The sequence below is a fragment of the Narcine bancroftii genome, chromosome 3 (genome assembly GCF_036971445.1).
Source record: "Narcine bancroftii isolate sNarBan1 chromosome 3, sNarBan1.hap1, whole genome shotgun sequence".
Taxonomy (NCBI): domain Eukaryota; kingdom Metazoa; phylum Chordata; class Chondrichthyes; order Torpediniformes; family Narcinidae; genus Narcine; species Narcine bancroftii.
Window position 1 is genome coordinate 340388903 of NC_091471.1, and position 64415 is coordinate 340453317.

General features: G+C 44.0%; 1 protein-coding gene across 1 annotated transcript; it reads left to right on the forward strand.

The window, feature by feature from the left end:
• Positions 1-23873: 23873 nt before the first annotated feature.
• Positions 23874-44320, forward strand: LOC138759294 (myosin-4). The gene is made up of 40 exons (XM_069929486.1): positions 23874-23923; positions 24662-24882; positions 24975-25118; positions 25748-25904; positions 26069-26096; positions 26195-26303; positions 26415-26507; positions 26645-26708; positions 26812-26910; positions 27321-27424; positions 28137-28275; positions 28627-28745; positions 28841-28990; positions 29084-29254; positions 29354-29654; positions 29759-29829; positions 29999-30086; positions 30239-30356; positions 30467-30590; positions 30876-31012; positions 31121-31376; positions 31683-31925; positions 32020-32196; positions 32289-32434; positions 32907-32997; positions 33108-33497; positions 33600-33726; positions 33811-33929; positions 35010-35206; positions 35320-35503; positions 36776-36941; positions 38003-38127; positions 38603-38911; positions 39171-39374; positions 39802-39927; positions 40505-40675; positions 41362-41466; positions 42074-42169; positions 43947-44081; positions 44202-44320. The coding sequence occupies exons 2-40, from the start codon at positions 24679-24681 to the stop codon at positions 44214-44216; spliced, it is 5802 nt and encodes a 1933-aa protein (XP_069785587.1). The 5' UTR covers positions 23874-23923; positions 24662-24678; the 3' UTR covers positions 44217-44320.
• The last annotated feature ends 20095 nt before the right edge of the window (positions 44321-64415 follow it).

Below are 64415 nucleotides of genomic sequence, written 5' to 3' on the forward strand. Positions count from 1 at the left end.
CTTAGGCTGCACCATTTATTGCATATAACCTGCTGTTAATAGTCCCCCGAAAAAACTTAAGCCAGGCATAGAATCTGTTCATCCAAGCTTATTGTCATATGTACTAAGAAGCAATGGGACATTTTGTTTTCGAGCAGTCCAGTGAGCTATCCCAAGTACAACAGTACAGAGTGCAGAGGAAGAGATCAATTAGCAAAAGCAACAATTTTAATGTACGAGGCTCATTTGGGAGTCTGATAATGGCAGGACAGAATCAGAATTTATTGCCATGAACATGCCATGAAATTTGTTGTCTTGCAGCAGTATCACAGTCCAAACATTTACAAAATGTTACAACCACCTTACAAAATAAATAAAAATGGTGCAAGAATAAGAAAAAAAAATCAAAGTTAAGCAGTGTCCAAGGTTCATCGATCATTCAGGAATCTGATAGAAGAGGGGAAGAAGTTGTCCTTGAGCCACTGAGTGCTCGTCTTTAGGCTTCTGTACCTTTTCCCGATGTCACTAATATCACCGCTTGTAGATGTCTTCAATGGAATGAAGACTGGCACCCATGATGTCGCAGGCTGAGATAACAACCCAGTGGAGTATTTTCTTGACCTGAGCATCAGCACCTCTGCACCAGACCATGTAACCAGACAGAATGCATTCCATGGTACACCTGTAGAAACTTCTGAGTCTTCAGTGACAAACCAAATCTTCTCATATTTTTCACAAAGTATAACCGCTGGTGAGCCTTCTTCATTGTTGCATCAATAAGGAGGCTGTAGGACAGATCCTCGAAGATGTAGTCACCCAGGAATTTGAAGTTTTGACCCTCTCCATTGCTGACCCCTTGATGAGGACGGGGTCATGTTCTCCTGGCTTCCTCCTGAAGTCCAACAATTATCTCCTTGGCTTTGCTACATTGAGTGCAAGGTTATGGGTGTGACACCACTCAACGAGCTGATATATCTCCTTCCTGTCCGCTTCCTCATTGCTGTCTGTGATTCTGCCAACAACCGTGGTGTCATTGCCATACTTTAGGTAGCATTCAAATTGTGCCTCACAACATAGTCACAGGTGTAGGGTGAGTAGAGCAGTGGGCTAAGCACGCATCCTTGAGGTGCACCTATGTTGCTCGTCAGTGAGGAGGAGCCATTGTTTCCAATTTGTACCAGAGCGGGGTTTCCAAAGCACTGGCATCGGTCATCCTGGATCAGGCAATACCTCACCAATTGAATAACTTGACGATGAAGGCCGAGGGTAAACGGACATTTGACTGATTGCTTAGAAGACACTGGCTCCACTGAGAGCTTTATAAGCTCTGCAGTACAACTTAAGAGTGTACCCGACAGTCTATTGTATTTTCCTAGCTTTGCACATGCACTCTGCGATAATCTAGGGGTTTTGTACCTAACTGTAAAAGTGGGGGGGGGGGGGGGGGGGGGGGGGTAAGTTTTGTAAGTTCCGACTGTATGAACTGAAGGATTTGTGTGTTCCTGTGTTGCTGGGTCTGGACTTCCTGTGTCACCTTAAAAGCGTGACTATGGAGTACTCCAACTCACTCCCTCCAATCATGGGGTGGAACAGAAGGTCTCAAGAGCTGGACACCACATACGGTCTCTCCACCCTAAATATTGATTCCCCCCCACCTCCACTGTTTCCGAACCTGACTCCCGATTGCAAACCAATAGCTACAAAGACCAGGTGATACAGTGAGGGGGATTGGGAGTTTATCAGAGCTGAAACACAGCGGCTGTTCAAAGTAAACATCATTGAACCTAGCAACAGCCCATGGAGAGCCCAGGTGGTAGTCGTGAAAGGGGAAGAAAGGTCTTGGCTAATGATTGACTACAGCCAAACAATTAATCTGCTGGATGCGTACCCCCTCTGTCGAATTTCAGACATGGTAAATGAAATTGCGCAGTACCGGGTCTATTCGACCATTGACCTGAAAGCTGCATACCATCATTACTAATATGTTCCCAGGACTGCCCCTACACAGCATCTGAGGCAGATGGATGGCTCTATCAGTTCCAGAGGTCCCTTTTGGTATCACCATATGGACAAAATGGTCGACAAGTATGGGTTGAAGGCCACCTTCCCTTATCTCGACAAAGCCACCATTTGTGGACACTCTCTGGGAGACCATGACACCAACCTCCAGAGGTTTCTCCTCACAGCCCTGAACCTCACGTCCCACTAGAGTAAGTGCTTGTTCCGGATGAAACATCTGGCAATCCTGGGCTATGTGGTGAAGAATGGTGTAATTGGCCCTGACCCTGATCGACGCACCCCCTGTTAGAGCTCCTGATCTTGAGGACCATGAAAGCCTTAAGGAGGTGCCTGGGCTTCTTTTCCAACTATGCCCAATGGGTCCCGCACTACACGGAATTTCTACTATGATGCGACATAATATGGTGTGTTTTAATTTCACATTATAGCTTTATGTGATCTTGAACCCATCGTGAACTTGAACACCTCAGACTGAAGTAGGTGCTCAATTTCATGTCACTTTATCCAATGTTTGCACTTTTCTGCAGCTTTTGTTTTAATGTTTTACTATTATGTATGTTCTAATCAGCCGATATTGGAAGAGTGTTTTTTACAGAACACCTGGGATCTGGGAACAAAGCAAATATCCATATGCTCCTTTTATTGTTCTGGTTGAAAAATCCATTCATAAAGAGTGCAGATTCAGAAATCAGATGTGTCAGTATTTAATTCAATCCTAAAGCATTCACAGAAACCAATGATGGCAGAATTGATGGCGTTATTTGTGAATGTTTGTGGATGATATGAAGATAGAGGATTGGAAAATGCTGAGGAACCAGAGAATCTGTAGAGCGACTTGGACTGGTTGGGAAAATAGGCAAATAGTAAAGAAAACAAATTCGTTTTGAGAGGACTACAACATAAAAGCAAAGATGCAATGCTGGGGACTTATCAGATGTTGGTCAGCTCACGTTTAAAGCATTGGGCCCCATATCTGAGGAAGGATACACTGGCATTGGAGAGGGTCCAGAGGAGGTTTATGAGTCTGGTTCCAGGGATGAGAGGGTTAAGTATGAGGAATGTTTGATGGCTCTGAGCATGTACTCACTGGAATTTAGATGAGGGAGAATTTCTTTGTAACATATTGAATAGGCTGGATCGAATTGATGTGGAGAAGCCATTTTCAGTACTAGGGAGAGTATGGGACCAGAGGGCACAACATCTGAATAAAAGGACGGTTCTTTAGTACAGAGCATCAGCCAGAGGGAGGTGAATTTATGGAATTTGTTCCCACAGACAGCTGGGGCCAAGTCATTGGGTAGATTTAAAGCACAAGTTGAAATGTTCCTGATTAGAAAAGACGTCAAAGGTTATTGCGAGAAAGCAGGATAATGGGGTTGAAAGGAAGAACTCATCTAACATGATTCAAATGGAAGAACAGACTTAATGGGCCAACTGGCCAAATTCTATCCCTTTTTATCTTATGGTACAGCAGCATCGAACTGTTGCATGTTATTTAATGCTATCTCTATGAGATACCTTTGTAAAATTAATTTTTATGGAGCAAGCCATTTCTACTGTATCTGAGATGTTATTTAACTTACACGTTAGGGCTTTGGGCACTTCACCCACAAGGAAGGTAAAGGTTCCATTATTGTCATGTAATACTACATTTAGAATGTTACATACATTAAATTCTTTAACTTTTGTCTACCATAAGGCAGACGGAGAGACACTCAGCACCCATTATAGAAGCCTACAGCACCAGGTGTTCCTAGGCGGTCTTCCCTCCAAGTACTGACCAGTCCTTTGTGTGCTTAGCTCCTGAGATCAGACAATCCCAGGCATGTTCAGGCTATTAGGTGCTGTATATCTAATTCAGAGACCTGAATGAAAGATCTGAAAAAAATAGTTCAAATCTCACCAAGTCAATTAGAGAATTCAAATACAGATTATTAACTATCATAATCTGTAAGTTTTTAAAAAAAAGATTAGTATTAATAATGATGTTGGTGACCAGGACCCTCAGGTTCACCTTCGCTGTTCAAGGAGAGAAATCTGCCTCTTTGAGAAGTTTCAACGAGTTGTGAGATCAATCCCATGGCCATGGATCAGGCTCTCTTAACTATCCTTGGAAAACAATAACTCTAAAACGAGATATAAGCAATGTTGGGTATCTCTGGAGGGTTACGTTAAAGAAACAGTTTACAGTCAAGTGGCAAATTTAGTATGGGGCAAGCAGATCGTGACTAGATTGATGAAGGGTTAGCGATCACAAGAGCATGGCAGAGATCACAATTGCTTTTCATGCAATAAACCATTCACACAAATTCTTTCTTTGGCTTGGCTTCGCGGACGAAGATTTATGGAGGGGGTAAAAAGTCCACGTCAGCTGCAGGCTCGTTTGTGGCTGACAAGTCCGATGCGGGACAGGCAGACACGGTTGCAGTGGTTGCAGGGGAAAATTGGTGGGTTGGGGTTGGGTGTTGGGTTTTTCCTCCTTTGCCTTTTGTCAGTGAGGTGGGCTCTGCGGTCTTCTTCAAAGGAGGTTGCTGCCCGCCAAACTGTGAGGCGCCAAGATGCACGGTTTGAGGCGTTATCAGCCCACTGGCGGTGGTCAATGTGGCAGGCACCAAGAGATTTCTTTAGGCAGTCCTTGTACCTTTTCTTTGGTGCACCTCTGTCACGGTGGCCAGTGGAGAGCTCGCCAAAAAACACGATCTTGGGAAGGCAATGGTCCTCCATTCTGGAGACGTGACCCATCCAGCGCAGCTGGATCTTCAGCAGCGTGGACTCGATGCTGTCGACCTCTGCCATCTCGAGTACTTCGACGTTAGGGATGAAAGCGCTCCAATGGATGTTGAGGATGGAGCGGAGACAACGCTGGTGGAAGCATTCTAGGAGCCGTAGGTGGTGCCGGTAGAGGACCCATGATTCGGAGCCGAACAGGAGTGTGGGTATGACAACGGCTCTGTATACGCTTATCTTTGTGAGGTTTTTCAGTTGGTTGTTTTTCCAGACTCTTTTGTGTAGTCTTCCAAAGGCGCTATTTGCCTTGGCGAGTCTGTTGTCTATCTCATTGTCGATCCTTGCATCTGATGACGATACGGGCAGGAGCAAGGGGGAGACGGCAGCCCCAGCCTCGGTCGAGGGAGGCAGGTGGAGGCCCCGATACGGGCAGAGAGTTGGAGGCGGTGGACCCAGTCCGGGCACAGGGAGAGCAGCAGCGGCCCCGGCCCTGGTCTGGGCGAAGGGTAGGCGGCGGCGGCCCCGATCCGGGCAGGAGCAAGGGGGAGACGGCGGCCCCGACCTCGGTCGAGTGAGGCAGGTGGAGGCCCCCGATACGGGCAGAGAGTTGGAGGCGGCGGCCCCAGTCCGGGCACAGGGAGAGCAGCAGCGGCCCCGGCCCCGGTCCGGGCGAAGGGTAGACGGCGGCGGCCCCGATCCGGGCAGGAGCAAGGGGGAGATGGCGGCCCCGGCCTCGGTCGAGTGGGGCAGGCGAAGGCCCCAATCCGGGCAGAGAGTGGGAGGCGGCGGCCCCAGTCCAGGCACAGGGTGAGCTGCGGCGGCCTTGGCCCTGGTCCAGGCAGTATGGACCGACCAAGGAGGGGTGGCAGGCCCCTCCAGCCCGGGTAAGAAACCTGCATAGGAGAAGGCCACTCCGATATAAAACCTACGACCCAAGGACCTCGCTGCCACGTCCCAGCTTGCTCGGCCACGGCACACGAACCATGGGTGTAAAGGGTGGGGCCAGGACTGCGCGCACTGCACTCCACCTAAAAGCTCCTTTGCGCAGGCCCGAGGACGGGTCCACGTCCTCCCCCTCCACGTCCTCCCCCTCCACGTCCTCCCCCTCCACGTCCTCCCCCTCCACGTCCTCCCCCTCCACGTCCTCCCCCTCCACGTCCTCCCCCTCCACGTCCTCCCCCTCCACGTCCTCCCCCTCCACGTCCTCCCCCTCCACGTCCTCCCCCTCCACGTCCTCCCCCTCCACGTCCTCCCCCTCCACGTCCTCCCCCTCCACGTCCTCCCCCTCCACGTCCTCCCCCTCCACGTCCTCCCCCTCCACGTCCTCCCCCTCCACGTCCTCCCCTCCACGTCCTCCCCCTCCACGTCCTCCCCCTCCACGTCCTCCCCCTCCACGTCCTCCCCCTCCACGTCCTCCCCCTCCACGTCCTCCCCCTCCACGTCCTCCCCCTCCACGTCCTCCCCCTCCACGTCCTCCCCCTCCACGTCCTCCCCCTCCACGTCCTCCCCCTCCACGTCCTCCCCCTCCACGTCCTCCCCCTCCACGTCCTCCCCCTCCACGTCCTCCCCCTCCACGTCCTCCCCCTCCACGTCCTCCCCCTCCACGTCCTCCCCCTCCACGTCCTCCCCTCCACGTCCTCCCCCTCCACGTCCTCCCCCTCCACGTCCTCCCCCTCCACGTCCTCCCCCTCCACGTCCTCCCCCTCCACGTCCTCCCCCTCCACGTCCTCCCCCTCCACGTCCTCCCCCTCCACGTCCTCCCCCTCCACGTCCTCCCCCTCCACGTCCTCCCCCTCCACGTCCTCCCCTCCACGTCCTCCCCCTCCACGTCCTCCCCCTCCACGTCCTCCCCCTCCACGTCCTCCCCCTCCACGTCCTCCCCCTCCACGTCCTCCCCCTCCACGTCCTCCCCCTCCACGTCCTCCCCCTCCACGTCCTCCCCCTCCACGTCCTCCCCCTCCACGTCCTCCCCCTCCACGTCCTCCCCCTCCACGTCCTCCCCCTCCACGTCCTCCCCCTCCACGTCCTCCCCCTCCACGTCCTCCCCCTCCACGTCCTCCCCCTCCACGTCCTCCCCCTCCACGTCCTCCCCCTCCACGTCCTCCCCCTCCACGTCCTCCCCCTCCACGTCCTCCCCCTCCACGTCCTCCCCCTCCACGTCCTCCCCCTCCACGTCCTCCCCCTCCACGTCCTCCCCCTCCACGTCCTCCCCTCCACGTCCTCCCCCTCCACGTCCTCCCCCTCCACGTCCTCCCCCTCCACGTCCTCCCCCTCCACGTCCTCCCCCTCCACGTCCTCCCCCTCCACGTCCTCCCCCTCCACGTCCTCCCCCTCCACGTCCTCCCCCTCCACGTCCTCCCCCTCCACGTCCTCCCCCTCCACGTCCTCCCCCTCCACGTCCTCCCCCTCCACGTCCTCCCCCTCCACGTCCTCCCCCTCCACGTCCTCCCCTCCACGTCCTCCCCCTCCACGTCCTCCCCCTCCACGTCCTCCCCCTCCACGTCCTCCCCCTCCACGTCCTCCCCCTCCACGTCCTCCCCCTCCACGTCCTCCCCCTCCACGTCCTCCCCCTCCACGTCCTCCCCCTCCACGTCCTCCCCCTCCACGTCCTCCCCCTCCACGTCCTCCCCCTCCACGTCCTCCCCCTCCACGTCCTCCCCCTCCACGTCCTCCCCCTCCACGTCCTCCCCCTCCACGTCCTCCCCCTCCACGTCCTCCCCCTCCACGTCCTCCCCCTCCACGTCCTCCCCCTCCACGTCCTCCCCCTCCACGTCCTCCCCCTCCACGTCCTCCCCCTCCACGTCCTCCCCCTCCACGTCCTCCCCCTCCACGTCCTCCCCCTCCACGTCCTCCCCCTCCACGTCCTCCCCCTCCACGTCCTCCCCCTCCACGTCCTCCCCCTCCACGTCCTCCCCCTCCACGTCCTCCCCCTCCACGTCCTCCCCCTCCACGTCCTCCCCCTCCACGTCCTCCCCCTCCACGTCCTCCCCCTCCACGTCCTCCCCCTCCACGTCCTCCCCCTCCACGTCCTCCCCCTCCACGTCCTCCCCTCCACGTCCTCCCCCTCCACGTCCTCCCCCTCCACGTCCTCCCCCTCCACGTCCTCCCCCTCCACGTCCTCCCCCTCCACGTCCTCCCCCTCCACGTCCTCCCCCTCCACGTCCTCCCCCTCCACGTCCTCCCCCTCCACGTCCTCCCCCTCCACGTCCTCCCCCTCCACGTCCTCCCCCTCCACGTCCTCCCCCTCCACGTCCTCCCCCTCCACGTCCTCCCCCTCCACGTCCTCCCCCTCCACGTCCTCCCCCTCCACGTCCTCCCCCTCCACGTCCTCCCCCTCCACGTCCTCCCCCTCCACGTCCTCCCCCTCCACGTCCTCCCCCTCCACGTCCTCCCCCTCCACGTCCTCCCCCTCCACGTCCTCCCCCTCCACGTCCTCCCCCTCCACGTCCTCCCCCTCCACGTCCTCCCCCTCCACGTCCTCCCCCTCCACGTCCTCCCCCTCCACGTCCTCCCCCTCCACGTCCTCCCCCTCCACGTCCTCCCCCTCCACGTCCTCCCCCTCCACGTCCTCCCCTCACGTCCTCCCCCTCCACGTCCTCCCCCTCCACGTCCTCCCCCTCCACGTCCTCCCCCTCCACGTCCTCCCCCCTCCACGTCCTCCCCCTCCACGTCCTCCCCCTCCACGTCCTCCCCCTCCACGTCCTCCCCCTCCACGTCCTCCCCCTCCACGTCCTCCCCCTCCACGTCCTCCCCCTCCACGTCCTCCCCCTCCACGTCCTCCCCCTCCACGTCCTCCCCCTCCACGTCCTCCCCCTCCACGTCCTCCCCCTCCACGTCCTCCCCCTCCACGTCCTCCCCCTCCACGTCCTCCCCCTCCACGTCCTCCCCCTCCACGTCCTCCCCCTCCACGTCCTCCCCCTCCACGTCCTCCCCCTCCACGTCCTCCCCCTCCACGTCCTCCCCCTCCACGTCCTCCCCCTCCACGTCCTCCCCCTCCACGTCCTCCCCCTCCACGTCCTCCCCCTCCACGTCCTCCCCCTCCACGTCCTCCCCCTCCACGTCCTCCCCCTCCACGTCCTCCCCCTCCACGTCCTCCCCCTCCACGTCCTCCCCCTCCACGTCCTCCCCCTCCACGTCCTCCCCCTCCACGTCCTCCCCCTCCACGTCCTCCCCCTCCACGTCCTCCCCTCCACGTCCTCCCCCTCCACGTCCTCCCCCTCCACGTCCTCCCCCTCCACGTCCTCCCCCTCCACGTCCTCCCCCTCCACGTCCTCCCCCTCCACGTCCTCCCCCTCCACGTCCTCCCCCTCCACGTCCTCCCCCTCCACGTCCTCCCCCTCCACGTCCTCCCCCTCCACGTCCTCCCCCTCCACGTCCTCCCCCTCCACGTCCTCCCCCTCCACGTCCTCCCCCTCCACGTCCTCCCCCTCCACGTCCTCCCCCTCCACGTCCTCCCCCTCCACGTCCTCCCCCTCCACGTCCTCCCCCTCCACGTCCTCCCCCTCCACGTCCTCCCCCTCCACGTCCTCCCCCTCCACGTCCTCCCCCTCCACGTCCTCCCCCTCCACGTCCTCCCCCTCCACGTCCTCCCCCTCCACGTCCTCCCCCTCCACGTCCTCCCCCTCCACGTCCTCCCCCTCCACGTCCTCCCCCTCCACGTCCTCCCCCTCCACGTCCTCCCCCTCCACGTCCTCCCCCTCCACGTCCTCCCCCTCCACGTCCTCCCCCTCCACGTCCTCCCCTCCACGTCCTCCCCCTCCACGTCCTCCCCCTCCACGTCCTCCCCCTCCACGTCCTCCCCCTCCACGTCCTCCCCCTCCACGTCCTCCCCCTCCACGTCCTCCCCCTCCACGTCCTCCCCCTCCACGTCCTCCCCCTCCACGTCCTCCCCCTCCACGTCCTCCCCCTCCACGTCCTCCCCCTCCACGTCCTCCCCCTCCACGTCCTCCCCCTCCACGTCCTCCCCCTCCACGTCCTCCCCCTCCACGTCCTCCCCCTCCACGTCCTCCCCCTCCACGTCCTCCCCCTCCACGTCCTCCCCCTCCACGTCCTCCCCCTCCACGTCCTCCCCCTCCACGTCCTCCCCCTCCACGTCCTCCCCCTCCACGTCCTCCCCCTCCACGTCCTCCCCCTCCACGTCCTCCCCCTCCACGTCCTCCCCCTCCACGTCCTCCCCCTCCACGTCCTCCCCCTCCACGTCCTCCCCTCCACGTCCTCCCCCTCCACGTCCTCCCCCTCCACGTCCTCCCCCTCCACGTCCTCCCCCTCCACGTCCTCCCCCTCCACGTCCTCCCCCTCCACGTCCTCCCCCTCCACGTCCTCCCCCTCCACGTCCTCCCCCTCCACGTCCTCCCCCTCCACGTCCTCCCCCTCCACGTCCTCCCCCTCCACGTCCTCCCCCTCCACGTCCTCCCCCTCCACGTCCTCCCCCTCCACGTCCTCCCCCTCCACGTCCTCCCCCTCCACGTCCTCCCCCTCCACGTCCTCCCCCTCCACGTCCTCCCCCTCCACGTCCTCCCCCTCCACGTCCTCCCCTCCACGTCCTCCCCCCTCCACGTCCTCCCCCTCCACGTCCTCCCCCTCCACGTCCTCCCCCTCCACGTCCTCCCCCTCCACGTCCTCCCCCTCCACGTCCTCCCCCTCCACGTCCTCCCCCTCCACGTCCTCCCCCTCCACTCCGTCCCCCCTCCCGTCCTCCCCCTCCACGTCCTCCCCCTCCACGTCCTCCCCCTCCACGTCCTCCCCCTCCACGTCCTCTCCCCTCCACGTCCTCCCCCTCCACGTCCTCCCCCTCCACGTCCTCCCCCTCCACGTCCTCCCCCTCCACGTCCTCCCCTCCACGTCCTCCCCCTCCACGAGTCCTCCCCTCCACGTCCTCCCCCTCCACGTCCTCCCCTCCACGTCCTCCCCCCTCCACGTCCTCCCCCTCCACGTCCTCCCCCTCCACGTCCTCCCCCTCCACGTCCTCCCCCTCCACGTCCTCCCCCTCCACGTCCTCCCCCCTCCACGTCCTCCCCTCCACGTCCTCCCCCCTCCACGTCCTCCCCCTCCACGTCCTCCCCCTCCACGTCCTCCCCCTCCACGTCCTCCCCCTCCACGTCCTCACCCCTCCACGTCCTCTCCCCTCCACGTCCTCCCCTCCTCCACGTCCTCCCCCTCCACGTCCTCCCCCTCCACGTCCTCCCCCTCCACGGTCCTCCCCTCCACGTCCTCCCCCTCCACGTCCTCCCCCTCCACGTCCTCCCCCTCCACGTCCTCCCCCTCCACGTCCTCCCCCTCCACGTCCTCCCCCTCCACGTCCTCCCCCTCCACGTCCTCCCCCTCCACGTCCTCCCCCTCCACGTCCTCCCCCTCCACGTCCTCCCCTCCACGTCCTCCCCCTCCACGTCTCCCCCTCCACGTCCTCCCCCTCCACGTCCTCCCCTCCACGTCCTCCCCCTCCACGTCCTCCCCCTCCACGTCCTCCCCCTCCACGTCCTCCCCCTCCACGTCCTCCCCCTCCACGTCCTCCCCTCCACGTCTCCCCCTCCACGTCCGTCCCCCTCCACGTCCTCCCCCTCCACGTCCTCCCCCTCCACGTCCTCCCCCTCCACGTCCTCCCCCTCCACGTCCTCCCCCTCCACGTCCTCCCCCTCCACGTCCTCACCCCTCCACGTCCTCCCCCTCCACGTCCTCCCCCCTCCACGTCCTCCCCCTCCACGTCCTCCCCTCCACGTCACTCCCCTCCACGTCCTCCCCCTCCACGTCCTCCCCCTCCACGTCCTCCCCCTCCACGTCCTCCCCCTCCACGTCCTCCCCCTCCACGTCCTCCCCCTCCACGTCCCTCCCCCTCCACGTCCTCTCCCCTCCACGTCCTCCCCCTCCACGTCCTCCCCCTCCACGTCCTCCCCTCCCACGTCCTCCCCCTCCCACGTCCTCCCCCTCCACGTCCTCCCCCTCCACGTCCTCCCCCTCCACGTCCTCACCCTCCACGTCCTCCCCTCACGTCCTACCCCTCCACGTCCTCACCCCTCCACGTCCTCCCCCTCCACGTCCTCCCCCTCCACGTCCTCCCCCTCCACGTCCTCCCCCTCCACGTCCTCACCCCTCCACGTCCTCCCCCTCACGTCCTCCCCCTCCACGTCCTCCCCCTCCACGTCCTCCCCTCCACGTCCCTCCCCCTCCACGTCCTCCCCCTCCACGTCCTCCCCCTCCACGTCCTCCCCCTCCACGTCCTCCCCTCCACGTCCTCTCCCCTCCACGTCCTCCCCCTCCACGTCCTCCCCCTCCACGTCCTCCCCCTCCACGTCCTCTCCCCTCCACGTCCTCCCCCTCCACGTCCTCCCCCTCCACGTCCTCCCCCTCCACGTCCTCCCCCTCCACGTCCTCCCCCTCCACGTCCTCCCCCTCCACGTCCTCCCCTCCACGTCCTCCCCCTCCACGTCCTCAACCCCTCCACGTCCTCCCCCTCCACGTCCTCACCCTCCACGTCCTCCCCCTCCACGTCCTCCCCCTCCACGTCCTCCCCCTCCACGTCCTCCCCCTCCACGTCCTCCCCCTCCACGTCCTCCCCCTCCACGTCCTCCCCCTCCACGTCCTCCCCTCCACGTCCTCCCCTCCCGTCCTCCCCACGTCCTCCCCCTCCACGTCCTCCCCCCACCACGTCCTCCCCCTCCACGTCCTCCCCCTCCACGTCCTCCCCCCTCCACGTCCTCCCCCTCCACGTCCTCCCCCTCCACGTCCTCCCCCTCCAACGTCCTCCCCCTCCACGTCCTCCCCCTCCACGTCCTCCCCCTCCACGTCCTCCCCCTCCACGTCCTCCCCCTCCACGTCCTCCCCCTCCACGTCCTCCCCTCCACGTCCTCCCCCTCCACGTCCTCCCCCTCCACGTCCTCCCCCTCCACGTCCTCCCCCCTCCACGTCCTCCCCCTCCACGTCCTCCCCTCCACGTCCTCCCCCTCCACGTCCTCTCCCCTCCACGTCCTCACCCCTCCACGTCCTCTCCCCTCCACGTCCTCCCCCTCCACGTCCTCCCCCTCCACGTCCTCCCCCTCCACGTCCTCCCCCTCCACGTCCTCCCCCTCCACGCCCTCCCCCTCCACCCCACGCCCTCCCCCCTCCACGCCCTCCCCCTCCACGCCCTCCCCCTCCACGCCCTCCCCTCCACGTCCTCCCCTCCACGTCCTCTCCCCTCCACGTCCTCCCCCCCACGTCCTCCCCCTCCACTCCTCCCCCTCCACCCTCCCCTCCACGTCCTCCCCCTCCACGTCCTCCCCCTCCACGTCCTCCCCCTCCACGTCCTCCCCCTCCACGTCCTCCCCCTCCACGTCCTCCCCTCCACGTCCTCCCCTCCACGTCCTCCCCCTCCACGTCCTCCCCCACGTCCTCCCCCTCCACGTCCTCCCCTCAAAAGATGCTCACAAACTCAAGCTAGCATGCTGGAACATCAGAACCATGCTAGACAAGGCTGACAGCCACCAGACCTGAACGTCGGTCTGCCCTCATTGCACATGAACTCCTCAGACTTGACATCGACATAGCCGCTCTCAGTGAAGTCCGTCTGGCAGATGTAGGCAGCCTCCTAGAACGCGGTGCGGGCTACACACTCTACTGGTCTGGCAAGCCCTCGGATGAACGATGCCTATCTGGTGTAGGCTTCATGTCAAGAGCTTCATTGCCTCCAAACTCGAAAACCTTCCGACAGGCCTCTCGGACCGAATCATGTCCATGCGACACAAATTAGTCAAACAAATAAAGCTAAATGAGTTTCCTCTTAAAAGCCATTATGTAAACTTGGTTGCATGAAGATCAAGGTCAGCACTAAAGATTACAGGGATGTTTACATTTTGAAAAGGAGAGGATATGGTGTTAAGATGCCGAATGGAGAGGGGTGGGAGTGCAAGTGTTGAGGTGTTGAGATGAATAAACCTGATTTTAAAAATGATGACTTAATGGTGTTACAGAGTCACAAAGTCTGCTCAGATGAACAAGAAATAAAATTACTGTGGAGGAAGATAAGTGATAACAGAAGACACAAAATGTCATGGGAGCAGCAATTATTGTAGGGAATATTGATCAATGGTTAAGATCACTTTGGTGCAAAGATTAATATAATTGGAAGTGACATAAATATTTTTTATAAGCCAAGCAAATCAATCTGCAAGAAATAATTTGGAGGAGAGATTTGTTAGGACCACTAGAAAATAACAGTCCCAGCAAAATCAATGATAGGGTTCCTCAGGGAATGTTAGTTAGGAAGGTTCATTCATTAAATATTAACATTGAAGTAGTAAAATTGATTCAACAATGGTTGAATAGGAGACGGCAGAGAATAGTGGTCGATAACTGTCAGACTGAAAGCTGATGACTAGTGGTGAGTCTCAGGGTTCAGTATTGGGTCTGTTACTATTTGTCATATACATTAATGATCTGGATGATGGGGTGGTAAATTGGATTAGTAAGTATGTGGATGATACGAAGATAGGTGGAGCTGTGGATAGTGAAGAAATGTTTCAAAGCTTGCAGAGAGATTTAGACCAGTTGGAAGAGTGGGCTGAAAGATGGAGTTTAATGCAGATAAATGTGAGGCGTTACATTCTGGTTGGGCTAATCAAAATAGGACATACATAGTGAATGGTAGGGCATTGAAGTGTGCAGTAGAACAAAGGAACAGGAATAATGGTACATAGTTCCCTGAAGATAAAGTCACATGTGGATAAGGTGGTGAAGAAATCTTATGGAATGTTGTCCTTTATAAACCAGAGTATTGAGTATAGGAGCTGGGATGCTATGTTAAAATTGTACAAGACATTGGTGAGGCCAAATTTGGAGTATTGTGTGCAGTTTTGGTCACTGAAGTATAGGAAAGATATCAACAAATTGGAGAGAGTGCAGAGAAGATTTACTAGAATGTTGCTAGAATTATAGGGAAAGGTCATTATTCTTTGGAGCGCAGAAGGTTGAGAGGGGATTTGATTGAGGTATTTAAAATGATTAGGGGCATAGATAAATTTGACATGGAGAGACTTTTTCCTTTAAGAAAGGGGGAGATACAAATGAGAGGACATGAGTTGAGAGTTAGGGTAAAAAAGTTTAGAGGAAACATGAGGGGGGACTTCATTACTCAGAGAGTGGGGGATGTGTGGAATGAGCTTCCAGACGACGTGGTGGAGGCAGGCTCGATATTAGCATTTAAGGAGAAGTTGGATATGTATATGGACAGAAAAGGAATGGAGGGTCACGGGTTGAGTGTAGGTCAGTGGGGTTAGGTGGGAGAAAGTCTTTGGCAGGGATTAGAAGGGCCAAGTTGGCTTGTTTCTATACTGGAATTGATATATGGTCTCTTTTTTTGAAAATTTTATTTAATTTAACTTATGCATTAAAAAACTTATACGTAAATTTCTTATTTGAAAATAATGAAAAAATTAATACATAGTGATTTAAAAAAAAATCCCCTTCCCATCCTCCCCACTCCCCCCAATAACCCAATAGAAAAGAAAGAAAACTTCTGGATAGTATTTATAAAAACTTACTAAAACGATCAAATAAAATCTAACACATCTTAATTTTCTTGATTTTAGAAGAAGTTGGAAGGTTCAGGTTGGGCGATTACAACTTAATTCCTACAATTTGTAAATATGATTCCAAATTTTTTTCAATAATTTAAAATTTGTTAAGTAAATTATATGTAATTTTTTTTTTCCAAGTGGTATACAACTACCTATTCAGTATGCCATCTACCCATTCCCAAATACAAATTTCAAAGTTACTGCCACACATTTTCTAGCTAACTGTTAGGAGAGGGACAAAAGAACGTAAGGTACCAGAGACGAGCCGTGTGAATGTAACCCTCAGCAATAAGTACGCCTCTTTGAGCACTGTTGAGGGGGACATCAAGGTTGGGGGGAGTGACAGTGGCTGTGCCTCCGGCACGAGGTCGGCCCCTGTAGCTCAGAAAGGGAGGGAAAGGAAGAGGAGGGCAATTGTGGTAGGAGACTCCATAGTTAAGAGGACGGATAGGGGATTCTGCGGACGCAGCAAGGAGAACCAGATGGTGGTTTGCCTCCCTGGTGCCAGGGTCCGAGACGTTGCTGCTCGTGTCCCAGATATCCTAAAGTGGGAGGGACAGGAGCCAGAGGTCGTGGTACATGTAGGAACCAATGACATAGGGAGAATTAGAGAAGAGGTCCTAAAAAGTGAGTACAGGCAGTTAGGTAGGGAGTTAAAAAGAAGGACCGCAAAGGGGGTAATCTCTGGATTACTCCCTGTGCCACGTGACAGTGTGAATAGAAATAGAATGAGGTGGAGGATTAACACGTGGCTGAAGGGGTGGAGTAAGGGGCAGGGTTTTAAGTTTCTGGATAACTGGGACCTTTTTTGGGGGAGATGTGACCTGTACAGTAAGGACGGGTTACACTTAAATCCCAGGGGGACCAGAATCCTGGCAGAGGTATTTGCTAGGGCTACTCAGGATCCTTTAAACTAGAATGGTTGGGGTGAGGGAACAAAATAGTACAGAGCAGTAAGGAGAAGGTTAGAATGCAAACAAAGAAAGTTTGTAGTAAGTATTTGAATATGGATGGGCAGGTGATAGAGAAGGGAAATGCTCTGGAAGTAGATGAAGGGCAATTGGCAGGAAAAGTAAATAATGTTGTTCTTAAAGATGAGGGAAAACAGGGATTAAAAATTGGGAAATCTCTGAAATTCATATATTTTAATGCCAGGAGTATTGTAAAAAAGGTGGATGAGCTGAAGGTGTGGATTGATACTTGGAAGTATGATGTGGTAGCGATTAGTGAGACATGGTTGCAGGAGGGATGTGATTGGCAACTGAATATCCCTGGGATTCGTTGTTTTAGGTGTGATAGAGTCGGAGGGGCAAGAGGAGGTGGGGTTGCATTGCTTGTCAGGGAAAATATTACAACGGTGCCTAGGAAGGATAGATTAGAGGGCACATCCACGGAGGCTATTTGGGTGGAACTGAGGAGTAGGAAAGGAGAGGTTACACTTGTAGGGGTGTATTATAGACCACCCGGAGGGGACCGAGACCTAGAGGAGCAAATCTGTAGGGAGATAGTAGATATTTGTGATAAGCACAGGGTTGTAATTATGGGAGATTTTAATTTTCCACATATAGATTGGGAAACACATTCTGTGAAAGGACTGGATAGGTTAGAGTTTGTGAAATGTGTGCAAGATAGTTTTTTACAACAATATATAGAGGTGCCGACCAGAGAAGGAGCAGTGTTAGATCTACTGTTGGCAAATGGGATGGGTCAAGTGACGAAGGTTAGTGTTGGCGAGCACTTCGGGTTCAGTGATCATAATGCCATCAGCTTCAATGTCATTATGGAAAGAGAGAAATCAGGGCCAAGGATTGAGGTTTTTGATTGGGGAAAAGCTAGATTTGAGGAGATGCGAAAGGACTTGCAGGGTGTGCATTGGGACAATTTATTTTATGGGCAGGATGTAGTAGAGAGATGGAAGTCTTTTAAAGATCAGATTTTGAGAGTGCAAAAGCTTTATGTTCCTGTTAGGTTAAAAGGAGGGGCAAAAGGTTTGAGAGAGCCGTGGTTTTCAAGGAATATTGGAAACTTGGTTCCAAGAAAAAGGGAGGCGTACATTAGGTATAAGAAGCATGGAGTTAAGGAGATGTTTGAAAGATACATTGAATGTAAGAGGAATCTTAAGAGAGGAATTAGGAAAGCTAAAAGAAGGTACGAGAAAACTATGGCAAGCAGGGTGAAAACTAATCCAAAAGAGTTCTACAAATATGTTAATGGTAAGAGGAAAGCTAGAGACAAAATTGGTCCCTTAGAAAATCAGAGCGGAAAACTGTGTGTGGAGCCTAGAGAAATGGGGGAGATATTGAACAGTTTCTTTTCTTCGGTATTCACTAAGGAGAAGGATATTGGGAGATGTGAGATAAAAAAAAAGCAAATTGGGTAAATATGGGGAATATAGAGATTACAAAAGGTGCAGTTTTAAGGCTTTTGAAGAATATAAAGGTGGATAAGTCTCCGGGACCAGACGGGATCTTCCCCAGGACATTGAGAGAAGTGAAGGAGGAAATAGCAGAGGCTCTGGAGGTAATTTTCCAAATGTCATTAGATATGGGGATAGTGCCGGAGGATTGGCGCATTGCGCATGTGGTTCCGTTATTTAAAAAGGGTTCAAGGAGGAAGCCTGGCAACTATCGGCCTGTAAGTTTGACATTTGTGGTAGGTAAATTAATGGAGAAAATTCTTAGAGATAGTACTTATAAACATCTGGATAGACAGGGTCTGATCAGGAGCACTCAACATGGATTTGTGGGAGGAAGGTCATGCTTGACGAATCTGATTGAATTTTTTGAAGAGGTGACTAGGAATGTGGATGAGGGTAGCGCAGTGGATGTTGTCTATATGGACTTCAGTAAGGCCTTCGATAAGGTACCACATGGAAGGTTAGTTAGGAAGGTGCAGTCTTTAGGTATAAATTTTAAGATAGTCAAATGGATTGAACATTGGCTGAAAGGGAGAGGCCAGAGAGTGGTAGTGGATAATTGTCTGTCAGGTTGGAGGCCGGTGACCAGTGGTGTGCCTCAAGGATCTGTATTGGGCCCATTGTTGTTCGTTATATACATTAATGATCTAGATGATGGGGTGGTGAATTGGATTAGTAAATATGCAGACGATACTAAGATAGGTGGAATAGTGGATAATGAAGAAGGTTTTCAAGCATTGCAGAGGGATTTGGGCTGCTTAGAAAAGTGGGCTGAAAAATGGCAGATGGAATTTAATGCTGATAAGTGTGAGGTGCTTCATTTTGGTAAGAAGAATCAGAATAGGACATACGTGGTAAATGGGAGAGCATTGAGGAATACAGAAGAGCAGAAAGATTTAGGAGTGACGGTACATCGTTCCCTGAAGGTAGAAACTCACGTGAATAGGGTGGTGAAGAAGGCTTTTAGTATGCTGGCCTTTATCAATCATTGGATGGAATATAGGAGTTGGGAGGTGATATTGAGATTGTATAAGACGTTGGTGCAGCCTAATTTGGAGTTCTGTGTGCAGTTCTGGTCGCCTAATTATAGGAAGGATATAAACAGAGTGGAGAGAGTGCAGAGAAGGTTTACCAGAATGTTACCTGGGTTTAAGCATCTAGAGTATAGGGAGAGATTGGACAGATTAGGTCTTTATTCTTTGGAGCGTAGAAGGTTGAGAGGGGATTTGATAGAAGTATTTAAGATTATGAAAGGGATAGACAGAGTGGATGTGGATAGACTATTTCCGTTAAGAGGAGGAAAGATTAAAACAAGAGGACATGAGTTAAGAATTAAGGGGCAGAGGTTTAGAGGTAACATGAGGGGGAACTTCTTTACTCAGAGAGTGGTAGCCGTGTGGAATGATCTTCCGGGAGAAATAGTGGCGGCGGAGTCAATTGTATTATTTAAGGAAAGGTTGGACAGGTATATAGATGAGAAGAAGATGGAGGGTTATGGGCATTGTGCAGGGAGGTGGGACTAGAAAGGGGTGTTTGGTTCGGTGCGGACTAGAAGGGCCTAATGGCCTGTTTCCGTGCTGTAATTGTTATATTATTTATGTTATGTTATATATGGTCTCCTGAGTAGAAACTATCAACTCCTCACACCCCAAGGGAACCTTCATGCTAGATTTGTTCTGAAATACACTTGTGAAGAGACTTTTTTCTGCAATAAAGTCACAGAATCATAAAATCATACGGGACGGAACAGGCCCTTCACCTTAACTCGTCTGTTGGCTTTCTGGGCCAGGATTGCCAGATTGGTTTGGCAAAAAATATTGATAATATCCAGGATCAAATCATTTGATTCTGAAGCATCATCATGACCCAGGAAGAAAACTCAACAGGAATCATGATCTAATTTTCCTCTTGTGGGGGTTGGGGGTAGGTGGAGGAGGAGAACGTAGCAGAGATTCTAGAAAACAGGTAACTAATCTGATCACAGAATTTTCAGGATAATCTTCCTGCTTCCTGCCTAGGAGAAATTATAGCAGAATTTTCCTCAACCATTGCATTCTCGTGTGACAATGTAGGTTCTAACCATTAATCAACATAATGGGCGTTATTAAGGATGTGGAACAAAGTTTATCGAGTTGAGCTCATAAATTTGCACGAATAAAGGATTGTTTGAAGACTAGGAAACAGAACAAGAATAAAATGATCCTTTTCAAGTACCACAGGATGACCAAAGAATCAATGTTGGAACTTATCCACGCAAATGTCTTTCACTGAAGGTCAGACCATAATGTATCCAAGTTTGCTGAAGATATAGCAATTGATGGAAAAGAAAACTGCAAGGATTATAGTTTGCAAAAAGTATGTGGGCAAGATAAGTGAGTGAGAAAGAAAAGTAGCAGAGACAGATGGAGTCTAATTAGGAAGATGTAGAATTATTTATTTTGATAGGCAGTCATGGAGACAAATAGTATGTTGGCTTTTACTGCAGGGATTTAGTGTGCAAGAATTGGTGTATTTCAGCTGCAGTCTTGCAGGGCTTTGTTCAGAATGCACCCGGAGGTATGTGTCTGGTTTTGATCCTGGTTCTTAAGGAAGCATATATGTCTTTAGGACAGAAACAAGGGAATTGGACTGAGGAGAGAGAGTAGGATATGATATTTTATTGAGGTTTTGAATAGCATTGGAACATAGGACTCTTAGTTTATCTTGTATGGAGAATCGGAAGCTGAGACAACTTCAAGAGGCTTGTCAATTATAACTGAAGTGTAGATAAAATGACATTTCTCAGAGATCTATGGACCTTTGCAATACTCCACCATAGTGGCTGTACATGGTTGGTCATTGCAAGGCTGATATTGACAGATCTCTGGCCACGGTGAGAAATAAGCATTAGAATTGGACTGCAATGCAAGCCCAGAGTAGAGGATTAACTATGATTTAACTGAATGCCAGAGTAGGCTGAAAGAAATGTATGCACTCTTCAAATTTCCAGTTCTATGTTCTTAAGTGTCTTAGCAAGCGGCTCAGTTGCACCAAACTATTTTGCCTACATAGAACTGAACTAAAACGAGGAAGCCTTTAGCAGTAATTAGTTATTGGATTTAGTCATGGTAAAAGCAGATCCAAATTAGCCAATTCTATAAAATTTGACTAATCACTTGGAAGATTGCCTAAACTAAGAGAGCTAATTGAAGGACAGAGCTTTTACTTACAGAAATAGCCAGGATCTCAGACATTTCCAAAACATTCCCTCAGATAATGAATTGGTATTTGCATCCATTAAACACCACTCAGAGAAAGCAGTGAGGAAAGCAAGGTTAAACAGTGGTCGTTAGTTGTTCGTGGGTGACCTGATATCATACAATTTCACAATCTGTGGAGTTAATATTGAATACTCTGAGGGGCATTTCTTTTCAATTGTTTATAACAGTACCAGCAGTTCCAGAGGGTCTGCCCTCCAAGTGAGAGGAAATAAGCAGGAGTAGATTTGGAAACATATTTTAAAAGTAAGTCTAAGTTGAACTAAAAGTGATCAATGAAGTGCTGTATTCAAGGACATTGTGTGGAACTGAGCTCAACAATGTAGAGACGGAACCAGAGCAAGGAAAAACTAACCACCTTTTGAGGAGGACATGCTCCTGTCTACTGTGGATGCATCTGTTTATGATTGTGTTGGAAAGCATGCCCCTTGCACAATCTTTATAATACACCACCAGAAATTCTTAAAACAAGGAGCCCAGCAGCCAACACCTGCTCCTTTCTTGTGTCTGTAATTCGAACACTGGAGCACACACACACACACACACAGTAGAAACAGGAGTAGGTCACCAAGCCCCTCAACCTCCCCTGAAATTCAATAGAATCCTGGCTGATTGCATCTCACCTCAAATCTTCTTCTGTGCAATTGAAAACCTACTTGAAGGAGAAATTGGGAAGCAGACTGAGGTTACCAGAAGGAAACAATTTTGAATATGTGATTACAGACACAATGATAATTAAAAGATTTATAATAAACATGTACATCAAACTGCAAGAGAAAGGGAATGAGGAAACAAGCTGTAAACCCAAACAAAAATGGGAACAAGATCTAAACATAAAGGTAAGAATGAAACGTGGGAAAAGCTATGCTCCGGAACTATGAGAAATACAATAAACACGAGGTTACGCATGATACAATATAATTGGTTACACAGGCTATACACCACACCCCAAAAGTTAAATAAATGGGACCCAACAGTATCAGATAAATGTTTTCGCTGTAAGAAGGAAACGGGAACAACAGTACATGCAATTTGGGCATGTGAGAAAGTGGAAAAGTTTTGGGAAGATCTAAATCAGGTGTTAAATAAAATCACAGAAAGCAACATACCAAAAAATCCAGAGATCTTTCTTCTACGTAACATAAGAAGTAAAGAACTTGGCCTCGATTTAGATGGAGCACAAAAAAGATTTATTATGATAGCCTTAGCTGGAGCAAAAAAATGTATTATGTCAACCTGGAAATTAGAAGATAGCCTGAGAATACAGCAATGGTACATGGAAATGAATAAATGTATTCCATTGGAAAAAATAACATATAATTTAAGAAATAACATCACAGTATTCAAACAAATTTGAGAACCGTACATGGAACACAACAGAGAAGTCCTTCCGCGGACCTCTACCACCTAAAATGATAGAAGGAGAAGAAGACGAAATGAACTGACCCAGTGTGTAAAAGTAGATGACACAAATTTCTTGTTTATTTTCATTGTGCGACAACATTGTTTAATGGGTTTAATGTATCATATAGGTTGAACGTTGAGTGGGTGGGGAAGGGGGGTGTGAAGGAGGGAGGGAAGGGAGGGGGAAAATGACACTGTGTATATTCAAGAGGGAAATGTTTGTGTGTATTTTCATAGTGTGAAAAATTAAAACAATTAAAAAAAAATCTTCTTCTGTGCCAGTTGCCCAAAACTCAAACAGTGCAAGTACCCCTCCAACAAATAATGCAATCCCACAAAGATGTGCAAAAAACACATTGCACCTCCTTCACATCCAGTTATGTAAAGCGGTGGAATGATCACCTCAACAAAGAAGGATAATTCATGATCATCTCCAATACCTGATGGTGAGGATCACAGATAAGTAACTCAAGCATTTGGGAACGTCTTTAGTGAGGGGTGATCCATCTTGACCTCCTCCTAGAATTCCTGCCATCACAGAAATGGCTTCAGCAATTTTGATTCCCTCCAAATGATCTCATGAAACGTCTGTGTGTTAACACATACATCCAAGGCTTTATAATATCACAATAGCGGTGCTTAAGACATACTCTTCACAAAGGAGCTGAACCTCTGAGCATTATTCCTACACCACTGAGATCTACTCAGTCACCAACACAAGTCCAAGAGTTCCGAGATACCTTTCCCAAATACTGTTTCATTATTCATCAGCGAAGATGTCTGTCCCTATACAGGTTTAATTTGTTGTTCACTGAGTCCCCTCTGCACGTGGCACTTAACAATTTAGTATTTGTCTTTAAAATAAACTGCAGTGAAATATTAATTATTGAAATGTACTCTCATATTTACAACGCCTTTATTATTAACAAGGGAATGAACAGAACTCTGAATTTTTGAAATGTGAACAGAAGTGCAATTAAGCAGGATTTTAGCAGAGAGGTTCGGTGACAGAAGAATTTATACATTGGACTTATCATGTGTCAGTTTTCCGTGTTCAACTTATATGGACACCCATGAATGATGAATAAATGAATGGTTAAAAAAAATTCCAAAGCAAACGACTGACGATGCTTCTCTAATTATATCCAGATATTGGAATACCAGCTGAGGCAATGATCAGGTGTTTTATACTAAATATGGGGACTGAACCTCTGTGCTGTCAAAAAAAACCCCAACAACTGTATATATAAACTGTCCAGAGAACACACACAGCTGCTGGTGTCCAACCATCGAGGTAAGCTTCTCACTAAACTTCATCTTAATTAGAACTTTTCCTTCTTTCTAATGAATTAACATCACATCAAATTACGGGGGGGGGGGGGGGGGGGGGAATCTTCATAGAACAAAATAATCCAAGAATCGTTCTTGTAGCAAATCCACCCCCCAATCCATAAATGGGATTGGTATATTTAAATAAGAAGCCAGCAAGAAGAGGGGATTTATCTATTGTGCTTTGTTTCTTTCAGTAGAATTGGCGAGGAGGATATCATCGTACCAGGGACTCAAAAAGAAAGGTAACGTGTGAATTCCTCTTGTTAAGCAGAAGACGAACAAACAAGTTGAGCTATGCATAGAATGGTTTTATTGCTGTCCTAACCCGTGTGCAATTAAATCGTTTACGTTCGTGTGTGAAACCGCACCCCAGGCAGTTGCTTAGAATCTCCAAGCCCTGGATCGGTTTCGCGAAAATATTAATAGGGCAAACGCTCCATTGCAACTGCAGGCACAGCTTAATCAACACCTCCGTCCATTCCAAAGCCATACGTTTGAAATAACATTTAATGTAATCGAAACAGAATCTGCCCGGGATCAGGGACTGAACCATTCCAAACACGCCGAGCAGATGCGTGAACATGGAACTTCCGAAATCAAAAAACTTCACTCTGGAAGGGATTTTTTTTTAAATTTTGCTTTTTTACAACACTCATGATAAAACTTTAAAACTAAGGCAGACTAATCAAGCCCCCCCCCCCCCCACTCCCTCAGTCAAGGTGAAAACTATACTTTCTCATTCCTCGTCCACTTTAAAGATATAAATGCAATAAACATGACCACTTCATTCCACCGAATTACAAGTGAACGAGATCCACCACTCAACTGGGAACAAAGTAAAACAGAAATAAACCAATATGTTTCACTCATTTCGGAGTTTTTAATCCATTTGATTAATTTTGATCTACTGCATTTTGGAAGAAAGGGTTGGTTCCTGACAACGAATAATAGGTGATTCAAACGTTCCTTGTGTGTTGCAGCGCAGTGAACCGAAACCATGGGGGATTCGGAGATGGCAGTGTTCGGAGAGGCGGCTCCGTTTTTGCGCAAGACGGACAAGGAACGGCTGGAAGCGCAGAACCGCCCGTTCGACGCTAAAACCGCCTGCTATGTCCCCGACGACAAGGAACTGTACGTGAAAGGGACGGTCAAGAGCAAGGAAGGTGGCAAAGCCACAGTGGAGACCTTATTGGACAAGAGGGTCTGTGGAAGAGTTCAACTTTCATATGGTATTCTGAAGTTCTTCACAATGGCAAAAAAGTTTCCTTGAATAACTCTTGATTGTTTTTGCAGACCGTAACCGTCAAGGACGACCAAGTCTTCCCCATGAATCCTCCAAAATTCGACAAAATTGAGGACATGGCGATGTTGACCCACCTGAACGAGGCGTCCGTGTTGTATAACCTTAAAGAGCGTTATGCAGCCTGGATGATCTATGTAAGTCCACCAAGGATGAGAAGAATCAGCTCTATTCTACCTGAGTCCCGGCAAGTGGTCCCTTGTCACAGGTACAGCTGAATGGATATCTCCACCTTTCAGATGGAGCATTCCAGATGCAAATAACTCAATTTCTAATTTCAACACACGACCCAATCAAACTCATGTCAGGTCTGCGAAGAGTTCCATTTCCCCAATTATTTTCCTGTTCACTTCTAATCTCCACCATAGAACAAAATAATCCAAGAACGTTCTCGGAGCAAACCCCCCCCAATCCATTAATGGGATTGGTATATTTAAATCAGAAGTCAGCAAGAAGTGGGGATTTATCCATTATGCTTTTGTTTCTAACGACACGACGGGTAATTTGCAGTTCTAATAAAGCTACAGATGCATGACCGGGATCCTCGCAGGAACTCGTGCACCTCGTTTAGTTCGGTGGAGAATGTCCGCATTCCACGAGCAAGTTCGAATCTAGCCCCCCACCCCCTCTCCCCCTCCCCCTCCCCTCGATGCAATCAGGCACGAAAGCCCTTTGCCCCCGTCATGCCGAATAAATGCAAAAACAAACCTTTTAATTACATTAAATGAAGTTGATGTTTGATATGATACGTCTTCTCTGCCTTCAGACCTACTCCGGGTTGTTCTGTGTCACAGTAAACCCCTACAAGTGGTTGCCTGTGTACAATACTGAAGTCGTGGTTGGCTACAGGGGCAGGAAGCGTCAGGAAGCGCCTCCCCACATCTTCTCCATCTCTGATAATGCTTATCAGTTCATGTTAACAGGTAAATGTGTCTTTTTGCTGTAGTACAACGTAACTTTTTTAAAATCTGGCTCAGGGTCACATCAGAAAAATAGAGGGGTATGGGTAAGCCTCGTAATTTCTAAGGTAGGGACATGTTCTTCGTGGGCCGAATGCCCATCATTTTCTCCTTTCTTTGACTTGCAGATCGTGAAAACCAGTCCATCTTGATCACGTAAGATATTTTGTATTTTCTGGTTGCCCTTTATAAATCAGTTTATTATCAGTGGGACAATTCCTGATTTCTTCATGTAATGCTTTCATCCATTCCAGTGGAGAATCTGGTGCTGGGAAGACTGTGAACACGAAACGTGTCATCCAGTACTTCGCTTTGGTGGCGGCTGCTGGTGACCCGGGCAAGAAGAAGGAGGTATCTGGCAAGGTACGGTGAGAACTGACCTGGTAAAAGTCAGAAACTTCTCCTTGCTTCGTTGAAGTTACTTTCTTTGCTGAGTAAACGTCCAACTCCTGGTTACCAAAATTATTTTTACAGGGGACCCTGGAAGATCAGATTATCCAGGCCAACCCGCTGTTGGAAGCCTTCGGTAATGCCAAGACTGTGAGAAATGACAACTCATCGCGTTTTGTAAGTGTCTTAAACATCCAGCTGTTCCTTATGTTGTCCCCCATGATGTAAAATCTGCTGATTAACCATCCTGTTGAACAATCTAAAGGCTTCAATAACATCACATTCTCTGACTTGAATGATCTTTACATTTCAAGGGTAAATTCATCAGGATTCACTTTGGTACCACCGGAAAACTGGCTTCTGCTGACATTGAAACCTGTAAGTGAGGTGGAAGTGGAAATGCAAATAATGTTTGTGAATCAAATTGTGGACACACACGTCCGTTCTTCATTCAATTGCACATTTGCTTGTGTCTCTCCAGATCTACTGGAAAAATCCAGAGTGACTTTCCAGCTGAAGGCTGAAAGGAGTTATCACATTTTCTACCAGATGATGACCAATCACAAACCAGAAATCGTTGGTAAGATTCCAAGTTTTGGACTGTTGACACCTCCATTTCTCTATTCTCTGTTAACGAGAAAGATGGGCTTCAACAAATTTCAATATATTATTGCTTGCATTTAAAAAAAAAATTTGGCCTGTAAGTAGATAAATATGAACTAAAGTGTGGTGTCACATTTTCTACCAAATTAGAAGCATCACTAAATTTTTATTTGATGTTGCCTCATCTTGCTTCCAGCATAGCACCTACCAAACCTGGTTGAGTACACTTAATTTTACATTCAGAGATGTTTTTTAAGCACAGAATCAGGCCCAACCTATTTTTGAAGTTGCTGCAATGAAAAAAAAAATGAATTGTACTGTTGGATTACATGTTGCCTTTCATTTAATTAATAACAAATCAGTCAACAAAATATTTGTTTTTGATAGAGGGTTGTCTCATTACCACCAATCCGTATGATTACCCTTTCATCAGTCAAGGTGAGATCACTGTGAAGAGCATTGATGATGTAGAAGAACTGATAGCAACTGATGTGAGTATCTTCATCACATCTTCAAGTCAAGTCTCCTCTATTTATTGTTCACACCATGCTCACATGAATCAGACGAGAGAGCATTTTTCAAGGACCACAGGGCATATTTACATAAATATAAGTTAGAAATATTGAAATATTTAGAAAGGTCCATGGAACACTCTCCGCATATGTTCTGGGAGTTCAGAAGCCTGATGGCTTGGGGGAAAATAATTGTTGCCCAATCTGGTCGCAAGGGTCCATGTGCTATGGCGCCTCCTGCCAGATGGCGAGAGGGAGAAGAGTTTACATGTGGGATGTGTGGGGTCCTTCATGATGTTTATTCCCTTTTGCCTGCATCAAGTGTAGTAGATGCCCTTCATGGTAGGAAGGCAGCCCCCAGTAATCTTTTCCGTTGACTTCACTATCCTCTGCAGGGTCTTGCGGACTGAGGTGGTTTTGCATCTTCCTTCTCTGACGTGTACATGCACACATTTCTCTGTTCATCACCATTACTCAATCCTCTAAACAAACAAAGGTCTGATACATGATGATATAGAAAATAAGGATGAAACTAACAATAAGTATTTCATAGTGTAAGTATCTTGAATTGCTGTTAAAATTACTGGCAGGAAGTTACCTATAATGTTGTAAGTTTTGATAACAAATGATAAAACATGTCATTACGCTGGTCTTTTTGTTGGATGATAAATTTTGATTGCTTGGGTTACAGACCGCCATTGATATCCTGGGCTTCACCAATGATGAGAAATGGGGCATCTACAAACTCACAGGAGCAGTAATGCACTTCGGAAACATGAGGTTCAAGCAAAAGCAGCGGGAAGAGCAGGCAGAGCCCGATGGCACAGAGGGTAATATTTAAAGCATCTCAAAGATGCTTCTAAATTATTTATTTTAATACATTAAAAAAAAATCAAACTTCCTCTTATGCACAATTTAATTTAGTTCAACACTTGAAAAATAATGAACATGTTCTGTAACTTGATATTTGGGAACTAATCTGGAATTGTCTGTGGTTCCTGCGTTAGTCCTGAAGATTCAGATTTTTAAAAAAACCAGTTAGATAACAGAAAACGAGAAATTTAATTTCAATTCCACCGAGTACTTTTGATTAGAAAAATCAGGTGCGCTTGCAAAAAAGTAAATTGGAAACAGGTTTGTAGTAAATCTAACATGCTGAATGACCCTCTGCTTTGTGTTAGATGCCGACAAAGTTGCTTATCTGACTGGCCTCAACTCAGCAGACTTGCTAAAGGCATTGTGCTACCCACGAGTAAAGGTCGGCAATGAATTTGTGACCAAAGGTCAGACTGTTCGGCAGGTACAGTTGCCAAGACGTTTAATAAAACAGTATGGGAATTCTTAAAACATTCAGATTAGATGCCCTTTCCTAACATGCATGCTGTATCATTTCAGGTCTACAACTCAGTTGGTGCCCTTGCCAAGTCAATCTTTGAGAAAATGTTCTTGTGGATGGTCATCCGTATCAATCAGCAACTGGACACAAAGCAGGCCAGACAGTATTTCATTGGTGTGCTGGATATTGCTGGTTTTGAAATCTTTGATGTAAGAATCAGATACATAGACACTGATTTTTTGTTTAAACCAGGAAGTTAATTAAATGAACATGAACTCATGTGCCTGTTTCTATTTGTGCAGTTCAACAGCTTAGAACAGTTGTGTATCAACTTCACCAATGAGAAACTACAGCAGTTCTTCAACCACCACATGTTTGTTCTGGAACAAGAGGAGTACAAAAAGGAAGGAATTGAATGGGAGTTCATTGACTTCGGAATGGACCTGGCTGCTTGCATTGAACTCATTGAGAAGGTATGTGTCACCATAAAAGTCATTAATAAGAGCTGAATACATGTATGTATCATTGTGTGATTAATACAAATTTAAAACAAAACATTGGGATTCCCACAGCCCATGGGTATTTTCTCAATCCTTGAAGAGGAGTGTATGTTCCCCAAGGCCTCGGACACTACCTTCAAGAATAAACTGTATGACCAGCATCTTGGCAAGTCAAACAACTTCCAGAAACCCAAGCCTGCGAAAGGAAAGGCTGAAGCTCACTTCTCTCTGGTTCATTATGCTGGCACTGTAGACTACAACATTTCTGGCTGGCTGGATAAGAACAAGGATCCATTGAATGAAACAGTAACTGGCCTGTTCCAGAAGTCATCAGTGAAACTCTTGGCTCATCTCTATGCTGCAGTCCCTGAAGGTAATGCTTGAATACACACACAGCTGTTACCAAAGCATTTTACTTGACTTGCATTCTTCATTTTGTTAATCTGTTTAGAACAAACAATTGTTTTTTCTTTGCAGCTGAAGGTGGTGGAAAGAAAGCTGGCAAAAAGAAGGGTGGCTCTTTCCAGACAGTATCTGCTCTGTTTAGGGTAAGATTTCCTCTTGTGTGTATATTTCGTCCTGAACAGTTTTAATAATTTTGACATAATTAGTTAAGTTTTGATTGAAATGTTCCAAAATGAATAGGCAGTCTAACATGATGATTGTTAATACATGCAAAGAAATGTGATCAATATTAATTAATTGTTCATTTCACAGGAAAATCTGGGCAAGCTGATGACTAACCTGAGAACCACACATCCCCACTTTGTGCGCTGTATCATTCCCAATGAGACAAAAACACCAGGCAAGTTTGATTCTGTACCAATATGTTTTGAAGAATCACAAAACAAGGAAATTTAGTGATAAATAGATGAATTCTATCATTTTTAACATAATGTCCTTAAAATACAATTAGTGTACCCAATCTTGAGTACAACAATGTGCTGTGTCCATCAGGTGCTATGGATAATTTCCTTGTCATACACCAGCTGAGGTGCAATGGTGTGCTGGAAGGTATCAGGATTTGCAGAAAGGGTTTCCCAAGCAGAATCATTTATGGTGACTTCAAGCAAAGGTAAGAAAACCCTTACATCTCCATTTCCCTTTTCCATCCAAATAAGCTGTTTGAAATTTTTTTTTCTAATAAATATCAACAATAATGTATGTAAAATTCTAATGCAACAGGTACAGAATTCTAAATGCAAGTGCCATTCCTGAAGGTCAGTTCATTGATAGCAAGAAGGCATCCGAGAAGTTATTGGGATCCATTGACGTAGATCACACCCAGTACAAGTTTGGACACACCAAGGTAATGATGTTAAAATTATACATTAATTTATGTAAAAGACAAGGTGATAAAATTGGAATATAGTTGTGAATGTACTCTTAGAAGCGACTGAATAGACATACTGCTTTAACTTTGATATGTAATTTAGAGCAATTTCAGTCCCATTCAAATCCATTAAGAGCTGTCATACAAAATGCATGTGATACATTAGTGTTATTTATGAGATGAAACAAATTAAATTATGCTTCTGAAATATGTTAATTTTTGAGAATTGAACATTAATATTGATCATTTGGTTTGCTTAAGGTGTTCTTCAAGGCTGGTCTCTTAGGTTTACTTGAAGAGATGAGAGATGAAAAGTTGGCAGAGCTCATAACTCGCACACAGGCCATGTGCCGTGGCTTCCTTATGAGGGTTGAGTTTAAGAGAATGATGGAAAGGAGGTCAATATTTCACTTTTAAACATTCAAATATATATTTTTCGGTGAACACAATATTCACAATGATTGTGGATATTATCTCATAAAGTTGTAATCTCTGTTCATTTTTAGGGAAGCATTGTACACTCTACAGTACAACATTCGTGCATTCACAAATGTCAAACACTGGCCATGGATGCAACTGTATTTCAAGATCAAACCTCTGCTGAAGAGTGCTGAAACTGAAAAGGAAATGGCCAATATGAAAGATGAGTTTGAGAAAACTAAGGAGGCACTTGTCAAATCTGAAGCAAGGAGGAAGGAATTGGAAGAGAAAATGGTGGCTCTTGTCCAGGAAAAGAATGACCTCCAACTTCAAGTCCAAGCAGTAAGTGCATTGGCAATCTTTGATAAGTTGTGCATGTCGACAAGTAATAAAACCTGATGTGCCATCAATTACTCAAAAAACTACTGTAGAGAAACCAATAAGCTTTTATTCACAAGTACAGAAGCACACCCATACGGTTTGGTTGACCTGCACTGAGCTGCAGGGGGCTGTGGGGCAGTCACCTTTATAGAGGAGCCTGTGGGAAGGAGCCAGAAAATCAACCAACCAATAGATGTGCCTGACCAGAGGATGATACATAACAATGGTTTAACCACAAAACCTATTCATTGTATCATTTCATTGCAGGAAAGTGAAACTCTGGCAGATGCTGAAGAGAGATGCGAGGGACTGATTAAAAATAAAATTCAACTGGAGGCTAAACTCAAGGAAGCGAATGAAAGATTGGAAGATGAAGAGGAGATAAATGCTGAGCTGACTGCCAAGAAGAGGAAACTGGAGGACGAGTGCTCAGAACTGAAGAAAGATATTGATGACTTGGAGCTCACCTTAGCCAAAGTTGAAAAAGAGAAACATGCCACAGAGAACAAGGTATTATTGGGCAATTTTGATGTCCAACTGAGAGACAAGTTACTGATTAAGCCTCAGGAAGTAAGTCTGTGCATTTTATATTTATGAAACTTAGGTTAAAAACCTCACAGAAGAGATGGCTACTCTTGATGAAAGCATAGCTAAGTTAACTAAGGAAAAGAAGGCCCTCCAGGAGGCTCACCAGCAGACTTTGGATGATCTCCAGGCAGAGGAAGACAAAGTCAACACTCTGACCAAGACAAAGACCAAATTGGAACAACAAGTTGATGATGTAGGTATCCAAAATAGCAAATCAACGAGTTTGAGAAAATTACTTTGATTTTTAAGCCAATCCAGCTAAAATGTTATTTTTCCTTTAATAAGCTTGAAGGCTCTCTGGAGCAGGAGAAGAAACTCCGCATGGATCTTGAACGGGCTAAGAGAAAGCTTGAAGGTGACTTGAAACTGTCGCAAGAAGTAACCATGGATTTGGAGAATGACAAGCAGCAACTGGATGAGAAACTGAAGAAGTCAGTAGTTAAATTACGATCATTATCCTGTTATATGTTTGACAATGACACTTCAGTTAGAGAACTTAGTGGTATTTTTATTTAAACATACAGCACGGTAACAGGCCCTTTCATCCCACAAGCCCATGCCACCCAATTACACCCAATTGACCAGCACAGAATTCGAACCACGGTCCCAGTCGCTGGCACTGTAATAGCATTGCGTTAACTGTTACACTAACCATGCCACCCAGAGTTATGTATGTTTAAACCAATGAGACTAAACTGCACTATAATTATTTACATTAGCATATTCTTCAAGGATATTGTGATAATATTAAAGTGCATTTTAAGTATTTGCTTATTATCATATTAGTTCTTCAGCATGCCCAAGAGAATATTCCACATTGTGTACTGAATTAATTTATAAATATTTTAATAGTGAATTAATTTATAAACATTTTAACTTAACTCTCAATTCTTCTTCTTAAAGGAAAGAGTTTGAAATCAGCCAGCTTCAAAGCAAAGTTGAAGATGAGCAGGCAATGGGCTCCCAACTTCAGAAAAAGATTAAGGAATTACAGGTGATGTATCTGTCCAGTGAAATGATCAATGCTGCTCAGCAAAGGTTATTTACATGACCTTGTCCACAATTACTGGTTCACCATTGACATCAATGTATATTTCCCTTCAGGCTCGTATTGAGGAGCTCGAGGAAGAAATTGAAGCTGAACGTGCCGCTCGTGCCAAGTCTGAGAAGCAGAGAGCTGATCTCTCTCGGGAACTTGAGGAGATCAGCGAGAGGCTGGAAGAAGCTGGTGGGGCAACTGCAGCTCAGATTGAAATGAACAAGAAGCGAGAGGCAGAATTTCAGAAAATGCGCCGTGACCTGGAAGAGTCGACCCTCCAGCATGAAGCCACGGCCGCTGCTCTCCGCAAGAAGCAGGCCGACAGCGTGGCAGAACTCGGGGAACAAATCGACAACCTGCAACGTGTGAAGCAGAAACTGGAGAAGGAAAAGAGTGAGCTGAAGATGGAAATTGATGACCTTGCCAGTAACATGGAAACAGTGACTAAAGCTAAGGTACGGTGACTAATGTCAGTTAAATTCTAATCTTATAAATGTAAATTTAAGTAGTGTCCAGTTGGTTTTGCATCTAGTGAAAACTGGATGTTTAATTTTCAGTCTAATCTTGAGAAAGTGGCACGGACTTTGGAGGACCAGGTCAGTGAAATGAAGACGAAACATGATGAACATCAACGTTTGCTCACTGACTTATCAACTCAAAAAGCACGTCTTGCAACAGAAAACGGTATTGATTAGTTCTATATTTGTTCTTTGTCGCGCAGGAAACACGTTCATATTTTCTACTGTTTCACTCACACTCTTTTTGCAGGTGAACTGAACCGACAGGTGGAGGAGAAAGAGGCCTTGGTATCTCAGCTGACAAGAGGGAAACAAGGATACACCCAACAAATTGAGGAACTCAAGAGGCAACTGGAGGAAGAAACAAAAGTACTGAAATAACTTGAATTATTTCTTTCAAAAGGGAAATTTTACAAAAATACATTATTTTAAGCAATGTAATTTTACAAACTGCAAACTTATAAAATGTGACATTTTAATTTAACAGTATAGTTACAGGCCCCTCCACCCCATAAGCCCATGTTGCCCAAATACTCCCATGTGACCAGTTCACCTATTAACCCTATACATATTTTGATTGTGGGAGGAAACCAGAGAACCTGGAAGAAAGCCACGACTGTCACGGAGAGAAGGCACAAACTCCTTACAGACGGCCACAGATTGGAACTTGGGTCACTAGACCTGTAAGAGCATTGTGCCATCTGCTACACTAACTGTACTGAGGCAGGGTTGTCCAGCAATTGAATTGAGAGGCTTCCTTATAAGCACAGATAATTGTTTTAATTGTAATCAAAAATAAATAAGCAGGAATTAATTACACTGGACCACATTTTTTTTTTAAAAGGTTGGTTTCCTGGAAAAAAAAAATGGGGATTTTGATAAGACAATTTCAAGATGAACACAAAATAATTTCAGATTTACCCTCACATTAAAACATTCAATTAACTTTTATTGAATTTACTATGTTTAATCACATCATGATGCTGACACATTGCATTTAGTTCAACTGACCTAAAAGTGTTTTGCCACTGATTTTCATTTGTACTCGGCATCTGATGCCTCTCGTGTCAGAGAAAAACAATAGTTGGCCACCATTCTTGAATTCTAGTTGTCCTAGTTTCCATCATCGTAATGCCCTGGTGAAACCTTCCTCCAAGTTTGTCACTGACTGCACCAAGATCAGAAGGGAAGACATCCAAGTGTGAATGCAGAAAGTGAATGTTTCAGTGACATGTTGCACTTAACGGTTTTATCTGCTTGAAGTAAGTTTAAAATGTGACAGGAAATCACAAAAAGAGGTTACATCTACAAACAATTTTCAAGATCAGCAGGCCAAAATCCATAAAATACACCCAAAAGTGATCAGGAATAAAAATCTTCATTGTCCAGTGTTACCTGCTGTTGAGACACTGAATATAATTTAATCATTGTACATGGAAATTATTTCAGGCGAAGGGTGCCCTGGCCCACGCTCTGCAATCAGCTCGTCATGACTGTGATCTGCTCCGTGAGCAATATGAAGAGGAGGTGGAAGCGAAGGCCGAGCTCCAGCGCGGCATGTCCAAGGCCAACAGTGAGGTGGCCCAGTGGAGAACAAAATACGAAACCGACGCCATCCAGCGCACGGAGGAACTGGAAGATGCCAAGTATGTAATGAGGAAGAAATCGGAGTCCATGCACCACATTCTGCTCATCAGGATTTCTGTTCTTGCAACTATCCTGTGTGATCGTGTTCTTTTGCTGACTTTGTGCTCTCCAGGAAGAAGCTGGCTCAGCGCCTGCAGGATGCAGAGGAGCACATCGAGGCCGTGAACTCCAAATGTGCTTCATTGGAGAAGACAAAGCAGAGACTGCAGAATGAGGTGGAAGATCTGATGGTCGACGTAGAGAGGGCAAATTCTGCGGCAGCAGCTCTCGACAAGAAGCAGAGGAACTTCGATAAGGTAAGAGCGGGCATTGTTTCCCTTTGCATGTCATTCTAAAGGAAGTAACAAACTTCATGTTTATTAGTGTCAGCCAGGGACAGGCAAGAAACAGAGGAACTTCGACAAGGTATAAACCATATAACCACTTACAGCACAGAACAGGCTAGTTCGGCCCTACTAGTCCATGCTGTAACAAATCCCCACCCTCCTAGTCCCACTGACCAGCACCCGGTCCATACCCCTCCAGTCCTCTCCTATCCATGTAACTATCTAGTCTTTCCTTAAATGCAACCAATGATCCCGCCTCGACCACGTCTGTCGGAAGCTCATTGCACATCCCCACCACCCTTTGCGTAAAGAAATTTCCCCTCATTTCCCCTTATAATTTCCCCCCTTCAATCTTAAACCATGCCCTCTAGTTTGAATCTCCCCCACTCTTAATTGAAAAAGCCTATCCACGTTTACTCTGTCTGTCCCTTTTAAAATCTTAAACACCTCTATCAAGTCCCCTCTCAATCTTCTACGCTCCAGGAAAAAAGCCCCAGTCTGCACAACCTTTACCTGTAACTCAAACCTTGAAATCCTGTCAACATTCTTGTGAACCTTCTCTGCACTCTCTCTATTTTGTTTATATCTTTCCTATAATTTGGTGACCAAAAAGAGCGGGCATTGTTTCCCTTTGCATGTCATTCTGAAGGAAGTAACATACTTCATGTTTATTAGTTTCAGCCAGGGACAGGCAAGCAACTGGCAATTTAATTTTTGTTGAGGATTTGACCACATTCATGACTGATCAAAAGCAATTCAATATACACCAATTGATAATATTAAATGTTTCACACTGTTTGATTTTGTTTTGAATAAAATTAGCAGGTGACGACCAAACAGATTCAGTTAGAATAAAGCTACATATTAGTCATGAGCTAACACAATCGTCTAAACAAGCTCAAATAGTTCAGTGCTCTTGTCATTTCCTAAACATGAAAATGTATCTGCAATTCATTGGATCTTTTGGGCATATTAAAGCCCTTTTAATAATGCGAAATGACAAACGTTGTCCATGTACCATCTGAACAAGTTATTGCCATTCGCAAGCTGCCTTCTCTCATTTGGTTTTTGCACTCACACCTGATGTTACGTGGGAAGACATGCGGCGTGTTGGCAAAATATAATTCAATTTTTTGGGTTGAAGTCTGACTTTGATAATCTCCAGCTATTAGATCTCATTGCTACTTAGATGTAAATATATTCTTATATTTAATTTCTGATATTTACAATTGAACAATTAAGGTTCTGGCAGACTGGAAACAGAAGTATGAGGAAAGCCAATCAGAATTGGAAGCAGCCCTGAAGGAATCTCGCAGTCTGAGCACAGAAATCTTTAAGATGAAGAATGCATACGAGGAGTCTCTGGACCACCTTGAAACTCTTAAACGAGAGAACAAGAATCTGCAACGTAAGCCTAAATCCTTTCTCTCATTTCAACACTTTAAAATGTTGCCTCTTTAGATTACATATTCTGGACCTGTACTAGCTTAGAAGATTTTTGGAAAGATATTTTTCAAACATTATCGGCAATTCTTAAGTTAAAATTGGAATCTTGCCCTTTAATTGGTCTTTTTGGATTACCTCAAGATGTTGACTTCAATTCAAAGCCGAATTTTATCTTTATGCCATTGATACGCAATTTTGATTAAATCGAAAGATAATTCTCCACCTACACATGCACAATGGCTAAGGGATCGCATGTCTTTTTTTAACTCTAGAGAAAAAAAATTAGATATGCTATCAAGGATGTTAAATTCCAAAAGGTATGGGGCCCATTTTTGGACTATTATCATAATCTTAAGAATTAGTTTTGGTCTGGAATTTTGTGCTGTGCTGAACCTCTCCAAGTTGTTGTCACTTGATTTATACATGACAACTTTGATACCGATTGCTTCGAGGAAGGGGGTTAGAATTGTTTTTCTCTCTATTTTTTCTTTTGGGTAAAAAAAAGAGAAAAAATTTGACATTATGAAATGAATATTTGTTAATCTTGGAATTAAATACCTTTATCTATACCTTTCTGATGGGATAACTTTCATTCTTTCCAGAATTCATTGCACTTTAATAATATCATTCACTTGTATTTCTAAGTCTCATCACAAGATAGAATCATGCAGTTACTTATGGAAACTGGCTCTTTGGCCTAACATGTCCAATCAAGCTAGTCCCATTGGCCCATATCCCCCTAAATATTTCCTATCCATTTACCTGTCTAAAAGCCTTTTAAGCGTGACAACTCTCTCTGCCTCTACCATTTCCTCTGGCAGCTCATTTCGCAGACCTACCACATTGGTGTGAAGAAGGTACCGCACAGGTGCCTTTTAAATTTATCCAGTCTCATCTTAAGTCTGTCCCCTCCAGTTTTTATAAGCCGCTATCGGGTCGCCTCTTAGCCAATCATACTCTAGGATGAAAAGTCCCAGCCTATCCAGCCATGATAACTAATTATCAATACCTTCTATAAAACAGAGGAGATTTCTGATCTGACTGAGCAACTGGGTGAAAGTGGCAAAGCCCTCCATGAGATGGAAAAGGCAAAGAAGACTGCTGAGCAAGAAAAGAGCGAGATTCAGTCGGCATTGGAGGAGGCAGAGGTAAAGTTGATAGTTATCTTCGCAGAAATTCTTACAAATAGAAATGTGGATCTATAATTGTCTGACAGAATAGCAAGGTTGCAATAATGACCAGAGTATTGATCAGCTGAAAAGAGAAGTATGATGAGGAAGATTTGAAGGCTTTTGCACAAACTAAACATATACCGATAAACTGATAACAATTAAAATGTCTTTTTAAAGAATGGATTGCTTTACTGGAGGAAGAGGCCATATCTATTGACTTATTAAATCACAAAAATCTGTAGACAAGGTGGTTAAAGTAAAAAACACAAAATGTAGCAGAGAGGAATCCAATCATAAGGTAACATTTGAATATTATTTTACAAATGGATAGTGGATGACAGTTTTAGTTAAAGCAGGGTTAAGAGATAAAGTTAACAACATCGTGTGCATAATCGACTTTTGAAACATTCACATGTAAAATGCTTGTTAAAACATTTGATCCCTCTTGTAGGCCTCTCTGGAACATGAGGAGAGCAAGATCCTTCGTGTTCAGCTGGAACTGAACCAAGTGAAATCTGAAGTTGACAGAAAGATTGCAGAGAAGGACGAGGAGATTGAACAGCTGAAGAGGAACCACCAGAGAGTTGTGGACACAATGCAAAGTGCTCTGGAGGCTGAAGTCAGAAGCAGAAATGATGCCCTGAGAATCAAGAAGAAAATGGAGGGAGATCTCAATGAAATGGAGATCCAACTGGGGCACGCCAATCGACAGGCTTCAGAAGCTCAAAAGCATCTCAGAAATGTGCAGGGTCAATTCAAGGTCAGTACCGACGGGGCACTTTGTCTAGTTTACAGGTAGTTCTAACTATTGGACAATGACCAGTCAATTTTATAAATTTCATTGATTTTTCTCTGTCAAAATTAAATATAAACTGCAGGACTTTATTTCCTACTAGCTTTATATTTTTCAACCTACTTATCAAGCAAAAAAGCATGTTACTAAGATTGATTCAGATGCAAGATGAGTTTTACAGTATACCATAATATCTGATAACTGAGGAATCCTGTTCTCTAAACAGGACACCCAGTTACAGCTGGATGATGCTTGCAGAGGCCAAGAAGACTTGAAGGAGCAACTGGCCATGGTAGAGCGCCGAAGCAGCCTGCAGCAGGCTGAGATTGAAGAAATGAGAGCAGCTCTGGAACAGACAGACAGATCCCGCAAAATTGCTGAACAAGAGCTGATTGATGTCACTGAGAGGGTTCAGCTGCTTCACTCTCAGGTTTGTCCCCACACTCTATCGCACCAAGGGCTCGGTATATCAGGGGAGTGGGTTGAGGATAAGGTTAAGAACACATATATGAGGTATCTCGTAAATGCTTTTGGTTTTGTTTCTTGCTGCGCTGCTGTGCAGGAAGGGATTTCCAGTGCTAGGAGGGTCCCATTCTCAGGAGCCCACTGCAAAGGTTAATGTAAGCATGTTAATTGAATGCCACATCTCTACACAACATTAGTTCAGGCATCCAATATCCACTGGCAGAATGACAGCTGAATTGATGTTAACTCTCCCTATGTTTTGCTTTTTTCCTCCTCCCTTAATTTTCTCCCCTAGCCCCACATCAAAATGTGCTTGGAATACAAAATTTTGCAGTCCCCTTTATTCCTGCAAAACTAATTTGAAACTTATCAGAAGTTCTCTTATCCCGCAGAACACCAGCCTAATCAACACGAAGAAGAAGTTGGATGCTGACCTGAATCATCTCCAGTCCGAGATGGAAGAAACTATCCAGGAGTCGAGAAATGCTGAAGATAAAGCCAAGAAGGCTATCACTGATGTAAGTCAGCTTCACCTTTTGCAGGTATCCCCCACTATCCAAACATAGAGCGTTCCTATGAAACCTTACGTAAGCCAAAATGGTGTAAAGCGGAGAAGAAATTACCATTGATTTATATGGAAAAGTTTTTTTGAGCGTTTCCAGACCCGAAAAATAACCTACCAACTCGTACCTAATAGCACACAAAGTTCAACTCACGCATAATATCTATATTTCATTCACCACGATGGAAATGCTTAATTACATCCAGTTTTATTGCTAAGCGCAACACCCTCTCGCTGCTCAGGGTGTGCGCTTCCTCTATAATGGCTTGCTGTAAAACAAATGCTGAACACTATTCGCTTTTGGCCTTTTTTCGTAAAAATGAAGATCCTCTCGAGATTTCTTTTGGTTAGCGAAAACAGGTACCAATGTAGGTCTTTTGTCAAAGTGAAGTGGCGTCAACTGAACTCTTGAAAAGCGGGGGATACCTGTATTTATATTTTTATAAATATTGATGCTCATCTCAGTTACATCACTGGTACCATTTTGATTTTGAGCTGGAATAATAATTAGTCCATTTGCCTCAAACTGCTAGGCTGCCATGATGGCTGAAGAGCTGAAGAAGGAACAGGACACCAGCGCTCACCTTGAACGAATGAAGAAGAACCTCGAGCAGACAGTGAAGGACCTGCAGCATCGCCTGGACGAGGCTGAGCAGTTGGCGATGAAGGGAGGGAAGAAACAGCTCCAGAAACTGGAGGCCAGGGTAAGCACTGAGTTCAACAGGAAAGTCCGCAGAAGCTGTGATTGTAGTTCAATACGTAAAAGTGCTGAAGAAAATCAGCAGAGCTCGCAACGTTCTTTATCTAGCAAAGATACACAACCAATGCTTCAGGCCTGAGCCCTTTGTCAAGGTACGAGCAAAAATCAGGGAGGCACCTGAATAAAATGGTGAGGGGTGGAGGGAAGGGACAGGAGCATTGGCCCACAGGCAAGAGGTGGACATGGATGGGAGGGCAGGTGAAAAAAAGCTGGGAAGTGATAAGAGAAGGGGAGAGGTCTCTGAATGGAGAAGGAATTGGGGTTGGAAACTAGAGGAAAGGGGACAGACAGATATGGGGGGGGGTGTGTGTGTGTGTGTGTGTGTGTGTGTGTGCGAGGGGAGGGGGGGAGAGAGAGAGACCTAACGTGGCTTAACAGAAACCAGAGGAGTTGATGTTAATGGAATCTGGTTGGACCATGCTCAGATGGACTTGGGTGTTGTTCCTCCAATTTGTCTGTAGCTTAGGTTTGGCAGTTCATGAGGCTATGGACAAATATGTTGGCATGGGAGTGGGAGGCGGAATTGAAATGGTTGGCCACTTTGAGACTGTTGTTGGATGTGCACTACATTGAATCCTTCAGATATGATCTGCATGTTAACCAATTAATCATGTTTTGTGACTGGTTTAGGTGCATGAGCTGGAAAACGAGCTGGAAACTGAGCAGAAACGAGGAGCTGACGCCATTAAAGGTGTTCGGAAGTATGAGAGGAGAGTCAAGGAGCTGACTTATCAGGTATTGTTCTGTTAATAAACAAATGGTGCCCCACTTATGTCCCCTGGGTCTGTAAGGATAGATTCTGATCCTCTGGTCACATTCCTACACTCAGCATAATGGCTGTTCGAAGGGCCTTGTAAAATTTGCTCCCCTCTACGAGGTTGGTTCATGCTCTGTGGGGTCATGCTTCAGTTGTTAACTTACCAATCATGATTGATTGAAAAAAGTGTTTTCATTTGCATGATCGAAGCAACAGAAGCCTTCAATACCAGGAATCCGTGGGGCACAGCGCAGGCCTTTTGTAAAAGGTGTTCCTGGGTTTTTCAGACCATTGACTTTTGATTAGATCATCAAAAAAAAAAGTTACTCATTGCTAATCAGAGGGAGGCTTGTGCTTTGGAAACCTCAAAGTCCTTGGCAACATAGAAAGGACCATTAAAGATAATGTGTGAAGTAAGGGAGCAGTGGTGATGAAGTGAGCAGAGCAGTGAAGAGATAATGAATGTAACATTACAGAGGCAGAGAGTGGGCCAGCAAGAACCATGACATTTATCTTTAAATGTGACACAAGAATGCAAGAGCATGAAAAGATCATTACAAATATCACTTCTTTTGCAATATTCAGTCAGAGGAAGACAGAAAGAATGTGCTCAGACTACAAGACTTGGTTGACAAGCTGCAGATGAAGGTCAAGGCCTACAAGAGACAATCTGAGGAGTCTGTAAGTAACCTTGAACTATAATTGCAAGTTTTAAAAAAACGTTGTATACCTCTACCTATTAAGGTTTGGAGAATTTTAAGAACAAATGCTAACAATAGCTACATTAACAGGTAGTTGGGAACATAATATGTCTATGCACGTAGAACACTAAAGTTAATTTAGTTTATGTTCTCTAAATTATATCCTGCTTGATAAAGAAATATTTGCTCCTATGCTAACCAGGATCAGAAATTGAACAAGAACCTTTGTTTTTATTCTTACCTGATCTGGAAATAAGATGATAAAATTACAGAGGATTACAGTTGTAACTTCATCATTCACACAAGATTATAATAAATTTTTAAAATGTTTAAATGATATTTTATTAGCTTTATTCAACGTTAAATTGAGCTAGAAGTGGCAATAATCACATCATTATATTTTGTTTATAGATTTTTATGTCACTCATTTGCAACAACAGTCTAGATTCTAAAACCCTTTACGAATGTTTCAATGAGGGTATATCCCATTGCTCTAATCTCCAAGGAATAGAGGCACAATCTATCTAATTCATGTGAAATGTTTGAACTCCTAATATTTTCCTTAACTCAGTGGTTCTCAACCTTTTTCTTTCCACTCACATACCACTTTAAGTATCAACTATGCTCTGTGATTAATAAGGGATTGCTTATGTGAGTGGGAAGGTTGAGAATCACTGCTCTAGACCCAATTGTTACTGAGGAAAATTGTCATTGGCCCATTTCTTTTGGAGTAATGAAACCGTTCACATAACGAGTCAATTAGATATGATTAAAACAGTGGTTTTCAAACTTTTTCCTTTCCACCCACATCCCACCTTAAGCAATCCCTTACAAATCACAGAGCACCGATGGCATAGGGAATACTTAAAGTGGTATGTGAGTGGAAAGAAAAAGGTTGAGAACCACTGCTCTTAACTAGTGATGATCATTACTTGTGAACAGGTTGTTTTTTTGAAGAGCAGTATAACTAGAACCACTAGTAGGCAAGTGGTCTCATGGAAACCTTCACTCTTCAACAGGATCAAAACTGATAGTTCAATTTACAACCTGGTTTCCCTCAAGGTCTGAAAGTCCATCAGCCACAGGCTTGGATTTACTCTCCTGTGTTTAAAAATGTCCCACATCTTAGACCTAAAGTTATAGTCCATAGTTCTAGCCGCTTCAGGAATAGTTCTCAACCTCTCCTCATCAAAACTGTATACGTTTCAATGAGACCATCTTCGGTTGCAACGTCCAAGGAGAATCTTCTTGGGATTATAAGTGAACAGTCAGGGGAAAATTGTGAGAGATTTTTCAAACTTGAATTCCATTCCATGGAATTTACATTAAGGATTGATGCCAAGATTGTAAGTGGAAACTGTGAGGATCAATGGAGGAAGACAATTTCTGGCTCTTTGGAGACCGGTTTCAGTGGGCAAAGCATGATCTTTATCCTCACTTGAGGCGTGTCAGCAGAGGATTTTTATCCTTTATCCTATTAATCTAGATTGTCCTAAACTAGATGAAACCCAAGTATGAAAGATCAATGCATTAAGCTAGTTCATTAGCCGTTCTTCTTTCTCAAACCATAAAAGCTCCTATCCCTTAGGAACAAATAAACCTCAATGAACCTAAAATTCTTTGTTACCCATGGGGAAAAAAAAGGGTTTCGGCACTAACTTTGTAAATAATTTACACAATTTCTTTTGCAGTGACAAATTACCTTCTCTAGTGTTCCAGCATGCAACCTGATATTTGTTCACCCCATTTTCCTGTAGGAGGAGCAAGCCAACATTCACCTGTCCAAGTTCAGGAAGGTGCAGCATGAACTGGAGGAGGCCGAGGAACGTGCCGACATTGCAGAGTCTCAAGTCAACAAACTTAGATCCAAAACCCGGGAAATTACCATCAAGGTGCAGTAATGTTCACTCAAACTACTGTCAACTATTTCTCCCATTATCAACTTACAATTTAAAGACACACCTTATTGCACAGATTTCATTAATTTGCATTTCTTTGTTTTTACCCATTAGAGCGCTGAAGAGTAGATGACAACTTGAAATGGTCCAAAGACGAAATCCACAAAATGTGTATTTCTTTGTAACATAGTTTCATGAATGTAGAAAATCAACAGAAATAAAGCATGCAACACTAAAACATTTCATTGTTAGTCTGTGTTTGTTTGATGATTCACCCATCATCGTAGGATCAAAGCAATGCATAGAAATGCTCCAGAGAAATCACTCACCACTGCTTGGCATTTCTGGAAGCATACCTAAATAAAAAAGTAATTCCCCCATTTCCTTTAGGTTGCTGGACTGAAGCTTGAGAGATTAAAAAATATCCAGACAAATGCTTGACTCAGAATTTATTGTCATGGACATGTTGCAAGATTTGTTGTCATTTTGCAACAGCATTACAGTGGAAATGTTGCTATAAATTACACTTCAAAAATAAATAAATAGTGCAAGAAAACAGGAGAAACTGAGGCATTGTCTGTGATTCATTGTCCATTCAGAAATTGTCCTTGTGTCACTGGATCTTCTTCAGGCTCCTATTCATCTTTCCTAATGATAGCAGCGTGGGTGGTAGGGGTCCTTGCGGATAGAGGCTGCTTTCTTAAGACACTGTCTCTTGTAGATTTCATTGATGGGGTGAAGACTAGTGGCCGTGATGTCGTTGGCCAGATTATCAACTCTCTGGAGTTTTTTTTTCCAGTCCTGCGCATTGGCATCTTCATACTATGCAGTGATGCAGCCAGACATAATGCTCACCGTGGTACACGTAGAGGAATCTTTGAGAGTCTTTGGTGACATACCCAATCACCTCAAGCCCCTCACGAAGTATAGCCACATCAACATGTAGGGCCCCAGGACAGATCCTCAGAGATCTTGAATTTTCTTGACCTTCTTGCCAAGGTATAGAAGACAATTGGCCAAATGTTGATACACCGGATTAGTGGGCATTGACAATGAATGCCCAACATAGGTACGATCGGCCGAAGGGCAAAGCTGGAGGTTCTTTAGAGAATTGCTTGGAATACATTGCTGGGGGCGATGGCGGAGCTTGGTACCATTTAAAAAATATATAGCATAAAAGATCATCCAGCTCAAATTGTACCTGTATGAGCTTCAGCTTTGAATTAATTCTACCTTCCTGCTTTTTTTAAATTTATGTTTCCAATATTTTCCCGTGATTAGCAGAGTGAACAGTCCATCTAAAGAGTTTATGCCATCTCTCAGACAAAACCTATCAATCCCATTCTTTTAGTTCCTCATGACCTATTCGTACTCACACGCCCTCTTGTACCCAATAATTTTTCCATCGTCCACCTATTTTAGTTCTGTTCTACAATAGCCAATGAGCTATCGGTATTAACCAGCACACTTTTGCGGTAGGGGAAAGAAACTGAAGCGCTGAGTTGAAACCCTTGGAGTCAAAGGGAGAACTTGTAAACTCCATGCAGACAATGTCCCAGGTGAGGATCCAGGTGTGCCAACAGCACCAAGTTCTTTATAGATGATCCATTTGTATCATAAGTATTTATCCTCCCCCAAAGATTCTACTCCTGTAATGCACTCCATATTTTAATGCCACATGCAATACATATTTTCTAACCTCACCATTTTTTCTTGATATTAATTCAATCTTTGGGCTTGCAGTTTATTCAGCAAAACCAGGAAAACAACCTTTCAATGGTTACCTCTTTAAAAATCAAAAATTGAAAGACTTTTAATGTTTCATCTTAATCTCTTACCTATTTACTTCATTCATCATGAATATATCTTCAAATCTCAGTTTCCGTTCTTGTAAATTTATGATGATTGTTTCCTACGATGATAATCTTCATTACTGGACACAACTATGGCCTATAAGGGTTCTTATCTTGCTGAGGATTATCACAAGATATAGGAATGAAGTAGGCTAATTGGCCCATCGAGTCTTCCATTCTATAATGAGCTGATCCATCCACCCACTCAGCCCCACTCCCCAGTCTTGATCAAATACCTACCAACCTCTGCCTTAAATACACCCAATGGCCTCATTTCCACAGCCACATGTGGCAACAAGTTCCACAGACTCATGTCCCTCTGGCTAAAGATATTTTTCCACATCTCTATTGACCTATGAGGTCCCCTCTCATCCTTCTGTACTCCAGAGAGTACAGTCCAAGAGCTGATAAACATTCATTCTAGTAAATCTTCTCTGAACCCTCTCTAATGCTGGCACATCCTTTCTCAAATACGGTCCCCAACACTATTCACAGTATCCAAGTGAGGTCTCACCAGTGTCCTAAAGATTCTCAACATTACATCTCTGCGCTTATATGTTATTCCTCTAGAAATGAATGCCAACTTTGCATTCACCTTCTTCAACACCAACTCAACCTAGAGGTTAACATTTAGGATATCCTGGATGAGGACTCCCAAGTTCCTTTGCACCTCTGAATTTTGAATTTTCTACCCTTCTAAATAATAGTTTGCTCATCTATTTCTTCTACCAAAGTGTATGACTATACAGTTCTAACATTGTATTTCATCTGCAAACTCTTTGCCCATTCTCCTAATCTATCCAAGCCTCCCTGCAGTCTCTGTATCCACAGCATCACCCAGCCTACCACCTATTTTGGTATCATCTGCAAATTTAGCTGCAAAACCACCTATTCCATTATCCAAATAATTTAAATACATTGTAAAACTAACAAGAGGCCTTCTGAGTGGAAACCACTTACCTGTTAAGCACCAAAGTCTGGTGAACTTTATTAATGTTAACTTCTGTGCACATTATAAGAATTGCCTGCAACCAGTGAGATTGGATTGTGAACCAAAGAACTTTTCTGAACATACACACACATTACACACACGTGCGCTTAGAATTAGAAGGGGATTAAGTGGGTTAAGTGAGTCAATAGAGATAAGTTAAAGTTTGATTCTATTTTCACGTTCAAAGATAATTAAAAGCAACTTTCATTTAATAACCTTTTGTCACGGTGAATATCTATTACTGCCGGATTTTGGGGTCCTCTGGACTCCGTAACACTACAAAGTTTATTAGTTAAATCATTGTTCACTTTTGTTAGCATCTCCCAATAAAAATGATTCCATTCAATGTATGACATCAGCAATGTTTTTAGTTGGACTTCTGCCTTCATATACAAATAATTGTGACAGAACCAAGTTATCATTGATGAACATACTGTCTAACAGAAAAAAAATAGAACTGTCCTGTCAATCAATTACACATTTTTGTGTAGAGGATAAAAAGAGAGCTAAAACATTTTATATTTTCCAGGTTATAAAAGTTCTAACATAAAAATTAAGGCTCTAATTTACTAGACCTAACTTTTTGCATAATTAATCTAGGTCCAAGTTTTATTTCAATTTATCCATAGATTCCTCCATTTATGACAGAAGTACCTGAAGAAAACTGAGGTCCTCCATCAGCCAGCTCCCCACCATGACTACCAGTCCCCCCACATCTCCATTGGGCACACAAAACTCAAAACGGTCAACCAGTTTACCTATCTCGGCTGCACCATTTCATCAGATGCAAGGATCGACAATGAGATAGACAACAGACTCGCCAAGGCAAATAGCGCCTTTGGAAGAATACACAAAAGAGTCTGGAAAAACAACCAACTGAAAAACCTCACAAAGATAAGCGTATACAGAGCCGTTGTCATACCCACACTCCTGTTCGGCTCTGAATCATGGGTCCTCTGCCGGCATCACCTACGGCTCCTAGAACGCTTCCACCAGCGTGGTCTCCGCTCCATCCTCAACATCCATTGGAACGACTTCATCCCTAACGTCGAAGTACTCGAGATGGCAGAGGTCGACAGCATCAAGTCCACGCTGCTGAAGATCCAGCTGCGCTGGGTGGGTCACGTCTCCAGAATGGAGGACCATCGCCTTCCCAAGATCGTGTTATATGGCGAGATCTCCACTGGCCACCGTGACAGAGGTGCACCAAAGAAAAGGTAGAAGGACTGCCTAAAGAAATTTCTTGGTGCCTGCCACATTGACCACCGCCAGTGGGCTGATATCGCCTCAAACCGTGCATCTTGGCGCCTCACAGTTCGGCGGGCAGCAACCTCCTTTGAAGAAAACCGCAGAGCCCACCTCACTGATAAAAGGCAAAGGAGGAAAAACCCAACACCCAACCCCAACCAACCAATTTTCCCCTGCAGCCGCTGCAACCGTGTCTGCCTGTCCCGCATCGGACTTGTCAGCCACAAACGAGCCTGCAGCTGACGTGGACTTTTTACCCCCTCCATAAATCTTCGTCCGCGAAGCCAAGCCAAAGAAGACACTGGTAGTAAGAGACTGGAAGTAGAATTTACAGGAAATTACAACTCTATTCTTGACCTGGCAATGAAAATCCATTAAATCTGATTGGCATTGAGAGAAAAACCGTAATTATCTAATGGGAAATTAAATGCAGTCACGATTTTGAAAGGGACATATTATTTTGCACATGTTATTTTCATTTAACTCTAATGTTACATAGTTATTAGGTATCTTTAAGTCAAAACCGTATTATATTTCAACCTGAAATATAAATATGAGCTGTTAGTATTAATAGCTGCTCTTGCATTTACACCAAACATATTTCTGAAGATCACCTAACATAACATCACAACCAGATTTTTGTGTTTAGAAATCTTGGTTATTTGCAAATCAACGTTAGCACTTTTGCATTACTTATCAATCTATTTGATGTGTTGCTGTTTCTGTGCAAGCCCTGGCTTATTTAGAAGCATTCCTACTTGTGAATCAGAAAGTTGTGGGTTCAAGTTCCGCATCAAAGAACAGAACAAGAAAAGTGCGGCACCGAGGGAGTGCAACGCAATCAAAATGCTGCTTCTTATCTGATCAGACCTGCAACCAAGGCCCCTCGTGCTAACAGCCCATGACTCTCTCGTGATGAAGAAGAAGCAAAATATCCGGTCTTTTGTCCAATAGACAGCTTTAAAAAATAAATTTCCCATTGCTGATCTCATTTCTGCAAGTTATTGTCCACAAATTGGATGCTATATTCCCTCAAATACAACATTTTGGCAGCATGATAGAACCCTGCAATGTCCACAGCTTGCAAAGTGTTCTGTGTAACTACAATTTTGCACTTTTAAATCTAGACATCAACATCTTCTTACATTGATATAATAGCCCTGCAGGGTGTTCACTTGCTTAATAACACTTCCATGCACCATAGTGAATTTAATTGTTACATTTGTTCTCCCTTTCGACAATGGGGCAACAGTTCTCCGCAATGGACTTCCTTTTATTTGAAGATACTATAGTTAATTAAGCATCATATTTGGAAGGCCTACAATATCAACAACAAAGTATCAATTCGCCAATTTAATCAATACAGGTGGGCCACAGGTGACATTCAGAGACCGAGTTGTCAAGTGCAATAAACACCACATGAAGAGGCTGTCTTCTCAAAATGTTGCCTCCCTGCTAATCACTGTAGTGTCTGAATGAATAGATCATTGTAAGGTTACAAACGTGGATGCCAAATCAAAGGGCAATTAGGATGAACATGTTGTTAAATGTGAGCATGACCATCACTTACATTGGCACTTTGTCTGGCATTAGATTAAGTGGCTGCCTAAGGACCTCAGAGATGTTAATGAGAATCAGTTCCACAGGGAGTCGGGCACAGACAGTGATGGTAAGGAAAGGCATGCACCACAGCTGTCAATCCTTTCAAAACAACTGGTGAACGGTATTTTGGGAGCCTCAGCCCAATGCAGGGCTGCGGTTCATCAGAACAGCGGCAAATACGCAGCGCAACCCAGCGTGCCTGCCAACGTCGAAAGCCAAATAGTCAGAAATGTTTCAAGTGAATAGCTTGAATTCTTACTTCCTCAAAACTTTACAGAAGTGAAAAGAAGCCGTGCAACATCTGTGATGAAAGACTTGCACAGACAGAGTAACTTGGGGAAGCAGCTACGTAGCTTGCAGTTTCCCTTGCCAACTTTCCTGTCAATATCACAGCCTGGTAACATGCTGCTGTACTCTCACTGGCAAGTTCCAGGAAGGCAGAATACCAAAAGTAACAGTAATATTGCTCCGAATAAACAAATAATGTGACCAGCCCAGGTCTCCTTTGGAGTGTTCACTTTGTACTGGTTTTTCATGGCAGTGTTATTTTTGCAGAATTCACAACATATCCCAAGCTTCTTTCCCCACAGGGATTAAATTTCACCCATATTTATCATTTCCTGATTGGCAAAACACTATTTTCACTAATCTGTTCTGTCTTTCTAGTTCCACATTTTTATTTCCCACTCCATTAATTTCTTGTTCATTGATGTTAATTTTCAAAATGCTCCCGATGTTCAGGTGCAGTACACAGTACTCTTGGGTAGTACGATTAATCTTCCACTCAGCTAACTTATCTTAACTTTTCTCATGGATATGTTTACCTTTTCCTGTGGTTTTTTTATATTTCTGAAAGGATATACATAGTCATGAGAGTTATTACTTAATGCAAGATCGTAATATACGATCAGAATCAAATGACAGTAAAGGAAAGTAAATCTTCTGGAGAGAGCAAAGAAGAGTCAATTAATGCAGATATAGAAAGAAGGCACAGAACATTTTTTTTAAAATCGAGTAGAAGAAGAGGATTGGGCAACTTAGCAAAATTTGTGAATTGTTTTTTTTTATATAAATATTTGAGAATGGGAGAGAACATGTTCAAAGTTACCACCATTTAAAAAAAACTTTTATTGAATTAGCAGGTTGAAAATGATTACAATTGTGCTGTCTTTGTTATGAACATAATACTTATGATAAAATTACCAAAGGTAATGCTGGAATGATAATGAAATTCAGAATCAGAATCAACATTTATTGTCATGAACAAGTCGTGAAATTCATCACAGAGCAAACATTCATATTATAACCATTTTACAAGATGACTATAAAAATTTAAAATAATAGTGCATGAAAAGTAAGGCAGTGCCTTTGATTCATTGACCAATTAGGAATCAGATGGCAGTGGTGTTGAGTGTTCGTCTTTATGTTCCTGTACCTTTTTCTCGATCTTAGCAGAGGGAAGAGGGCATAGCCTGGGTAATGGGGGTCTTTGAGCATAGAGGCCTCATGTAGATGTCCTTGATGGAGTGAAATCTGGTGCCTGTGAGTTAACAACCCTCTGGAGTTTATTCTTACCCTGAGAGTTGGTGCCTCCATGTCAGGCAGTGATGCAACAAGCCAGAATGCTCTCCATGGTACACCTGTAGAAGTTTACAAGAGCCTTCGGTGAGATACCGAATCTCCTCAAACAACTCACAAAGTATAGCTGCTGGCAAGCCTTCTTTGTGATTGCATCAATGTTTTTTTACAATTTTTAAAATTTATCACATTATGAACCATATTAACCAAAATACACACAAACATTTCCCTCGTGAATATACACAGTGTCATTTTCTCCCCTTTTTCCCCCCTCCCTTCCCTCCCTCCTTCCCACCCCCCTCTCCACCCACTAAACGTTCAACATATACAATACATTAATCCCATTAAACAATGTCATCACACAATGAAGATAAACAAGAAAATTGTGTCATCTATTTTTACACATTGGGTCAGTTCATTTCGTCGTCTTCTCATTCTGTCATTTTAGGGGGTGGAGGCCTGCGGTAGGCCCTCTCTGTTGTGTTCCATGTACGGTTCCCAAATTTGTTCGAATACTGTGATGTTATTTCTTAAATTATATGTTATTTTTTCCAATGGAATACATTTATTCATTTCTATGTACCATTGCTGTACTCTCAGGCTCTCTTCTGATTTCCAGGTTGACATTATACATTTTTTTGCTACAGCTAAGGCTATCATAATAAATCTTTTTTGTGCTTCATCCAAATCGAGGCCTAGTTCTTATATTACTTAGAAGAAAGATCTCTGGATTTTTTGGTATGTTGATTTTTGTGATTTTATTTAATACCTGATTTAGATCTTCCCAACACTTTTCCACTTTCTCACACGCCCAAATTGCATGTACTGTTGTTCCCGTTTCCTTCTTACAGCGAAAACATCTATCTGACACTGTTGGGTCCCATTTATTTAACTTTTGGGGTGTGGTGTATAGCCTGTGTAACCAATTATATTGTATCATGCGTAACCTCGTGTTTATTGTATTTCTCATAGTTCTGGAACATAGCTTTTCCCATGTTTCATTCTTTATCTTTATCTTTAGTTCTTGTTCCCACTTTTGTTTGGGTTTACAGCTTATTTCATATTTCTCTTTCTCTTGCAGTTTGATGTACATGTTTGTTATAAATCTTTTAATTATCATTGTGTCTGTAATCACATATTCAAAGCTCCTTCCTTCTGGTAACCTCAGCCTGCTTCCCAATTTGTCCTTCTAGTAGGTTTTCAGTTAGTGGTATGCATTGTACCTTGAGTTATACCATATTTGTACTTCATTTGTTCAAAAGATAATAAATTATTTCCCAAAAAAACAATTTTCTATTCTTTTGATCCCTTTTCTCTCCCATTCTCTGAAGGAAAGGTCATCAATTGTGAAAGGGATTAGTTGATTTCACATCAATAATAATTTTGGTAGTTGGTAATTTGTTTTTTCCTTTCTACATGAATCTTCTTCCAAATGTTGAGCAGATGGTGCAGTACTGGTGAACTTCTATATTGCACCAGTTTTTCATCCCACTTATAAAGTTTATGGTTGCTGGGGTATCTTGAAGATACTTTGATTTGCGTACTTACTGGAACTACTGCATATATTACTGTGCACTGGAGATTAGCGACATGAATGCCTGTTTTCCAAAATGACACTTTGAAAGAAGGTAAGTCACCTTTGATTAAGTGATCTGCTAAATTACAGTCCACAATGTTGATGTGCGTAATATAACTACAGCAGAGCATATATTTGGGAGTCTAACATGCAAACTCTTAGGACATGAAGAGATATTTTGAGGAATATTCTGATTACTTTAATCCTCTCTTTTCTGCTTAATAGTGATCTGCCCTCTGATGAATGCTTTCATTGCATCCCATTGTATAAATTTATCTTTCACTGATTCTGTTTTTATTTCAAAGTACATTTTAATTTGGTGCTAAATGAATTCTTTAAAATTCTGTCTTTTAAGTAGCATGGAGTTTAATCTCCATCTATATGTTCTTGGTGGGGTGTCCTCCAGCTCTATTGCTAATAACACGGGTGAGTGATCCGATAACAATCTAGCTTTATATTCCGTTTTCCTAACTCTTCCTTGGATGTGGGCTGACAACAGGAACAGGTCTATCCTTGAGTATGTTTTATGTCTACTCGAATAATATGAGTATTCCTTCTCCTTTGGATTTTATCTCCTCCATATATCCATAAGTTTTATTTCCTGTATCAATTTAACCATAAATTTGGCTACTTTGTTCTTTCTGCTAGTCTTTTTTCCAGTTTTATTAATCTTTGAGTCCAAATTAAGGTTAAAGTCCCCTCCTATCAGTATATTCCCCTGCGTATCTACAATCTTCAAAAAGATATCTTGCATAAATTTTTGATCCTCTTCATTAGGTGCATATACATTGAGTAAATTCCAAAATTCTGAATATATCTGACATTTTATCATTACATACCTCCCTGCTGGATCTATTATTTCCTCCTCTATTTTGATTGGTACATTTTTATTGATTAATATAGCTACTCCTCTGGCTTTTGAATTATATGATTCTGCCGTTACGTGCCCTACCCAGTCTCTCTTTAATTTCTTGTGTTCCACTTCAGTTGGATGTGTTTCCTGCACGAATGCTACATAAATTTTTTCTTTCTTCAGTAAATTTAACAGCCTCTTCCTTTTGATTTGGTTATGTATTCCATTAATATTTATAGTCATATAGTTCAACATGGCCATTTCATACTTTGTTTACCTCTCATTTCCGCTTCCTCACCACCACCTTGCTCCTCTTCCCCATATCCATTTCTCAGTTTTCTTTTTTTGAACGCACTGTATGACAACACTTCTAAAACATAAAATATTTCCACTATTCCCACATCTAAAATTCCCTTAACCCTAAATGTCCCCCCTCTCTGAGTTGCTCCTTGTCCCTTGCTGGGCAACCATAACTCCCCTCTCCATCTGGATTGTGAACCCGCTTGCAAGCGTCAACTGATTTCGCAATGACTGTTATTGTCTCCCACCCAACCCCCCAGAAAAGACTTTTATCTTCACATGTAACAAAGCTCACCCTCTTTTTTCCCCCCCTTATTTCCTTTCTTCCCTTTTCTTTCCCTCCTTTAGTTCTTACTTATACATTATTTTTCCTTCTTTATATGTAGTTTGCCGTCATTCTTTGTTCTTGTTACATCTCTTCATCTCTCTGCCTGTTTTGCAGGCATTCTGCAAATTCTCGTGCTTTCTCTGAATCTGAGAAAAGTCTGTTTTGCTGCCCTGGGATAACTATTTTAAGCATCGCTGGATATCTTAGCATAAATTTATAACCTTTCTTCCATAGGATTGATTTTGGTGTGTTAAACTCCTTCCTCTTCTTCAGGAGCTCAAAACTTATGTCTGGGTAGAAAACATTTTTTGACCTTTCTGTTCTAGTGGTTTTTTGTCTTCTCTCACTTTATTCATTGCCTTCTCCAATATATTTTCTCTTGTCGTGTATCTCAGGAATTTTACTAAAACGGATCTTGTTTTTTATTGTGACTATGGTTTTGGGGCTAGTGATCTGTGTGCCCTTTCTATTTCCATTCCTTCCTGCATTTCTGGCATTCCCAGGACCTTTGGGATCCATTCTTTTATAAATTCTTTCATATCTTTGCCTTCTTCAAGGCCCACTATCTTTATATTGTTTCTCCTACTATAGTTTTCCATTATATCCATCTTCTGAGCTAACAACTCCTGTGTTTCTTTAACTTTTTTTTATCACTTTCTTCCAATTTTCTTTTTAAGTCGTTCACTTCCATTTCTACTGCCATTACACGTTCTTCCACATTTTCTAATCTTTTCCCTACATCTGTTATGACCAGCTCTATTCTACTCACTGTTTCTTCTGTACTTTTCATTTTTCTTTTTATTTCACTAAATTCTAGTGTCAACCATTCTCTTAGTGTTTTCATATGTTCTTGAAAATTTTTTTTATCAATGCACTGTCCATTCATTTTACCTTCTATTCCTCTGTGCAGAGCTTGGTCTTCTTCTTCTTCTTCTTCTTCTTCTTCTGTGTCTGCTCTTGGGTTTGTGTCTTCTACTTCTCTTCCTTGTATCTGTGTCTCTTCTGACTTTCTTGTTGAGCTGCTTGTCTCAGTTTGTTGGGAATTTTTTTTTCATGGTGTCTTGATGTTGGACCTCTTCTTCTTGGTTGGTTATCTGTTGTGTCTCTGGTTTCCTTTTTTCATTCTCACTCCTCCCGTTCCCATTATTTTCTGTATCTTCCAGCTGGGAGCCCTGCTTTCGGTGTTGTCTTTGTCATGCGCATCGCGCATGCACGGTTGTGCATCACTGTTTGGCTCTGTGAGCCATCTTTGTAGTCCTGCGTTCGATGGGTTGCGACCCTGCAGAGTCTCAACTGACCTCAGGGAGTGGGCTCCTCTTTCCACGACGGGTCCCTGCTTCTTCGTACAGGTAAGTCCTTCACCTTTCTCTTCCGGCGTCTTTCTTTCTTCTTTTCTTCCCGTTATTTTTGGCTTTTCTTTCTTAGGTGCTATTTTCTCTACACCTTATTTTTTATTTGCTGTGATTTGTGTGTCTGGGGCTTTGATTTTTTTTCCTCACTTTTTTCCTTCTTTTCTGGAGAGGGCTGGTATTCTCTTACCAGCCACTACTCCATCACGTGACTCCCTCCTGTGATTGCATCAATATTGAAGCTCCAGGACCGATCCTCGGAGACATTGACACCTGGGAATTTGACCCTTTCCACTACTGAGGCCTTGATGAGGACTGGGTTGCGTTCCCCTAACTTCCTCCTGAAGTCCACAATCATCTCCTTGGTTTTGCATTAATGGCATAAACTCAGCAATTATTATGTGCTATCAATTACTTCAATTGCAGTAACTAATAACACAAAAAGAGGCATTTGGTTCAACTAGAGGATTTATGCTTCACATAAATACAAATATACCCCCCTTTATAAAGGCAGAGCGTTCCTGAGAAACCATTCATAAAATGAAAATTTGTATAGCGAAGACCCATTGACTACTATTGGAAGCAATTTTTGTAAATGCGAAAACCCAATATAACTTCGTAAAAGCGAAAATTTGTATAAGTGAATATTCGTAATTCAAGTATTTGTAAAGTAAGGTTTACCTGTCGTCTTTTCTACTATTCTTTCTCCATGATGCACCGATTTCAATTTTCATTAAATACGTCACTGTAACTGTTCACATGGTAGCACATTCCACATTTTTAACCGTTCTCAGGATATTTACTCTTAATTCGTGATTAGATTTATTCATGATATCTTTATGATCCCTGGCTTTTTACTCATTAGCTATCAGTTAATTTTAATATGAGGTTTCAATCGAAGCCACAATTTCAGAAAAACTGGAAGTCAAGAGCCACCTTTGCCTCAAAATGACAGGAAGGTCAATCAGGGATCACCGCACCCAGAACTTTTGAACATGTATCAGCTTTTTGAAAAGCTGCATGATACTTTGAGTTGTACTTAAAAATTCTGGCTAAACATATTGTACTGAGGTCATCATTTGAAATTTATCAAGAAATGATCAAAGTTTAAATTATATTGCAGTTTGTGCTTACCAAAGCACGGCCTTTTAAGAACAAGTTATTCTGGCCATTCACTGACTAAAATTTTTAAACCTTCGACTCGCCACTAATTTTCAAATTAGATGCACACAAATTGTGGCAACCAAATGAATAAAAATCAAATTACACTCAGTGCATCTTCCATGATATTAAAAAAATGCAATGTTGTTTTTTGCTCGCAAAATATTGGAACTGGATCTAATGTTCTGACATTACTATCTTGATATACATTGTTCAGATTGCTGACGTCAATCTATTGAGACAAGTTTTCATTAACTTTCTTCCTCTCATTTAGGATACTAATCATTCTCTCTCGTAAGGAAGCAGAAGATGAAAAGATCTTAACAGCTTATGTAAAATATTACTTGGTATAATGGAAGAAATCAATGCTGAACAGTTTCTCTGGAAAGAGCCAAAGTAAATGAATGTATTCGGCCTATTGAATTGCCTGAATCTTCAATGACTGTGAAACTAAGCAAGCAGATGTAAACGACATTTTCTAAATCAAAAATAAACTACCATCATTTGATGCAATTTAATCAGAATGAGTATAGCTTTCAGGGATAGAATATCAAATGTGGTTACATCTTAATTCTCCACAAGTTGTTATCCAACACCTCACTGCAAGCATTTAGTTCAGCATCCACAAGCTCTGTATCAAGTGTCAGTGAAACAAAATATAAATGCCACACATGTTCCAGGCAGCTGTGGCATGGCAATCAACGTTTCCGTCAGTTTCAAAATCAGAGCACTAAAATATTATCTTGCGTAATTGAACTCCGACGTAGCTGTATTCATTGCTTACCAATGTACGATGTTTAAATCAGATTCAGTGTGGTGGATTGAACAGCACATGCAAAAGATCGTTAACACAGGACTCTCAGAATGATTGTTTTCTCTTCAAATATACTATTAGGTATCCTTCAGTTTTACATACAATCTTTGGGAGTACCATTGGAGTGGTAGTTCAAAGAGGTGGTAATGAAGCATTTTTTTGAAGTAATCAGACAACTGGAATTCTAATTCTTTCTTTTTAAAATATTTTATTGAGTTTAATATATAAACTTGCATACAAAATTCAATGAGATAGCCATCTCATATATGTGTAAAGAAATCAGGAAGAATAATATAACAGTGTTAGCCAGTTACAAACTAAAATTAATCTAAACCACCCCCCCCCTCTAATCAAGGTTACTGTTAGTTATACAAAAGGAATGTTGGGATCAGATAGCGACTCCAGGCATCAGATGGTGAACTCCCGGACTTTTCAGAGTTCTTAATTCTTCCATTCATAATAGAATTCCAAGAATAGGTTCCACATCTTTAAAAAGTGAAATTTTCTATCTTTAATATTGTATCTAATTTTCTCCAAGCGTAAGAAAGACATGACATCATGTAACCGCTGTGCATGGGTAGGTGAAGAATCATCCTTCCATTTCAGTAAAAATTCTAATTCTAACAGTTCGATTTCAATAAGAAACAGCTTGGCTATCCATGTTGCTCAGAAATAGTTCACTCCTGTGCCAAATCAATCATACAATCAATATGTATTTGAATAAGTTAAAACTGATAATGAGGACCATGGTATTTAATGCTCAAAAATAATAGACTTCCGACAATAAACACGACTTCAGCGACTACTGGGATAGGGAACAAAGTCAAAGCAAAAATCAAGATGCCTTACTGCACTCACAAAAAAATAAATGAACTATATTACTCCAACAAATAATAACTAATTAGAATATATGCAAATATGGACTATTATCTTCAATTAAAAATTTTACTATTTATTCCTGTCAAAAAAAAACTTGGTTGGTGTTGCGTGAGACCTTATCTAAATGTTCCTACTGTATTCCAGCCCTGAGGGATTGGAAATGGCAGTGCTTGGAAAGGAAACCCTAAAAGCAGAGAAATGGCTGTTGCTGCGTCGATGACATCAAAGGAGTGTGTGAGAGTGTCGAGGCGGGCAAGAGCCCAGATGAGAGGACAATCTGAACAGTTCTTCTTCTTTCTTTGGCTTGGCTTCGCGGACGAAGATTTATGGAGGGGGTAAAAGTCCACGTCAGCTGCAGGCTCGTTGGTGGCTGACAAGTCCGATGCGGGACAGGCAGACACGGTTGCAGCGGCTGCAGGGGAAAATTGGTTGGTTGGGGTTGGGTGTATACTCAAAGCCTCTGCCATTCCTACACATCTTTAATTTGTCTATTCATTACTTTCAGATTGCAGTTCTTAAAGTGAATGACATCACGCAAATACATTCTCCAAATTTTGATAAAATCAAGGCAAGGCCGTGAATGAAGGTAACTTTTTACTTCTCTTGCTTTTTTTCTATTTTCAGACATTCATAAATTAAAACTATTTAATCAATTATATTAAGGATATTTTACAGTAATATTTTGACAGTGTTTCCTTGGAATGATTTTCTTCAGAATTACCTAGTCCTCCTATACCTCTTCCACCTGAATGCCTCAATCCTGTTTTGAATAGTCATAGGGTAGAGATTCCCAGGGGAGTGCATCAAATACACAAATGCCCTCTGTGACTAGCAAAAGGTGCAGAACACCTCGCAATTATCCACCCAATCAAAAGATTCAAGATTCCATTTATTATCATGCAAACAAACCACACAAAAAAAAAACTGCTTGTGTGTTTAACTTTTGGGTACTGACCACTCTGTCAGGTCTCCAAATCAGCTGCCATCCTTGCCTGAAATTTCCAAGAAAGCATTATCGATGCTAATCAAAATTAGACACAAAACGTGGATTCTTTGGTGCGATGGACATTGCTGGATTTGTTTTTCCTTTATGTAAGAATCGGGAGCATAAATATAAACAAATAAATTCTTGAAAAGTAATCACATTAACAAGGCAGTGAAGTGACTAAGTAATTCCCTTTTCACCTATTCAGCTCAAATGCTTGGAGAAGTTATGATCAACCTCTAATGGGAAATTGCAGTAGTTCTTCAACCACTACATGTTTGTTTTGAAACAAGAGATGTACAATAAGGAAGGAAAAGAATGTAATTTATTGACATTGGAATGGATCCAGCTGCTTGCATTGGACACATTGAGAAGGTAGGTATCATTATATGAGCTGATTAAGTTAATGCACCGCTATATTTGCGATGGCATTAACTCACAAATAAATAAACACAGCCGAAATGTGTCTTTTCAATCCCTACAGAAGAATGCGTGTTCTTCAAGGCCACAAATACTTCCTTCAACATTATGACTGGCATCTCAGTATACATCCAGAAGCCCAAGTCTGTCAAACTGAAGTGTGAAGCATCTTATTAGTTCACTATGTTGGCACTGTGTGCAACATTATTTGCCAGCTGGATAAGAAAAGCGATCCCTTGAATGAACCCATAACTGAACTGCTCCAGATATCATCAGTTAAACCTTTGGAACATCTCCATCTGCACTCTGTACTCAGTCGCTGATATTGTTTTGTTTTACCAGTGTTGAAACTTCTTTGGATTCTGTTTCAAACAAACTTCCTTTGCACCTGGAGGAAAGGAGGTAAAAAGGGCAATTCTTTCCAGACCTTTTGGGGTATCAAGACCTTTTGGGGTAAAGGTTTATTTTACATGCACATTCATCAACTGCGACGAATTTATTTTTTTATTCCTTTCATTAAATCAGCAAGATATTGAATGAAATTGTCAAATACAAAAAGTAGAATGATGTCTCATTTAGCATAGAGATTAGCGCAATGCTGTCACAGCGCCAGCAACCCAAGTTTGAATCTGGCGTTGTCTGTAAGGAGTTTCTCCCTGTGTCTGCGTGGGTTTCCTCCAATTACTCCAGCTTCCTTCCACCCCTCAAAATGTACAGTGGTTGTCAGTCGATTTAGGGCAGCATGAGCTGGTGGGTCGGAAGGACCTGTTACCATACGGTATGTCTGAACTTTATTTTTAATTAAATATTTATTTGTATGGTGAATACAAATGTCAAGCTATGAAACTGGAGATCAATATTCATCTTGCCGGGAAATCTTGGGCAAGCTGATGGCTAATCTAAGGACCGCTCATTCGCACATTGTGCATTAAACAGCAGGCAAGAGCAAATTTGTGTCCTTATAAGTAAAGCTACTGCAATGTCTGCTGCTGTCTATGTTTAACCTTTATCCCGAAAAATATCACACAGTGTACTCACACAACATTTTTGATGTAGGTAACAGATATTCTGGATAATTACCTAGATCTCATCAGCTGAGGTGGTAATGAATGTGTCAGGATTTGCAAAAAGATATTCTGAACCAAATCATTTGGTCTTTAATAAATGGTTTTGACTCGAAATGTCAACTATTCTTTTTCTCTCACTGATGTTGCTTGTCCTGTTGTGCTCCTCCAGCAGATTGTGTTTAGCTTCAGATTCCATCATCTACAGTCTCCTGTGTGCCAGATCGTTGACAGATGGAGGGCAGTTGAGAAGTTACTGAGATCCATTGAGAAAGAGCATACATCAGTAAGTTTATTTTAGAAATGTAAGTTTTTACAGTACCTTAAAAACATCAGAATTGATTTATTGCTTCTGCATTGTAATGGAGAGCAGGGAGCTATTTCAAACCCTTGTTGTGTTGCTTCATTAGTATACAATAGCCTAACTGTACAAAGTGGCAATTCCATACAAAGGTTCTGGAATAAATTCAATCACATAAGAAATTAAATCATGGCTCTAATAATTATTATGCATAGCATATTTAATATGGATTATGATCATTTCAGTTTATCTTTCAGGATGTTGTTCATCGCTAATCTCCTGGGTACATTTGATGAGATTGAGGATTAAAGCTGGCAAGACTTAATACCTGAATGCAAGTTATTTGCTTTGGTTATTTGATGAGGGTTAAATTTAAAATTTAAATTTAATAGAGTAACTCTATTCAATAAAAAACTAAAACTTTACCAGAAAAAATGTCAATAAATAATGTTTTACTCTTTCACAATTTCACAAAAGCAAAGGAAGGATTGTATGAACTACATTCAATCATTAAACTGCAGCAAAAAGTTAATGGTGTGAGTATGTAAACAAAACTAATCACAGTTTGAGATAAATTTTGAAAATAGATTAGTTGGAATCTCAGGGTTGAGATGTCATGTATGTTCTCAGACAATATATCTGAATCTGAATCAGAGTTTCCTTAAAAAGTTGGAAGGATCTCTGATGTAGAAGAAATGCTGCGTGGATTTTGAATTTGCTTGGAGAAAATTTGAAGGTGAGTTGAAACTGATGCAAGAAGTAAGACTTTGGAGAAAGACAGCAGCAATTGGATGAAGTAGTAGCTGATATTGAGCCTAATCACGCTGATTATGTTCTCAAGTCAATGCTTCAGTGTATGGTACCCGCACTGTTGATCAGCATATGAGATTGATATTCTCATTTCTTTTCCCTCCTGTTGGAGAATTAACAATAACCAGTGGATTACACAGAAGTGCTGGAGAAACTCAGCAGGTCATGCAGCATCCATAGAAAGTAAAAAAGCAGTTGACCTTTCAGGCCTGGGCCCTTCAAGAGTGCCCTAAATCAGGCAGAAGCCTGAATGACAAGGTGTCAGCGCCAGGAGGGGAAGGGAGAGGAGCACAGTCTAAAGTTATAAGTGGATACCGGTGGAAGGGAGATGGAGCTGGGCTGAGGGATAGCTCTCTAATAGAAGAAGGGTGGGAAGGGGTTGGGGAGCTGGAGAAAGGGAGACAGAATGATGAGGGCAAGAGAGGGATTGATGGGGTAGGGTTAACAGAAATTGGAGAAGTCAATATTGATGCCATCTGGTTGGAGACTGCCTTGTTTGCTTGAGAATCAACTCAACTGGATCAATATGTCTGATGTTGCGTAAACGAATCCCCGAATTTGTGAAGATGAAGTTTCCTCAGTCTCCCCCAGCTAATTATTACCTAATTATGTCAATAGGAATAAAAAATCTTGGTTAGTGCATTAACAATACAAAAACATTATTTCATTAATTTAAGGTACATGTCAAGAACAACTTGTCCAAAATGCATGGGACCAGAAGTGCTTTTGATTTTGGATTTTTTCAGATTTTAAAAAAATGCACTCATTCACTAAGACTTAAAGATACATGCATTCACATTACAATATAAAAATTTACATAGACACAAATTAACTGATGAAGGCATATATTGAAAAATCTGCACTCACTAATGCATTACGTCCTTACATCCGCTATGCCCTGTTCTCCAATTTCTGAACTCTTTTACATATTATGATTTAACTTATGGGGCCACAGATGAAAAATGTTTTGGATTTTGGATCGTTTTGGATTTCGAATATTCACATAAGGTACTGTTCCTGTATTCTTTATTATTAAAGAGACCGAATACGGCCTTCTTCAAAGCAAAGTTGAAGATGAGCAGGCAGTGGTTTCCCAACAAGAGGAAAAGATTAAAGAATTATGGGTGATGTATCTGTCCAGTGAAATCATCAATGCTTCTTGATAAAAGTCATTGCATGAACTGATATTACTGGTTCCACAATTGTCATCAACCTTGAGCAGCTTGAGGTTGAGTGTGATGTTTGCCTTAAAAGTAAGAAGAGAGAGGTGGTCTTTCTCAGTAACAGGAAGAGATCAGCGAGGAATTGGACAGTGCACAGGCCGAAGGGAAGAAGAAACAAGAATCAGAATTGAAGATCATTTGCTGTGACCTGGAAGAAGCTCTCTGCAATAAGCAGGCTGACAGTCTGGTGGAACTTTGGAGGGTGGGGTGGGGGGGGGGGGGGTGCTGGAGGGGAAATCAACACCTGCAACATGTGAAGCAGAATCTCAAAAAGGAAAAGAGCGAGTTGAAGATCAAAAGTGATGACCTTACCAGCAACAAAGAAAGAATCTAAAACTAAGGTACAATAATAGAAGATGCCCAAAATTATACCCGCATACAGTTACATTTATCTTCTATGTTTTGTCCTCTTGGTTTGGATTTTTTCAAAACTAGCTCTTTTGGCATTAAGCAAACATTGAGAAATGGCCTGGGTCCTGGAGTCGATGAACTTGAAAACCCTACATGATCTACATGATGAACTCAACAAAACTCTACTTGGAACAGAAAATGATATTGATCATGTGGTGGGAAACAAGTTTGAAGGGTTCAAAGTGTGCCAGCCCTGGACAGATGGTAGTATTAAACCATGAACTTTATTTACAACGGAGAACAAAATATGCAGACACACACACACACACTTACATACCAACCAAATTGGCTATCGTGCAAGTTTCTTCAATTACAAAAAAAACACAACTACAGAGAGTTAAAGCAAATAATACCTGCCATCCACCCCGAGCAAGTAGGCACAGCACTTAAGTCGTTAGATCAGACAACCTATGATGATTCCCTTTGAAAAAGAGTCCCTACCCATCAAAATATCACACAATTAGTTAGTTTTCCATCACTCTTTGCAATCCCCACTTTGGAGTGGCTTGGGTATGTACCTCAGCAAGAGGACAAAGAAGAAAAAGAGTGGCTGGACCACATGGTTGGCACCTGGAGGCTGAC

Excerpts from the sequence above, each read along its gene's own strand:
- LOC138759294 (XM_069929486.1), top strand. The coding sequence starts at position 24,679 with ATGGGGGATTCGGAGATGGCAGTGTTCGGAGAGGCGGCTCCGTTTTTG. Across the intron at positions 35,207-35,319 it reads GAGGAACTGGAAGATGCCAA|GAAGAAGCTGGCTCAGCGCC; the intron begins GTATGTAATGAG and ends TGTGCTCTCCAG. Across the intron at positions 36,942-38,002 it reads AGAGAACAAGAATCTGCAAC|AGGAGATTTCTGATCTGACT; the intron begins GTAAGCCTAAAT and ends TCTATAAAACAG.